Source organism: Muntiacus reevesi, chromosome 22 (genome assembly GCF_963930625.1).
Source record: "Muntiacus reevesi chromosome 22, mMunRee1.1, whole genome shotgun sequence".
NCBI lineage: Eukaryota > Metazoa > Chordata > Mammalia > Artiodactyla > Cervidae > Muntiacus > Muntiacus reevesi.
This window is the reverse complement of record NC_089270.1, coordinates 722225-792250: the sequence shown is the minus strand read 5'-3', so window position 1 is coordinate 792250 and position 70026 is coordinate 722225. Positions and strand designations below refer to the sequence as shown.

At 59.9% G+C, this 70026-nt stretch overlaps 1 protein-coding gene across 1 annotated transcript; it reads left to right on the top strand.

Annotated features, from left to right (window-relative positions):
* The first annotated feature begins 44489 nt into the window (after positions 1–44489).
* Positions 44490–45985, top strand: LOC136153063 (uncharacterized). Its single transcript, XM_065914705.1, has 2 exons — positions 44490–45387; positions 45429–45985. The coding sequence occupies exons 1-2, from the start codon at positions 44490–44492 to the stop codon at positions 45983–45985; spliced, it is 1455 nt and encodes a 484-aa protein (XP_065770777.1).
* Positions 45986–70026: the final 24041 nt, after the last annotated feature.

Here is a 70026-nt window from a genome sequence, read left to right as displayed (position 1 = left end):
GAGCGTGCAGGGTGTGGGGGACCCCTGCAGAAGCCAGGCCCACGGGAGGGACAGCCGCTCCCTCCACACCACCCCCGACGTTCTGGGCTGAGGGGCTGCAGGCAGGTGTCCGCACGGGGCCTGGTGGTTGGTCTCCGAGGAGGAGCCCAGTGCTAGGGGGTGCTGGTGGGGCCCCCTGACCTCTTGGACATCAGGGGCCGGCAGTCTGCGACTGGGGCTGGACCTGGGCAGGGGAGGAGAGGCCTATGGCTAGGCTGGGGGAGGGCAGGGGGACGGGAGGGGCCTCGGGGGGGGGGCCCTGGATGCAGCCCCTCGGGAGCCCACAGGGCGTGGGCCTCGCCAGGCCTCGGGGTTGACCGGGGGCTGCTGGACCTCATGGCACCGGGGGGTGGGCGGGTTGCACACCCAGCACCAGGCGCTTGGGCGCTTGCAAGGAAGGAGCCCCTCTGAGCCTTGGGACGGCGGTGGACACAGGCCTGGGACCCCGGGGCTCCTGGATCAGCCTTCCCAGCTTACTGACCAGGCTTCTCTGTCTCTCCTTTTAAAAGCAGGGCTGTTTGAGAAGCAGCGATTGAAAAGCTGGGCACCCCCACGTCCTCCAGGGGCTAAAGGGCCCCACACCGTGGGGAGGGGCTACGCTGGGAGGCCCTGGGAGCAGGCAGAGCTGCCGGTCCACGTTCTCCAGTCCCGGGGGGCCGGGCGGGTGGGCGTGCTGAGTCGTGGCCGAGGGGGAGTCCTGGCTGGGATCCGCTGCTGCTTTGCGGCAGAGGGAACTTGGGGTCTCTGAACAGCTTCTGACCTCATGTGACTGTAACTTTCTCAAAATAAAAGTTCGAGTAAAAACAAGTAGTTTCACAACAGTTCTGAGAAGAAATTCCAGCAAGGGAGAACCCAGAGGGAGCATCAGCCCCTCCTCCACCCCTGGGGGGCCCTCCCCGCCCCCTGGGGCCCCTCCTCCGCCCCCGGAGGGGCCCTTCCCCATCCCTGGGGCCCCTCCCCGCCCCCTGGGGGCCCTCCCTGGGCGCTACCCCCCCCACCCAACTCGGGCCAGGCCTGACCTGTCTGGGCTGCGCGGAGCCTGGGCGTCCGGCTGCTGGGGGCGCTCTGCTGGGGGCGCCCTGCGGGTGGCTGAGCCCTCTGGGTCTGCGGGGACTCTGGGCTCCTCCCACCCCTCCCCCGCTCCTGTCCTGGAGGACAGGACCTGACCCGCTCCCCAGACCTGTCTCCTGGAGGCCCTGCGGGAAGCCTAGAGGGGGCAGTGGTCAGGCTGGGGCAGCGGCGGCCTGCGGGCACGTGCGGTGGGAAGGGCCCAGCGCGGAGCCCTCCCGTGAGGGGCGGACTCTTGGGTTTCCCCTTGGGCTGTCCCCGGGGCCTGCCGATGGACAGGAGGGGAGCCTTCTAGGGGAGCACGCGGGGCTCCTGGGACGGACAGGTCTGCTGGAAGAGCGGGTGGAGGCCCCGAAGGGGCGGGGCGCGGCTGCCCGGTGGGCGGGGCCTCGGCCCCCAACCAGCGCCCTAGGGAATCACTCCGGGGCGCTTCTGCAGGCTGGGCTGGGGAGGCCCTGAGCCGCCGGGTGTCCTGCCTCCTCTGGTCCCCCTGTCCCCAAGTGCCCCCGGAGCCTGGCTCAGGAGCAGGGCCCCAGGCCACGGGGACCACAGGCAGGCGAGGACAGCCGCGCTCTCCTGTTCCTGGCTGAGCTTGGCCTGGCCGACCTGACAGTCACCGGCAGGCACGACCTGTCCTGGCTGGGTGGCCCTGGAGCGGGGCTGTCCTTTGCCAGGTCACGGGAGAGGAGGAGACAGAGGGCCCAAGTGGACCAGGCGGAGGCGCCGCCGAGGCCTCTCAGCTCCTTCCTGGCCTGGCTGGGCTGGGTGGGGTCCGAGCTGGCTCCTGCGGGCTGCCCACCACCCACCGGGACGCATGTTGAACTGCAGGGCGCTGGGCAGCCTGGTGGTGTCAGGGAAGGTCGGGCTCGGCCGGGGTCTGCTCAGGTGCCGTGAACTTACACCGGGACCGTTTCCCGGGGCCCCGCCTGCCCGTCCTGCCCCACCAGCCTCTTGGAACACCTACTAGTTTCACGGTACGGCAGCACCTCTGGACGCCTGGTGGGGGGCGGCTGTGGGGGGCGTCCTGTGGACAGAGCTCTGGGGCGACTGACCACCCACATCCCCGTCCTCAGCCTCCAGCACCACCGTCCCTGTCTCTGCAACCCGAGCTCCCCCACGTGCCTGCCCTGCCCTCTAACCCAACGTGTGCGGGGTCGTGTGCCCTCACCCCTCGCCACCGTGCAGAAGGGAGGGGCATTGCCTGGCCAGTGAGGCCACGGTCACCACGTGGACACTAGGGGAGGAGGTGAGAACCTTCCGGACCTCACACCACCCACAGTGTGGAGTCATGCCCACGGTCCGGGCAGTATGGGGAGGGGAGGAGGGACCCTCGTGATAATGGTTACAGTCACAACCCTGCAGCCCCTGGGGCCCTGGGGCCTGGCTGCGGTCGGCCTTTTGCTCACGACCGAAACGAGCTGAGTCGTTGGCTCCGAGACCAGAGCCCCCAGGGACCCCAGGTCCCTTCCCTTCCTTTCCTCACCCCTACCCCACCCCATCCGTCTGCACCTCCAGGCCGGCACCTCCGCCTCCAGGAAGCCTTCCAGGCTGTGCTGTGAGATGTAAGTTCCTGCATTTGTCTGTCTACCCTGCCTCCGGAGCCTTGATAGAGAGTCCCTGGAGGCAGGGCCACCTATGGGTCCCCAGCCAACCCACCCCTTAACCAGGACCTGCGGGAACGAGGGGACACACCCTGGAGGGCAGCCTGGAGGTGGTGTTCACTGAGCTGCGGTCCTGGGGGCTCCAAGGCGCCCCTCCCTCTCAGGCCCCGAGAGGCGGCCCTGACGGGCCACTGCCAGCCAGGCTCCCTCCAGCCCGTAAATTTCCAGTGGACGGCAGTCCTCCGGAGACTGTATCTCCTGCTTGTTGGTGTCAGAGGCTTTGCCACACTGGGGTCAAGAGTTATCCTGCCCGTCTTTTGTGTTCTAAATTTAATTGTTGCACTCCTTTTCTCCCTTAAAAAGATCAGTAAAAACTGTTAATTTGATCAATACTTAATTTTTTCACCCGGAGCGCGTTTCTTCTGCTGGCCCGTGATAAGCAGGCGGCGGGGCAGAGGGACAAGTAAATTGTCAGGAATTTCTCCACTCTCCCGCGGCCGCTCCACCACTTAGAGCCGTGTAATTTATACCCCGGCAGTCGCTCTGCAATTACCCTGTCTATTGCTGTCGACAGTATCGCACTATCTTTTAAATAGATCCGGCTTGGCTGGTCCGGACGAGCCAACAGGACAAATGACGCCATCCCTCATCCCGCGAGCCCTAAAGAGATAAGTCCCTTAAAGAGGGGCCCATTTATCAGCTGATACAAGCTGGGTACTTACAAGCCCACTCCTTTGTTTGGGCTCTTTTCAGATTTCCAAAGCTATTGATCTACCGAGGGGGGCCAGGCTGGGGCGTGCGGCGGGGTGCCGCGGGGCAGCCCCGGGCCCAGCTGACCCGCAACCCTGAGAACCCCGGGAGGGGCTGGGTGGCTTCCCGGCCGCCTTGTGGCCACCCCCCGCCCCGGCCAGGCCCATTGTGGGTGCCGCCCTCAGCCGCGGGGATGAGCCTTCCTCCTTAGGGCAGGCGAGCAGGCATGTGGGCACCCTTTGATCCTCAGGCTTGCAGGCCAAGCCAACCCCCAGCCACTCTCTGACCACCACGAGGCCTGTGCTGGGGGCTGGGAGGGGCTGGCCCCAGCGGGAACCCCCAGTGCAGGCCTGCTCCCACCTGGAAGAACACCTCCATCTGCTCAGCATCTGGGGTGTGCCCGCTCGGGGCTCGGACATGGGCACACGGCCCCCTGGGGTCTGCATCCCAAGACCGCTGGGACTTGGCAGAAGGAACCGGGGTGACAGGCCGGTGCTGGGGGCTGCATCGAAGCGCGGGTGGCAAACGGCTCTGATTCTTGGGAGGGGCTCCGAGGCCCACTGGCCACCTGGGGCCCAGGCCCTGGCCGGCACCCAGCTGGCAGGGCTGGTCCTGTGAGGCCCAGCTGACTGCCACCAGCGTCACGACAGTGGCCCGTGTGCAGGGCCGGGACGGGATGGGGCATCCGTGCCCTCTGCGTCGGGCATGCCCAGGCCTCCATCGGGCCCTTGGGCTCACCTGGCTCTGCCAGGACCTCGGGGAGGGGACAGCAGGTGAACCATCCTGGGCCCCCTGGAGTCAACCCAAGAGCGGCGGCAGCTGGGGTGATGAACGGCCCTGGCAGAGCCTGTCCACTTACTCCCGGCTGGACCAGAGGGACGAAGGGACCCCTAAGGCTCCCCGGCAGCTGTTTCCATGAGACTGGGGTGGGGGGTGGTGAGGGCCCGGGGGACCGAGAGTCTGGGCCTGACCCTTAGAGCAGGCGGGGCGGGCATCACTTCCCCAGCCCTGGTCGTCCGCTCTGCCCGCCCCCTGCTCCCGCCTCTGGTGGGTATCCATCATGTGCCCTGGAGGGGCGCGGGGCAGGGGGACGCCCTGATGGGCACAGGGAGGTGACCTGTCCTGAAGGCCGGGGCCTGGGTGCCGCCTCCACGACGCCGCCGGTCCTGGGTTCCAGCCCAAGTAGGGGATGGCTCCTACCCGTAGAGCTGGCCCTGGTCAGCGGAGAGCGAGGAAGAGTGTCCAACAGGAGCCCCGGGCACCTCGGGAAGGAAGGCAGTGGCCCCGGGGCTCACGTGGGCCCCTGGGAGCAGAGACCAAGCAAGGGCCGACCTCACACAGGGTCACCAACCTGCCGGCATCCTGTCTGATCCCTCAGGGTACCCCTGGGCATGAGGGCCCTCCCCAGGTCCTGCCCCCACAGGCCGTGGGCTGACCACTGGGGGGCAGCCCTGACCTCAGACCCGGGCTCGGGTGGGGGGTGCGCTGTCCCCGGGCCCCCAGCCTCAGGCATCCCTCCAACGCCAGTTCTCTTCTCCCTCTGGGTCCCCCAACACCTAGGGCTGGCATCCACGGGCCCTCTTGACCCCCTGGCCTCCAGTCTGAGGGCCCTAGGCCTGGCCTGGTCTGGTGAGAGGGAGCTGTGATGGGCTGCCGGGACTGGGGCAGCGGGAGGGGCAAGGCTGTGCAGGGCAGGGGGCGCGGATGTCAGGTGTGGGGGGCCACAGCTTGCTTCTCAGTGACCTCCACGACCTCCAAGCACCCCCCCCCCCACCAACAGAGCGAGGGTCCTGGGGGAACCAAGGTCCTGGGAAGGAGCAAACTGTGGCCGGTCGGGACCCTGCAGGCCCCTCCCTCTGGTGGGCTTGGCGACGATCCGAGCGTCTCCTCCGCCTGGACGCGCTCCGGCCACGTGGGTGACAGGCCGCCGGGCTGCAAGGGTGCGAGTGTAGCCGTCAGTGTCCGCGGAGACGGATGGGAGCACGGTGTCGGACGTGGCTGATGGGGGCGATACACCGGGGGTCATCTGTTTGGTCTTAATTTAGAAAAGCTTCACGAGATTATTACGTGGCGTTTTTTCCCCTGCGGTGCTCGATGCTATCGGGTGGGTTCAGGGCTCAGCTTTCCCGTTTATCTTCCTCAGAGAGCGGCGTTAACACGCCGGCACAGCGGCCCAGACGAAACCCCCAGAAACAAATAGAAATGAGCTCTGCCGCGTCTCTCTTTAAAAATAGCACCCATTTATCAACCAGCTGCGGGTGCCAGGCTCACACCCGTGGCCGGGACGACCGACGGCCCTGGACTTAAGTGTCTGCTCTCCCACTTAGCTCTGCTCTAGCCCGGCTTCCTGTCCTGCCCCGAGCTGCAGAAGGAGGCTCTGGACACTGGCACTGGCTGCCAGGCGGGATGGTCGTGGGGCCAGGGGCTGCCGGCCGAGCACCCCCCTTGTGAGCAAGGGGACCTAGAGCAGCGCCAGGGTGCCCCCTGCTGGGGCCCTCATCTGGGGACTCTGGCTCCTCTCTCTGCTGAGACCCTTCTGGAGGGCCCCTGAACCCACACCTGGAAGGAGCCACAGGCAGGTGGACAAGGCTGGTCACGAGGACCTCTGGTGCATCCACTCACAGCGGTAGAAGCCTGCAGGGTGCAGGCGGGCGCTGTGCTGTGGGTGCCATGGGAAGCAAGGCTGGCCGCCACCCCGTCCTCACTCGGTCACCATGTGCTGGCTCGCTCCTGTTCAGGAAGGCCGTCCTGGGGCCCCTTTTCCCTCTCAGCTCCATCCCTGGCAGATGCAAGGATAGCTGACTTTTCAAGGTGGATCAAAGATCCTAGAGGGCAGAGGCTACCGTGTGTTCAGAGAGGGACCTGCCTCCATGGAGGTGGGGGAGAGGTAGGGTCTTTGCAACCTTGGAAAACTAGAAAAGGAGAAAAGAAAAAATTAAAACAAGTCCAGAAATTAGAAAACACCAAGATGGCCTTAGCGAACTCTAATATAAAATCAGGGCTTCCCAGGTGGCTCAGTAGTAAAGAATCCACCTGCCAATGCAGGAGAGGCAAGAGACGTGGGTTCAGTCCCTGGGTTGGAAGCTCCCCTGGAGAAGGAAATGGCAACCCGCTCCAGTATTCTTGCCTGGAAAATCCTGTGGACAGAGGAACCTGACAGGCTAGTCCATGGGGGTCACAAAAGACTCAGGCACAACTTAGTGACTAAACAACAGCAGCAAATATAAAATGAGCACAGTAAACATGAATGAGCCAGACTCAACGGTCTGCAAGCAGAGACGCACAGGTTGGATGAGAAACGAGATGCTGCTGTAGGTTAGAGAAGGGATGTTTTAAGGGAGGAGGCACAGCAAAGTTGAAACTCAAAGGAAGGAACAGGCGCAAAGACAGAAGTAGCACCCCCTGAGTGACGAGACTGAGCCAGACCTGCCTGTAGATGTTTGAGGGTCTCCTGCAGAGGCGTGGGTCGGCAGTGGCCCGCCGTGGGGACGGGGACACTGGCAGCAGCAGTCCTGGGAGGCAGCTGTTGGCTAAGTCCTCTTGGAGGTTGACTTTAGACCTACCGTAGACGCCAGGGATGAGCTGCCTCAGGCCAAATAACTGACAGGAAGGGAGCAGAGCCCCAGCCTGCTCGGGAGAAAATTGGATTAAAGATTTACGAGTATGGCCCCATTCATCGGAGCAAGACCCAGTTTTCCCCACAGCCAATCCCTTCCATCAGGAAGCATGAACAAGCGCCTTATCCTCATCCGTCAGAGGGCAGACAGAAGAAACAAGAACTGCAACCCCACAGCCTCCAGAACGAAAACCACACTCACAGAAAGCTCACCAGAACGATCCCATGCACTGCAGCCTTGTATGACTCAGCGAAGATATTAGCCGTGATGTGTGGGGCCACCCAAGATGGACAGGCCATGGTGGAGAGTTCTGACAAACACGGTCCAATGGAGAAGAGATTGGCAAACCACTTCAATATTCTTGCCTTGAGAACGCCGTAGACAGCAAGCATGAAATACTAGAAGATGATCCACCCAGGTCAGCAGGTGTCCAATATACTACTGGGGAAGAGCAGAGAGAGCGCTGCAGAAAGAATGGAAGGCTCTTGGCCAAAGCAGATACGACGCTCAGCTGTGGATATGTATGGTAAAGTTAAGTCCAATGCTGCAAAGAATAATATTGCATAGGGACTTGGAATGTTAGGTCCATGAATCAATGATAATTGGAAGTGGTCAAACAGGAGATGGCAGGAGTGAACCTCCATCAAACAATATAACCCTAAAATAAATATGAAACTACAAATGAGAAAATTACCAGGAGAAATACATGACTAAGCTATGATAGTAGGAAATTTTAACAAACTCTCCTTATAAAATGATAGATTAAATGTATTAAAAAACCCAGTACAGATTTTTTAATCTGAATGGTAAGTTGCTGTGTTACATCTGTCATTCCCCTATCAATTTACGTATCCCATGGAGAATATGGATTCTTTTGTGCATAATTTATTATTCACAAAAACAGGCTACGTGCTAGGCCACTGTTACCTTCAGAGGGAGTCAGACCCCGCTGCAAATTTGGCTCAAATGACTGAGACTGAAGAAGAGGAACGCAGACACACACCAAAGGGGCATGAGAATCTGACTGCCTCACCGCTGGTGTTTCTGAGAGCAGTGCCGCCTCCCAAACGTGCGTGCGCTAAGTCACCTCAGTCGTGGCTGATGCTTTGCGACCCCACGGACCGCAGCCCGCCAGGCTCCTCTGTCCGTGGGATTCTCCAGACAAGAACACTGGAGTGGGTTGCCGTGCCCTCCTCCCGGGGATCTTCCTGACCCAGGGATTGAACCCAGGTCTCCTGCACTGGCAGGCGGGTTCTTTACCACTAGCGCCGCCTGGGAAGACCAGGCCTCTAAGCAAGTCAGGAGTGACTTGAGAGCTTTTTTACTGTGGTTCGGGGCTGGGGCTGGGGTGAGAGCTCCCGTGTGGGCTTGGGTGGTCTACATCTCCCACCAGCATGAGAGGAGGGGAGCCAGGCCCTCCTGTCATTCTGCGCAGCTCAGAGACCCAAAGGGAAGAGCAAGGAGTGAAGCTCAGACACTGCCAGCAGCCAAACATCAAACACTGGAGGCGGACTGCTCCTGGAGCCACGGAAGGAAACGCGACAAATTTCAAAAAACCAACACAGTACTGACTACATTCTCTGACAGTGATGCAAAGAAAGAGATAGCAAAAGAAAAGTGAGGGGCTCCCCTGGTGGTCCAGGGGCTGAGACTCCTTGCTCCCTTCGCAGCGGGCCAGGGTTTGACCCCTGGTCAGGGAACCAAAACCCCCCATGCCGCAATCAAAGACTCCGTGTGCCTTGGCTTAAAAGAAAAGCACATGATAATTTGAAAATTTTTAAAGCACTGCAAGTTATGAGCTGTGGTGTGTTCCTGAAGCAACAATAAAATAAAAGCTTATGGTTTTAAATACATTTATCAGAAAAAGAAGAATGAAAATAAGTGAGCTAAGTATCCAGTTGGCTATAAAAAGCTGAAGAAGCTAAAGATAAGATCTAAAAATAAGATGGAAATAAGGATAAGAGGAGAAATCAATGAAGTAGAGAACATTTTTAACATTAAAAGGCTAAAAAAGATTTACAAAGCTAAAACTGGTTCAGTCCTTGTCAACATAACAAACAGACTTCTGGCCAGATTGAGAAGCAGTGCGAAGAAGCAGATAAACACAGGATGAAAAATGGAAAATAACTGAAAAAATAATACAGGCAAATTATGAGTGACTACACACACATACTCATGCAGATAAAACAGATAAATTTCTAAAAGTATCTGAAATGCCAAGATTGACACCAGACTAAACAGAAAGCTTAAATAGACCAAAATCCATTAATTGGGGAACAAATAATTTCTCATTAAAAACTTTCAAGAAAGATAAAGTATTTCCTATGAAGCCTTTTCTAAAGGACAGAAAATAAGAAAAAGCCTCTCACCTCATTTTATGAGTTAGTAGTACAGTTACTCCAGAATCAGAACAGAAAAGAGACTATAAGCTTTCCTTTTTCAGCCACTCCAGGCGGCATGTGGGATCTGAGTTCCCTGATCAGGGATCTAACTCATGCCTTCTGCAGGAGAAGCACGAAATCTTAACCATTTGACTACCAGGGAAATCCGAAGCATTTTCAACAAAAAATCATAAATAAAATATAACCAACTCTAAGTGTACATTAATTTTTTTTATATTTAGAAAACTATCAAATAGGTTTATTCCAGGAATGCAAAGACGGTTCAGCATCAGAAAATCTTTCAATGTGACTGACTTCATGAACAAACTAAAGAAGAAAAATCATGTTATAATCTGAATAGATGCCCACTCCCGCCCGCCACCCTCCTACTCTCCCAAAAGAGGATTTGGCCGTTGTTGTCATTCAGTCACTAGGTCGTATCCAGCTCTTCACGCCCCATGGGCTGCAGCACGCCGGGCTCCCCTGTCCTTCACCAGCTCCCAGAGTTGCTCAGACTCTTGTCCATTACATCCATGATGCCATCCAACCACTTCATCCTCTATCACTCCTTTCTCCCCCTGCCCTCAATCTTTCCTGGTGTCTAATGAATCGGCTCTTTGCATCATGTGGCCAAAGTATTGGAGCTTCAGCTTCAGCATCAGTCCTTCCAATGAATATTCAGAGTTGATTTCCTTTAGGATTGACTGGTTTGATCTCCGTGGTGTCCAAGGAACTCTCAAGAGTCTTCTCCAGCACCACAGTTTGAAAGTATTAATTCTTTGGCCCTCAGCCTTCTTTATGGTCCAGCTCTCACATCTGTACACGACTACTGGAAAAACCATAGATTTGACTATATGGACCTTTGTCAGCAAAGTGATGTCTCTGCTTTTTAGTGCACCATCTAGGTTTGCCATAGCTTTTCTTCCAAGGAGCAAGAATCTTTTAATTTCATGGCTGCAGTCACCATTTGCAGTGATTTTGGAGCCCAAGGAAATGTGACCATTATGATGGTTAATTTTATGACAACTTTGACTAGGCCATGGGGTGCAGAGACACTTGGTCAAATGTGATCCTGGGATGTGTGTGTGAGGCTGTTTCTAGATGAGATTAGAATCTGAATTGGTGGGCTGACTGAAGCAATGTGTGTGGGGTTCACCCAACCAGCCCAAGGCCTGAGCAGAACAAAAACAGTGAGTAACTGGGAATGCCTCCTGCAGGCGGTTTGAGCTGGGACGACGGTCTTTCCCGCTTTCAGACTCAAACGGAAAAATTGGCTGATCTTGGTTTTTGACGCAGCTCTTGGATGGGAAGTTTCACCATTGGCCCTCCTGGTTCTCAGGACTTCAGACTTGAGCTGGATGACACGCCGTCTCTCCTGGGTCTCCAGCTTGCCGACGGCAGATCTTGGGACTTGTCAGTCTCCATAATTGCATGACTCAATTCCCTATAATAAATCACTTATTACACACATACACATGATAAGGATATGTCACTTCTTCTTTATTTTTAAAAATTTATTTATTTTGGTTTTTTTTGCTGTGCTGGGTCTTCATCGCACTTGGACTGTCTCTAGTTGCGGAGAGCGGGGACTCCTTTTGATTGCGGTGCATGGTCTTCTTATTGTGGTGGCTTCTCTTGGGGCAGAGCTCAGGCTCTAGGGTCCGTGGGCCAGGAGCTGTGTGGCGTTTGGGCTCTAGATCTCTGGCTCAATAGTTATGGCACATGGGCTTGGTTGCTCCTTGGCATGTAGGATCTTCCTGGACAAGTGATTGAACCCGTGTCCGCTGCATTGGCAGGCAGACTTTTTTACCACTGAACCACCAGGGAAGCCCAGGATATATCATTTCTACTGTTCAGACCAGTCACCAAGAAGAATGGAATGAGATAATAAAAAGTAAATAAGAGGTTATTGGATTGGAAAGAGAAACAAACTCATTTTATAAAGTTGATGTGATTACCTACATAGAAAACCCAACAAAGTCAACGGGTAAATCATTAGAATTGAGAAGAGAATTTAGCAAAACTGACAGATACAAGATCATAGTATAAGTTGTCAATTGCTATGAAGCAAATTACCACAAAAGTCAGCAGCTTAAAGCAACAGACCCTGATTATCTACCAGCGTTTGTGGGTCAGGAGTCTGGGAGCTGGGTAGCTGGTGCTTCGGGCTCCATCTCTCATGAAGTGGGGACCACACACTGGCTGGGGCTGCATCATCGGAAGGCTTGACTGGGGCTGGAGCATCCACCTCCAGGACACTGTGCCCCATGGCTGTCGGAGGAGGACCTCAGCTTCCTGCTGGCACTGGTGGGAGGTTTTATTTCCTTCCCTGTGGCTACTTGAATGTCCAAACGCCAAGGCAGCCGGCCTCCGCCCAGGGACGTGACTCGAGAGGGAGGGCACTCTCAGAGGTCACACTGCCACTCCCAGCACGCGCTGGTCGTAAGGGCTCGCCGAGCGCCGCCTGCTCTCGAAGGGAGGGCGGTTAAGCTCCTCCTCCTTAAGGGAAGTGTGTCCAGGTGTCTGAGGACAGGTTTGTAAAACCATCGCAGTGATCTTCCAAAAATCATTTGGGTTCCCTCAAACCGGGAACGTCTAGCTGGAAAATACAGAGAGAACGAAACCTTTACAATAGCATTAAAACAATGAAGGGCCTGGGTTTTTTGTTTATTTTTTAAGACGTGTTTATTTGTTTATCTGTTGGCTGCGGTGGGTCTTCGTTGCTGGGCAGGCTTTCCTCCAGCTGCAGAGAGCAGGGGCCACGCTGGTTGCGGCTTCTCAGTGCGGTGGTTTCTCTTGTTGCGGAGCACCGGCTCTTCAGTAGTTGTGGCGTGCGGGCTTCGCTGTTCCGTGGCGTGTGGGATCATCCCAGACCAGGGACCGAAACGGCATTCCTTGCGCTGCAAGCTGGATTCTGAACCACTGGACCACCAGGGAAGCCCCAGAGAGCCTGGGTTTTAACCTAAAAGAAAATGCACACGATCCTGTGGTAGAAAATTGAAAGTCTCCAGATCAAAGGCATGCATGGAAGGGGAGCAGTGTCCTGTGTGTAGATGGGGGACTTCACCTTGTGAAGTTAATCTACAAATTTAATATGATTTGATTCAAATCAAAGGTGTTCGAGAAATGTAACAATTTCTAAATTTGTATTAAGAAGTGAAGATACAAGAACATTTCAGACATTTTTGAAAAGGAAGAACAAAGAAAAGGGGGACAGTCTTAACAGTTAATAAAATATTCTACAAAGACTCCCGAGAGTCCCTTGGACTGCAAGGAGACCAAACCAGTCCATTCTAAAGGAACTCAGTCCTGAATATTCATCGGAAGGATTGATGCTGAAGCTGAAGCTCCAAAACTTTGTCCACCTGGTGAGAAGAGCTGACTCATTGGAAAAGACCCTGGTGCTGGGAAAGGTTGAGGGCAGGGGGAGAAGGGGACAGAGGACGAGATGCTTGGATGTTATCACCTACTCAGTGGACATGAGTTTGAGCCAAGTCTGAGACGGTGAAGGACAGGGAAGCCTGGCCTGCTGCAGTGCCTGGGGTCGCAAAGAGCTGGACACGACTGAGCGACCGAACAGCAGCAAAGACAGGAAGCAAGCAGCGTGGCAGGGTCACCGGGCCAGACAAGTAAACCGATTCCCCCAGACAGATCCATGCATTTGTGGCGCCTTGATCTATGACAGAGGTGATACGGGACATCTTTGGAAATGGGAGTGTTTTTGTTGTTGTTGTTGTTTTTTAAAGAATAGTGCCTTTAACGAAAAAACTGTTCTGCAAATACCTTGACCCTCTCCCCCTGAGAGGTAGGAGGGTCTATGTCTCCTACCCTGAACCTGGACTGGCTTCGGCGACCTGCTTGTGACCAACAGAACGCAGACAGATAAGACCATCGACCGTCTATAGCTGGATCGGAGGCGGCTGTGCCTTTGGCTGTTCTCTTGGGATGCTGATTCTGGGGGTGGCCAGGCACAGGGTATGGAGTCTTCTACCCGAGACCTCTGCACTGGACGGGCCTCAGGTAGGGGTCCTGTGAAGACCCCAGGAGACGGGCAGCGCCAGTGACCGACCACATGGGGACCGACTCAGCCTGCACCCCAGCCAGCCTCTGACTGCAGCTCACCATGAGTCACTTCCAAGTTCCAGGAGCTCAGACACGATCAACATAAGACCCATGCCTTATGCCCCAAAGTGTTTGGATAATTTTTTATGCAGCAACAGAAATTGGAACAAATAATATTGGGAAAACTGGGTCACTTTACCGAAAATGGAGTGTAGGGTCCCTACCTCATGCCAAATACAGCGGGGGTTCCTACCTCCCGCCACACACAGTGGGTGTTCCTACCTCCCGCCACACACAGAGGGGAACCTTTTGTAAGAAGCTAGAGACCGAAACGTGAATGATAAAACTGCAGAGGCAAACGCTGGAGAGCGTCTTCGTGACCTTGAATGGGGGAGGCTTTCTTCATTTCTCCAGAAAAACAAAGTGTAAGGTGAAAAATTAGATGGATCTGGTTGTATCAGAAGGAAGGATTCCACAGACCATGTTGACAAGGGGTCACCAGGCCAACAATGTGGGACATACAGGAAACCACCCTGCGTCCCCTTGAGAAAGACGAAGCCTCAGCAAGGATGCCGGGCCGAGGCCGAGAGCCCTGCAGGGACCCGAGTGAGCGAGGCCTGTCCCGGGCTCCTGCATTTCTGGACAGACGGCGCTCGATGGCTCTCAAGGGCGCTGGCTGGTGCAGCAGCAGCTCCAGACTCTGGCAGAAGGCGGCTCCTGGCTTTCCCACGCAGAGCAGGGAAGTGGAGGAGCCCTCCGGGGGTGGGGGGGAGGTCAGGTCTGGTTGGTTCAAGGTCAACTGTGTGGGGCCCTCCTGTCTCCCAGTGCTCCCAGGGGGCTTGGCAGTTACCCCTGGCTGAAAATTCACAGCAGGGTCTGCTGAGACCCGGAAGTTTGTGTCCCCCCATTCAAAAGTGGCAGCCCTGGCCCCCAAGGTGACGGTACAGGGAGGTGTGGTCTTTGGGAGGTGATCAGGGTTAGATGAGGCCAGGAGGGTGGGGCCATGATGGGATTAGCACCCTGAGAGGAAGGGGTGAGCCTGCCCACCCCCCACCAGGACACAGGGAGAAAGAAGGTGCATCTGCAGGCCGGAACGTGGCCCTCACAGGAGGCCAGACTGGCGGCCACCCTGCCCTTGGCCTCCAGGACTGCGAGGGACACGGTCCTGTTGTGTGAGGCCCCCAGCGGTGTCTGGCGGCAGCACGAGCAGACAGGCTGGGTCTGTGACCGAGTTCACAGGTCCACTTGGCTAGGCTGAGGTCCTAGTTGTAGTGGTCCTGGACACCCGTCGAGGTGTCGCTCCAAGAGTCTTTTTAAAATTATTCATTTACGTTAGGTTGCTGGGTCTTTGTTGCTGCCAAGGGCGTTCTCTAGTTGCAGAGAGCAGGGCCTGCTCTCTGCTGTGGTGCACGGGCCTCCTGTGGCTTCTCTCGTCGTGGACCACGGGCCCCAGGGTGCAGGCTCAGCAGCGGGGGGTCAGGGGGTGGTTGCTCTGCGGCGAGTGGGACCTTCCCAGACCAGGGGTGGGGCCTGTGCCCCTTGCACTGGCAGGCGGGGCCTTAACCGCAGGGCCACCAGGGAAGTCCCTGCGAGTGCGCTTTTTAGGTGCGTTTTTGTTGTTCAGTCGCTCAGTCGTGTCTGACTCTTTGCGACCCCATGGACTGTAGCCCGCCAGGCTCCTCTGTCCATGGGATTCTCCAGGCAAGAATACTGGAGTGGGTTGCCATGCCCTCCTCCAGGGGATCTTCCCGACCTGACCCAGGGATTGAACCCAGGTCTCCTGCATTGCACGAAGATGATTTACCAACTGAGCTATGAGGGAAGTTCAATAATTGCCTATAATAAGATGTATAGGTATAGATAAACACAGGTAAATATAGATGCGAGTACAGTGTGAGTGTGAATATGTGTGAGCTTGATACATACACAGAGAAAAAGAGTTATTTTAAAGAATTGGCTCCTGAGACTGTGGGGCTGGTGAATCTGAATTTTGCAAGCTGGGCTGGCAGCCTGGAGACACAGGGAAGAGCTGAAGTTGTACTTGAGTCCAAAGACCACCTGGAGGCAGAATTCCTTCTTCCTCAGAGGAGGTTAGTTTGCTTCATTTCTTTTAAGGTCTTCAACTGCTTGGATGTGGCCCACCCAGAGTGGAGAGCAATCTGCTTTACTCAAGGTCTGCTAATTTAAACCATACTCTCACCTAAAATTGATGCTTTTGAATTGTGTTGTTGGAGAAGACTCTTGAGAGTCCATTGGACTGCGAGGAGATCCAGCCAGTCCATCCTAAAGGAGATCAGTCCTGGGTATTCACTGGAAGGACTGAAGCTGAAGCTCCTCTACTTTGGCCACCTAATGCAAAGAGCTGACTCATTAGAAAAGACCCTGATGCTGGGAAAGATTGAAGACAGGAGGAGAAGGGGATGACAGAGGACGAGATGGTTGGATGGCATCACCGACTGAATGGACATGAGCTTGAGCAAGCTCCGGGAGAGTGAAGGACAGGGGGTCGCAGGAGTCGGACACGACTGAGCGACTGGACAGCAGCAAGTCACGCTGTCACGCTGCGCTCCAGGAACGTGGCCGCCTGGAGGGTGCCCTGAAGTCGGGGGCGCTCCTTCTGTCACATACACCCTCAGTGCTGCAATACCCAGTGAGACTGCTGCTGCTTGCTGCTCTGAGGCTCATTCCTGTGGTCGCGGGAAAGCCCAGCGTTCCCCCACACGTTATGTTTCAGGCGGTGAGGTGGCTCCCTCACCTACTTAGAAACGCTGACACACGCTGCCTGCCCACTGGGTTTTCCAGTAAGGGTTACAAACGCACAGGACCGTAAGGAAAGGAGAATCAGATGGCACATGACGACCAAGCTGGGAATGTGTTCGCAGAAGATGAAAGTGCAGACTGGACTTTGCTTCTTTTTTTCTTTTTATCAGATTCCGTTGGTTCTGGGCCCCACCCCCGGTACAGCGCAGGCAAGGGGGACTGCCTGGAGGAGGGGGCTGCCCACCTGGCCCAGGGACACTGCCGTGGGTTCTGGTTGGAGCTGCCTTCTCAGCTCCAGGAGCCCTTTTCTGCCTCATGGTGGCTGGTGGGGTTCTGCACACGTCTGCCTGATGCCCGTGTTGGCAGGGGGAGGTTGCAGAGGGTGCGGGGCCCCAGAGGAGGGACAGGAGGGCCCTTCACAGCTGTGGCCAGAGTCCTGTCCCTTGAGCCAGGCCAGCCAGGGCGACCGGGTGAGCGGCCGCTGCCTGGCCCGGTGCCTGGCCTCCTGCGGATTCAGTTTGGCTCCGGCTGGGCGGCCGCTCTGAGGCTGGCGGCCGCGGGAGCCCAACTCACACTCCATCATCGACGGATGACAGCGGGAACGGTGGGAGTTCATTACAGGGACCATGAATTGTTGGAGGTAATTTAGATTACAATTTAAAGTTTAATTTAAAAATCTATCAACAAATGTGAAAGTACTGGAGGAACATTTTAAAATGCACTTTAATCTCAGCAGCACAAATAGCTTTTCGGGGCTCTAAACATCATCACCTGGAAAAACAGTAAAACTTTACTGCATCTTTAATTAAATTACAAACACAAAGGATAATTAACTTTTTTATTTTTATTTTATTCGTGCCATTGTTTCTCCTCCGAGTCAATATCTTGCAGCTGCAGGAGCGGCTGTTACGAGGAAGTTTACAGCCGGCCTGATGTGTGCAGCTGCCTGAGGGATGAACGTCCTCCCGGCAGCTGAGACGCTGCCTGGCCCGGCGTCCCCCAGCTCCCCGCGGCCCTGCCCCCAGCACGGCGCCCCCTCCCCACAGGCCCGGCTGGCTCCGTGCCCCCAGCCAGGTGGGTGTGGGGACATGCGTGGTTCACCCGTGCCAGGCCGTGCTCTGGGCGTTCTCCTCTGACCGTGAACTCACTCAACCCTCTCAGTGGCTCTTTCACAGATGGGGAAACTGAGGCACCGGGCGGTCAGGCAGCGGGTAAGTTGCTGTGGACGAGCGGAAGTCCTCAGGTGCAGCCTCCACCCGGGACCCTGGTCTTGGGCACCGAGGCTGGGGGCCTGGCGCCTAAGCGGGGACCTCCTGGTCCCTCCCGCCCCCCGCCCCGGGGGTTGGTTCCTGAGGGCCCCCGAGACGCTGGGGTGAGGAGGGGGCCCTGAGGGGCTCCAGTTTCCGGTGGACTGCAAGGCCCAGCTGGCCACCTGGGGGCTCCCTGGAGACGCAGTGGGTTGGTTCCTGGGGGCGAGGGTTTTCAAGCTGCCGCGAGTGGGTGGGGAGGGCAGTCGTGGGCAAGGCTCCCAGGCAGGCAGCGCCCGAGGGGGCTCGGGCCAGGAAGCTGGGCGCCGGGGAACATCATGGGGGCGGCTCCCTCCTGAGCCTGGAGGAGCGGAGGGTGCCAGGGACCCCTCCTCCCGGTCTGCCAGTGGGGGTGGGGGCGGGAGGGCTGGAGGCGCCTCAGCCCCTCCTCCCTCCCCTCCCCTCCCCTCCCGGGCTTCCTCCTCCCTGGTGGGGGGAGGGGCGTGTGGCTTAGCACCTTCCTTTCCGGTCCTGCCCGCCAGCTGGGCACCTGGGTGGGTCCCTCCCCTGGGACACGGCCCGGAGGCCCACTGGCACACGTTCGGGTTGGAGCCCCGGCCCTCCCAGAGTTCCTGAGCCAGTAAAGTGGGGTGATGGCCCCCCGCAGCGCCCCCCTCTTCCCAGCGTCTTCCCAGCGCCCAGCCCCAGGCCTGGCGGGGAGGGTGGCAGCGTCCTGTCCCGCAGTGGGCCCAAGTTACACTCACACACACCCACTCACGCACAAGCTTTCTCACACATGCACACACACATGTGAACAGCCGCCTCACCTGCTGACACAGGTGCGGCACACTCACCCCTGCACGCAGACACACCCACACCTGCTCCTGCCCCCGCATGCACACACCCGCACGCTCACCCCCCCCCCCCATCACAGCGACCGCGTGTCCTGCCGCCTGCCAGGGAAGGACGCAGCCTGCAGGGTCCAGGCTGCAGCCGGACGGCCGGGGCGGTGGGGCTGGGAGAGCCCCGCTGGGTCCGAGGACTGCGTCCCCACCTCCCCTGCGGGGCTGACAGGCCCACCCTGGTGCACGGAGGCGGGGTGGGGGCGCGCTGCGGCTGGCGGGTATTCAGTTTTAGTGCAGTGGCTGCTTAATTATTGGTTAATCTAGCAATTTAGCATGCTTCATTTAATTCTAATTAGGAGAATTAATGGTCAGGGAATGAAGATTCCAACAGAGTGGCACAAAACAGCCCTGAGCCCGGACAGTCCAGCGGGGCGGGGCTGGGCCTGGGGGCGGCCTGGGCCCGGAGATAGACCACCGGGGGCAGCCGAAGGTCGGGGTGGGGGTTCCGGGGTGGGAGCAATCACTCCGCGGCCTCTGGGCGCCTCGGCCTCCGAGGGCGGAGGGACCTGGGGCAGCCCGGCCGGACCCCGGGCGGCCCCCGGGCGGCCCCCCAGCCCCCCTGCCTCCCGGCCCCGGCGGCGCCTGCGTGTTTCTCTGCTCATCAGGCCGGCTCCCTGACAAGGCCCGACGTCGGACAAGACTGTTCCTCTAATTAAGGTGCTAATTGAATTAAATGGCTGCGGTAATGAGCAGATGAGCAGCATAAAAAGTAAAGAGTCAGATAGGCCAATTAACAAGCGCGCAGAGCATAATTATAACATTGCAAATACACGCGGCTGGCCTCCAGCATTGTTAATTGTTACCAGGGGATTTATGGTAATTGGCCCCACAACAGGCAGCAGCCAAACCTGCCCAGGGCCGGTAATTAAAAAAATGATATTCTACACAAATGCCGGATGGGCTAATTAGGCCTTGATTTACATAAAGGCCTGAGAGGAGGCTGGCCCGCCTCCCTGCTGGGGGCTGTGGTAGGCAGGGCGGGGAGCCCCTGCGGACCACGCGGTGGCACCGGGCCGGGCTGGCCGCTGGGCCGTCCAGGTCGCCCGCAGCTGGCGGGAGACTCCGAGGCCGCCCCAGAGCCCCTGGGCACCGCATAGGCTCTGAGCTGAGTCCGCGCGGCCCAGCTGCTCTGGGCCCAGACCGGCCTGCTGGCCAGCACCCCCTCCCTCCACAGGCCCCGCCAGCATCTGGGGAGCGAGGTGGCTTCAAGTCCTGTCCTCAGTCCCCCCAGCCTGGGTGTGCCTCCTCCTGGGATTCACGGCCTTTTGCGAGGGCCAGCTCTCCCCGCACCCAGCAGTGCTGTCCCTGCTGAGGTCACCGGGGAGGGCGGCTGGACTGGGAGGGGGCTTAGGATGCAGTACCCGCGGCTGGGCACACTGACCCGGGCCCCCGAGTTGGGCTGCGCCTCCTCCTCCACGCTGTCTCCTCTGAGGGGGCCCTGGTCCCACCCCTGAGCTGGGGTGCGCCCCCCACTCTGCTCGGTCTGAGAGGACCAGAACGGACAGGCAGACAGGCCACAGGGAGGTGGCCAGAGACAGACAGGCAGGCTGTGCCCTCTCGGCAGGGCAGGCTATGGCACCCCCTGCAGGGCAGAGGGGAACTCAGGACAGGCTCTGCCCTGGCCCCGCCACAAGGAGGCCGCTGGCACCCCACGTAAGAGGTGGGAAGCGGCGTTACAGACCCGCGCAGGGCCATCGCGGGCACACTGGCTCCTTGGGCTCCCCGAGCCGTGCCTCCCTGGAGCCGTCCCCCGGGGCCACACGGGCATCTCCCCAAACCAGACCCCCGCTCCCTGCACAGGCAGCGTTCCGGCCGCCCCCACGCCGCCTGTCGACGACGACTTCTCAGGCAGATTTACCGTGACGTTCACACTCTGAACAGAAAACTCTGCCTCATTTACAAATGTAATTTCAATTGAGGGTAGTTTTCCAATCTCCTTTCATTTGAGTCCCAATTGAGCCCCTTCTCGCAGAGCTGATGGCATGATTAGACAGCGGGCATGCCGCGGCAGGTTGGTCAAGCGCGGCCCCGTAAATTGGGAAGGATGTTTTATCAGGACACGTCACCGCCGCCGCTGGCAGCCGTGGGGTGCTCCGGGCTGTCCCCTCAAATCACGGTTATGGAATAATTTAGCCGCGATTCCCTGCGATTACTGCGGCCACTGATCATGCTGTCACATTGCAAGTGAGCACTCCATCCTGCGTTTATTCATGCCAGATCTGTTTTGCTTTCGTAATGAGCTCATATTACCCCAGCACAAAGAGGGTGAAGACGTCCGCGGTGATAGATAGGCGCGAGATTAAATGAGATCTTTACGACTCCTGCAGCCATCAGTTCTGACTGTGTGATAAGAGCAGTCGACTCGGGCCCTGATTTGCTCTTTATTGGAGCTGGTATTAGCATGCGCTCACCAGTGCTCGGGCTGATCAAACCCATTTAAGGTGGAATCTTGGATGCAGGAGCCGGGAACCACCCCGGCATGGACGCAGCCGCCACCAGGGCCAGGACGGAGGCCGAGCCGAGGCCCCCAGAACCGAGCTACCAGAGGGCGACCCCCTCCCCCGGGGCGGCTGCAGGTGGGCCGGGTCCCTCCTGCCTGGGGTTGCAGGTGGCCAGCTGCACTTTCACCCACTGCAGGACAGCACCCTCCCCAGCCCACCCTCGGGTCCCAGCTCCCACTAACGCATCCTGGCTGCGAGGGAGATGGTGTTGGAGCCCACGGGTGCCAAGCCGCGCCTGGGTGGGGACAGGAGGCTGCCCCGGCATCGGGACCACTGTCTGGGCTCCTGTCTGGGCTCCCAGCCTCCAGCCTCCCCACCACCTGCTCCCACAGCTGCGCGTGTGACACCTCACCCGCTGGACATCACTGTCCCACTTCTCCTGGGCTGCAGCTGTGAGGGAGGCCCTCCAGTGACAGTGGCGCTGGCCCAGACGTAGCCCAGGAGCCCATGCCACACCCAGTCCTGCCACTCTCCTGAGCGGGAAGACCAGCTCGGCTGGGTGACCACTGGGGCCCTGTCCCTTGGCAGGGCGGAGCAGGGCAGGGTGGGCAGCAGCTGCTCCCTTGCTGGGGCAGATGGGGTCCTTCACCATGAGGTCTGACTATTCTCACTTGCCTTTAGAAAAGCAGGATCGTTTTCAGAGCCTCCTGAGGTCAGGCTGTGTGAACCAGCCTGGAATCTGTCCACATTTGTCCCTATCAGATGTCTTTAACCTCTTATATCACCTCTGTTGAGGCCACGGAGGGGAGGAAGACAGAGTCTCCTTGTGGCCAAACGGCCCCATGGCCCGAGCCTGTTGGCATCCACTTCCTGGCCCAGCCCGGCGCTCTGGACCCTGAGCTGGCCTGTGCAGGCCTGTCCTGCTGCTCTGAGCCTCCATCTTCCTGACCACCATCTGTCCACCCGGCCTGCCCGGGGTCCTCCCAACTCACCACCTCTCCCTCACCTCTGCCACCAGGCTTCTCCCCACTGGAGGGGCTGTGGTGAGTCGGAGACGGCTTTGCAAAAGGCTGGCACCCTCACGCACACACTAAGGAACAGCAAGGTCCTCCCTGTTGTGGCCCTTGGTGGCCCTGACCCGTGAGTGTGTCCGGTGTGATGAGACGGCCCTTGACCGTTCACAAGGGCCGGCGCCAGTGCATGAGCAGATGGGGCTGTGGTGGGGGGCCTGAGGGCAGGGGTGGGGCCTGCAGAGGCGGCAGGATGGGGTGTGTGTGTGTGTGTGGCACTGAGGCCTCAGGGCCGCAAGGCATGGGTGGGGGGCCTGGTGGGTTCTCTCTGAAATGTACTAGACCCCTTCTCAGAGCAGGATCTTAACCCCCCTCGATGGGGGCTGCACTTAGTGACCTATCCGGGCTCAGGGCCCAGAGGGCAGAGTGTTCACCGCCCCTGGGGGACCCAGCAGAGTGGTTGCCCCTGGGAAGAGTGACGATGGGGCATGTCACCCCCCCACCAGTCTTCTCTACCAGGGTCAGACCAGATGTCCCACGGGTCACAGGGCCCGTCCTCAAGCCATCCAGGCCTGACATCGAGGAGAAAGGAGGGCCCGGGAGGCAGCGTGGGCACAGGAGGGGTCCTGAACAACCAAAGGGACGTCGCGGGGGCACGGAAAATTCGAGGAACGTGGTGCGGGTGGTTGAGGGGTCTTAGCTGTGACAAATGTGACCCCTAAGGAAGGAGAGGGACCAGTGGGCGGGTGTGTTGGAACTCTGTACTGTCTGTGACTTCAACTCCAGATTGTTCCAAAATATCCTTGTGGCTCCAGCAAGGAGTGGCTGCTGGACAGGAAGGGCCTCAGGGGGGCTCATGCAGGCGGCAGAGGCTGCGGGCCCTCCCGCTGGAGGGGTGCGCCGTGAGTCATCAGTGTCATGATCCCGTGAGGGACCCTCTCAGGTCCAATGACCACCACCCTCCCTCTGGCCACCTGCCCTGCAGGGCCTAGTGAGGTGCTTGGGGTGGGGCTTGAGGCCCCCACTAGTGAGGGAGCTGATTGCTCTGTGCTGGGACTCCCCCCAACACACACCCCGAATCTCACCCTCCTGCAGCTTCGAGCCCCTCAGGGAGGTCCCCCTCCCACACCCAGCTGAACTGCAGGCATCAACGCTGTCTGGTCTGTGGGGTGGTTGGGATGGGGGCTCAGGCTCCAGAGGGCCGCCCACCCCTCTTCCTTATCTGGGCTCCCGGAGCCCCAGCCTAGGACTCAGCCATCTCCTCCTGCGACTCCCCCACCCGACACCCTTAATAGAAACCCATAAATATCTCTACTTGCTAATTTAAAAAGGGAGCGGGGCTCTGTTTATGAGCACCCCGAGAATGACATTTACGAGGCTGAAAGTAAGTGATTATTGACAGTAGACAATGGGACGGCGCGCGGGAAAGGCGAGCGGCCGGGAGGACTCCCTGCGATAAGGAAGAGGCTTCCCTTTTCTCATGCTAATTCAGGCCAACTCGCAGTGAGGCAGGCACCGTCCTCGCCTTTCAACTTAAATGTCACTGCGGTGCTGGGCGCTCCTGGACGGGAGGTGCCAGGACACACGCCTGCCCTTCGCTAGACGGACAGAAGGCTGGGAGGTGCGGGGGGGCCCAGGTTCGTGGGGAGTCACCGGAGCTCCGGACTCAGCAGCCCCGGGCAGGGAGTGCTGCGGACGCGGGGCGGGGCCTCTGGGCGCGGGGCGGGGCCTCTGGGGGCGAGGCCTCGGGAAGGGGCTGCTGAGGGCGCGGGGCGGGGCCTCTGGGGCGGGGCGGGCCTCGGGCAGGGGCGCTGAGGGCGCGGGGCGGGGCCTCTGGGCGCGGGGCGGGGCCTCTGGGGGCGAGGCCTCGGGAAGGGGCTGCTGAGGGCGTGGGGTGGAGCCTCTGGGGCGGGGCTTCGGGCTGGGGCTGCTGAGGGGGCGGGGCGGGGCCTCTGGGCGCGGGGCGGGGCCTCTGGGGGCGAGGCCTCGGGAAGGGGCTGCTGAGGGCGTGGGGTGGAGCCTCTGGGGCGGGGCCTCGGGCTGGGGCTGCTGAGGGCGCGGGGCGGGGCCTCTGCGGCGGGGCGGGGCCTCGGGCAGGGCGCTGAGGGCGCGAGGCGGGGCCTCTAGGGAGCAGGGCCTCTGGGGGCGGGGCCTCGGGCTTGGATGCTGAGGGCGCGGGGCGAGGCCTCTGGGGCGGAGCCGCGGCGGGACGCGGCCTCTTGGGGGAGCTGACCCGGGGAGTGGGCCTGGACGGCCACCGCTGGCCGCTTTATGGGGCCTGTCCTCACCTGCCCGGCTCCGAGGACAGCTCAGAGGGACATGGGAGCAGGTCCACGTGGCATCTGACTACGGGGCGGCCCCCCTCCTCCTCTCCCGGTTGGAAACAGGCCTCCGAAGGTGTGGAGCAGGGGGCTCTCAGGGGCAGCCTGGAGGGACCGGCAGCGGGTTCCCGCACACAGGCCACGGGGGCCCCAGCGAGGCTCCCCCCAGCCCCCACGCCTGCAGGGCGGTGAAGCATCTAGGCCGGGGTCTGCGGTACCCTCCGTGAGGACACTCCCCGATACCTGTCCGCGACGTCGCGCAGCCCCCTCCTCCCCTCCGCTGCGCACGCGGACCCACGCGCGATTCGAAGCCTCCCAGCTCCGGTCCCCGCGGCCTCTCTGGCGGGCCCGCCCTTCGCTCGGCCACGGCCAGCCCGCTCCCGCCGCGGCGCGGGCTGCTCCTCTCCCACCTGGGGTGCCCTCCCGGCTCCGAGCGTCCACCCCGGCTGGTGGCCGAGCTGCGCCATCTCCCGACCTCAGGCCGCACGCACGTCTCAAGCTGGTCCTTCTTGCGCAGTTTGCTCTGTCCGCTCTGCAAGACCTCAGGTCCGGGTGAGGGAGGGGGTCGGCGTGGCTTGGACCAGTGTGCAGCGTGCGAGCCCTGCCGCCCCTGTCGACGCTCAGTCCTTCAGTCCTCGTGGCGGACCTGACTGGCTCCCCTCTCCCCGCCCGGCCAGGCCTTCCCTGCCCGGGGCTCAGCCCACCTGGGCCCGCTGCGTTCCTCCCCGCCCCCTAAGCTGCTGCCAGGGCTCGCAGTGTTTGCTGAGTGACTGCGGGCTCCGCCCTGTGGGTTGTGAGAGGCAGGCTCCCCCGTCCCCATCTCGAGCAGTGTCCCTGGGGTCAGCTCTCTCCCACTGAGCGCTGGCCAGCCACCAGCCAGGCTTGTGTACCTGGGGCAGGTCCCACAAACAGCCAGAGGGATCAGGGTGCACCCGGGAGTTCCCTTTGTGGTGAGCCCCCGCCTGGCCGCTGTAGGGGGAGGCACCCCCATAGGTGCAGGCAAAGGCCCTGGGAGGGCGGGCAGCCCAGGGCTTGTCTCTGGGCCCTGAGCCCTGGTCCCTCCATTCCTGTGGGGAGCTTCCCATGTGTGAGGTTCTGCCCCATCTCAGGACCCAAAAGCCTCCTGGGGAAGTGTGTCCTGACACCATCACACTGTTAGGCCTTGCCTCCAAAGCTGAGGGGAGTCTGGGGGTCCTGAGAGTGAGGCTTCCTTCTCTCCTTGGTCTACCCACTGCCCTGCCCTTCCAGCCAGGGCATGGAGGGGGCCATGAATGTGAGTGTGACCGCTACTCCGGCCACTCAGCGCCTCCCAAGAGAGCTGCTCCCCTGGAGAGGGGGAGGCACTGTCCACTCCCCCAGCTGGGATTGCACAGCGGCTGGGGTAGGGGCTGCTGCCCGGACCCTGGGCCCGGTCTCTCTTCATCCTGGGTTTCAGAGGGGCCATGGGAGTTGCAAGGCCTTCCAGGCTGGCCTTTCTCAGCAGGAATGCTGGTGGTTGCAGCTCCTTGGTGAGGCTGCCCAGTGAAGGAGCACGTTAATGACCAACCCCTCCTAAGCTCCTCTGAGCACCTGCTGGGGGCCGGGGCTCTGCAGACTGAGTGAGACGGGAGTTCAGTCCACACCCTCCACCTCCAGCCAAGGCCCGAGGGGCAGATTGGCCTTGAGCGCAACTCTGGCCTGAGAGCCACAGGCCTGCAGGGCCTGAGCTGTGTGGCTGCTCCTGCCCGAGGCCTGGCCAGCAGAGCTTCCCAGACTGACCGGCTGGCCCTACCCAGCCGCACAGCAGCCAGGCCCTGAGCCTGGGAGCTCTGCGCCCTCCTGAGCCCCCCGAGAAGGTCTCAGGGCCTCGTGGGAGCGAGCGGCTGCGGCCACAGAACTGGAGTCCCCATCCGAGCTCGGGGCTCAGGGCTGAGCGCTGGCAGGCAGCCAGAAAATTGAAGGACACGCCTGGGGCTCCCCTGTGAAGTGCGGTGGCCCCTCACTCTCTTTCTGCCCGTTTCCTCTCAGACAACTTCCCGGGAAATGGCTGGGGGTGCGCTGACAGCCGGATGACTGATGGCTGTGGCACACGTGGGCTGCTTGTGCTGGAGGGGCCAGGGGAGCCCCTGGGCTCCAGAGGAGCAGGGTGGGGTGTGGCAAGGAGGGCGGGGGCCTGTGGGCCCCTTGGGCAGAAGTGGGGCTGGAGGAGTGGTCTGCAGGATGGGCGGTGTAGCCCTGGGTGGGGGCCATGAGTGCCAGGGCCGCTGTGAGGGTTCAGGCCACCCCAGGTGCATGGGGAGAGCCAGCGGGGCGGGCCTGGTCCGGGCGCTGGTGGCCGTCTGGGCGCAGTGGGAAGGGGTATGAAGACCTGGCCCCCTGACAGCCTGCCTGGCTGGACTCCTGCTCCCTCTCCCGCCGGAGGCCCTGGGGCTACCTCCATGCCTCGGCCTGTGCCTCGGTTTCCCCATCTGTCCGTGGGCTCTGCTGGCCCTGCCCCTGCGTGAGCAGTGCCTGGTGCCCGAGGCTCCCTCGCCCGGGTGCCGGGGGCTGAGGGGTGGGCTAGCCCTTGCCTCCACCTTAAGGTGTGGATCGCGGGCCCCCCTCCACCCCCGCCGCCCTGGTGACAAATACTAATGTCTGAATCAGCCGCCCGCCCGGCTGGCCCGCACCGCTCATGTTCTTTGCTGAAATGTCACCTGTTCCTATCTAACGATTTGCATAATGCAAAGCTTCTCACTCGTAAAATACAGATTAAGAGGGGAAGGGAGTCATTCTGGAACCAGGGAGCCATTTCAAGGGAAAGGGGAGGGAGGCCGGGAGGCCCGCTCTTAACCCCGTCCCTGCCGGCTGCGGTCTGCCCCGCCTGGACGGGCACCCTGTGGCCACCAGCCTCTGCCCCTGACTGCCAGGAGAGTCGAGGCCGCCTGGGCACCCCCTGCCTTCCCATGGCCTCGGCTCTCCCAGGAGCCTATGCCTTTGGGGGGACGCCTGCACCTGTCCAGGGAGGGAGGGGTGGAGGGGGGTGAGGGCTGGGGTCTGCTCAGGCGAGTCTCTGTGGTCGTGGTGGCCCCCACCCCTTGTCCTCAGACATCTCAAAGGAGTGCCTGGGGCCTGGGGAGGGGCCAAGCCCACCTTGTTATCGGGGGCTTTGGTCTGTGGTCTCAGCAGAGCCACCGGGGAGGTGGGCTCACTTGGCACTTCCTCAGCCTGAGCCAGGGGGTGGGGGCACAGAGCCAGGGCCTGGGCTGGCCGCCAGGAGAAATGCCCGCTCATCCCTCTGAGAAGAAGGGTGCTGGCTCAGAGGGATTGTGAAGAGGGGCCTGCAGGGAGCACGACGCGTGCCTCATGGCCAGGAGGGGGCGGTGATCTCCCACCCTCACCGGCTGCCCCGAACTGCCCAGCCCGCACCCCTGAGCATGTCAGGTTGACCTTCTGCCCGCCGCGGTCCCAGCCTCGGGGTCTCCTTCCTCCTCCAGAACTTCTGCAGGGAGAGGGCCTCGCGTGCCAGCTGGCCTGCCCTGGAGGGGGCCGCTGGGGCACAGAGAACAGGGCTCCCCAGGACCAGGGAGGGAGCCGGCTCCTGAGCCGGGTGAGTGCGGACCCGCACGGAGGCGCTGGGCGGGGCCCAGGGCCCTTGCTGAGCTCCCTGCTCAGACGTTACCCCAACTTCATGTCACAAGGAAGGGGCTGAATTATGGGCCTCCTCCCTGCCTGGCAGGGAGAAGAGAGCCCTGGGTCATCCCTCCCAGCTTGGAGCCCCATAGGGAGCCTCGTCCCCTGCCCTGAGGCCTCCCAGGCTGCAGGTTCTCTGCAATCGCAGCTGTGGGCAGCTGGAATTACCTGCTCATACGCCTCCTACTCCAGACTCACCCATCCTTCCTCTCACTTCTGTCCAGGGGAGTAACTGAGCTGGGCAGCCCCACCCTGATGCCCCCCCTTGCCACCAATATTACCACCTTCACCGAGACAACCATCACCACCACCACCACCATTACCATCACCACCACCATCACCACCACCATCACCACCACCACCATCACCACCACCACCACCATCACCACCACCACCACCACCATCACCATCATCACACCACCACCATCACCACCACCATCACCACCACCACCATCACCACCACCACCACCACCACCATCACCATCATCACACCACCACCATCACCACCACCATCACCACCACCACCATCACCACCACCACCACCATCATCACACCACCACCACTATCATCACCACCACCACCACCACCATCACCATCATCACACCACCACCATCACCACCACCATCACCACCACCACCATCACCACCACCATCACCACCACCACCACCACCACCACCACCACCACCACCACCATCATCACCACCACCATCACCACCACCACCACCACCACCACCACCACCACCACCACCACCACCATCATCACCACCACCATCACCACCACCACCACCACCATCACCACCACCACCATCACCACCACCATCACCACCATCATCACCACCACCATCACCACCACCACCACCACCACCACCACCACCACCACCACCACCACCACCATCACCATCATCACACCACCACCACCATCATCACACCACCACCATCACCACCACCATCACCACCACCACCATCACCACCACCACCACCATCATCACACCACCACCACTATCATCACCACCATCACCACCACCATCACCATCATCACACCACCACCACCACCACCACCATCACCACCATCACCACCACCACCATCACCACCACCACCATCACCACCACCACCATCACCGCCACCATCACCACCACCACCACCATCACCACTACCATCACCACCACCATCACCACCACCATCACCACTACCATCACCACCACCACCACCATCACCACCACCACCACCACCATCACCATCATCACACCACCACCATCACCACCACCATCACCACCACCACCATCATCACCACCACCACCACCATCATCACACCACCACCACTATCATCACCACCACCATCATCACCACCATCATACCATTACCATCACCACCATCATCACCACCATTACCGCCATCATCACCACCGCCGCCGTTATCATTATTGTCAGCATCACCACTGCCATCACTGCGTCAGCACCATGACGTCACCATTCCCGTCACTACGAGCAGCACCAGCAGCGTCAGCAGCACTAACATTTACTTAGCTTTACCCTGTGCCATGCGCGGCACTTATGCTAATTTTATGTCATCGTATGTAATCCTCATAGCCTGAGTTGTGCTTTCCCCACCCTCTTTCTACACTCAGAGAAGTCAAGGCAAAAAAGGTTCCCTGGGCTTTGCCTTAAAGTCTCCCAGGGTAGGTAGGAAGGCACTCATGAGATATTCGGGAACTGTGCCCCTGAAGTGAGCTCATAATGACCCTCAAGCCAAACTGTCCCCATTCCTGTCCCTTGTCTGGGGATGGTCAGAGAGAGTCACTGAACCAGCACCGGTGGGGTCACTCAACTTCTCTCAATCTCTAGGAGAAATTCAGTACCCTCCTCTGCAGATGCCCCTCCTCTGGAGATACTCCTCCTCTGGAGATGCCCCTCCTCTGCAGATGCCCCTCCTCTGGAGATGCCCCTCCTCTGGAGATGCCCCTCCTCTGCAGATACTCCTCCTCTGCAAATACTCCTCTTCTGCAGATACTCCCCCTCTGCAGATGCCCCTCCTCTGCAGATACTCCCCCTCTGGAGATGCCCCTCCTCTGCAGATACTCCCCCTCTGCAGATACTCCTCCTCTGCAGATGCCCCTCCTCTGCAGATACTCCCCCTCTGGAGATGCCCCTCCTCTGCAGATACTCCCCCTCTGCAGATACTCCTCCTCTGCAGATGCCCCTCCTCTGCAGATACTCCCCCTCTGGAGATGCCCCTCCTCTGCAGATACTCCCCCTCTGCAGATACTCCTCCTCTGCAGATGCCCCTCCTCTGGAGATACTCCTCCTCTGGAGATGCCCCTCCCCTACAGATACTCCTCCTCTGCAGATGCCCCTCCTCTGCAGATACTCCTCCTCTGCAGATGCCCCTCCTCTGCAGATACTCCTCCTCTGCAGATGCCCCTCCTCTGGAGATGCCCCTCCTTTGCAGACACTCCCCCACTGTGAACTCTTCTCCTCTGTGTTTCCCCTCCTGTCTCCTTCATCTCCCACCTGGGGACTGCAGAGTTATTTTCCTGGATCTGAAGTCCTTCGCAGCATGGTGGGACTGAGGCTCTCGGGGGCCTCTGGTGTGCTCCCCAGCGATGAGCTGATGGGCGTGGGGCAGGTGATTTGGCTCACACTCTGGATGCAGAAAGCCCAGCTCTGCCTTCCCTACCTGATTCTCCCATACATAAAATGTGGGGCTTCTGACCCCTGGGGAGAACACCTGGGATGAAATATAGCCCTGCCCAAGTCTGTGGACAATCTGAAGTCTTCACAGTGGACACGAAGAACAATATTCCCACACCGGGTTTTTGTTCTACGTGTGGCCAAGGGGCCATTGAGTCACCGCTAATCCAGTTCCTAGGTGTTGACTGGCGGCTGAGAGATTATGTGGCCCCTGTAGGACCTGCAGCTCAGAACGACAGGAGCCCAGGTCCAGGGCTGGAACCTCACCCACCCAGAGACTTCTGCCCCATCCTCTGCTGAAACCATGACAGCCTGCCGCAACCTTGCGTGGCCTTAATAGTTGTTTGTGAGCAAACGAGAAGTGAGCTGCTGGCTCTCAGAGAACCGAAGGGACAAGGACTTACAACTGCCCACCCTTGCCCAAGGTCACACAGGTGGGGGGAGGGGAGGGGGGCGGGGCAGCCTGGAGGTCAGCCTGGAGGAGGCAGCTGGGCCAGGCAGTGCGGGAGGCGGTGATTCCTCTCAGCTGCAGATAAAGTCCGCTAATGGCTTTTCGCTAATGAGAAAAGCCCGGCTGATTATGACAAATCGCTGGGAGCAGCAGGCTAAGCGGTGACACGCGCGCCACTAGCTGCCAGGAGGGGCCAGCCCTACCCACCTGCCTCGGGCCCGGGTGCCCCAAACTCCATCCTGCCCGAGTGGGCCTAGGCACGGGAGGGGCGACGGCAGGAGGTGGGGCCTGGAGGTGGGAGGGCGTGGGGGGAGGGAGGAGCCCCCAGAACCCACGCCCCAGCCCCCCACCACACCCCACCTCATCCCCACCCCCTGCCCCCCTCTTAGGCTTGTCTGCTTCCTTCTCCTGTGTTTGTGTGTGTGGTCTGTCCTAAGGTGGGGTGGGGGCACCCTGGAACGCCTGCAGCTGCTGCCTGCCCAGGCCTGGGTGCTTCCCAGGATTCCAGCAGGAGGGCTGGGTTGGCCTGAGGTGGGGCTGTGGGTGCAGAGCTGGGTGCGGAGAGTGAGGACGCCCCAGCCTGCAAGGGGGACAGGCCCACCGTGCGGGCCCCCGGAGCCCTGGTGGAGATGACCGTGGGGCTGTGACTGGAGACAGGGCGAGGGGCAAGAGAGCTGCCCCTGCCCCTCGGTTTCCTCCCCGCTCTGCCACAGAGGGTCTGGCTGGGGAGACACTCAGGCTGTCCTGAGTCTGGGGCCCTGGCCTCCCCCGTCTCTGTCTGGGAGTGGCGTGGGGTCAGGCTGGGACACACAGCAAGCAGCATGGCTATCCCTCTGCAGCTTTTTTATGCAACCTTCCCGCTGTGGCAGACTGCCTTCCACACCCATCCACGTCTGTCTGCCCCTCTGTATCGCAGCTCTACTGGGCAACAAAGGATGAGATGGCTGGATGGCATCACCGACTTGACGGACGTGTTTGAGTAAACTCTGGGAGTTGGTGTTGGACAGGGAGGCCTGGCGTGCTACGGTCCATCGGGTCACAAAGAGTCGGACACGACTGAGCGACTGAACTGAACCGGACACCCAGCTCTGTCCAAGACCTGGGCGACCTCGACTTCCAGCCGGTTCACCCACCTGCCCACTCACGGGTGGCCTCCCTGGCCAGCTGCCCCCTCTCCGCCCTGTCTCCCCCTCCACCCACCGTGTCAGCTCCAGGCCCTGGCCCCGGGCAGCTGGACCCAGGGGCTCACCTCGCCTCAGCCAGTTACAGCTGTGTCCCCAGGGCTCTCTTCTAGGAGGTCCTAGGAGGTCCAGCTTCTGGAACCTTCTCTCTGGGTTCCCTGCCTTCTTCCAGGCTTCTCTGGGCCCCTGGGTGCTCTCACAGAGCTGGACCCTGCCCCAGCTGAGCAGACTGGGTTTTCTGAGGGGCCAGGCCTGCAGGCAGCTGGGATCTGGGGAGACGTGAGGTGTTACTTAAAGGGGGAATCCGGGTAGCTCTGTGGGGGGCGCAAGAAGAGGCAAGAAGGCGTAATGGGATTTTCCATGTGGAACGACCGTCTTATCTGGGCCGAGCGTGTCATCCATTACCGCTAATTACCCGGCCGGCCGCGCCTCGAGCCCCAGCCGCTCCGGCCAGGCGGGCACTCCGTCCTCATTGTCCTCTCCGGCACCGCCCCTCGTGGCCGGGTGGGAAGGGCCGGGGGTCTCCCTATCGTCCCGGAGCAGCAGCCAAATGTCGTGGGCGCCCTCGTGATAGATGAAGCATGGAAATTAGTTCCAGAGTTTAACTGATAACCGCGGAGCACGGCTACATTCGGTTATGGCAGCCCTAATTGATGAGCTCATTAAGTCCATTATTAGAGAAATTGATTTCAAATAGGCACTTAGAGCGGGTTGCAGGAGGCAGGTGGGGCGGGAGCTCGGAAGGCAGAGGAAGTCACAAAAATACATAATGAGGCAAGTAATTTTATAGGTTTGTTTAATGAAAAGCCTCAACAGCGTACTCGTGGCCGTGTGGGTTTTAAACACTCGTTTTATGTACTGATAAAGCTCCCGGTGCTGGGATCCATCCTGGCCCAGCCCACCGTCCTCCGCGGCCGCCCCTAATTAATTAATTAACCCCGGCGAGGCGATCAATGAGTCAGTCACGCAGAATCGACACTGCCTCACGTTGGCAGAGGCGGCTGGGCCGGGCTCACTTCCGTCCTCGTCCGCCGGCAGCTCGGCCCCCAGCCCTGCTCAGCCCAGAGCCCGGCCCTGGGGCGCCTGCAGCCCAGTGGCCGTGGTGGTGGGAGGGCCCGGGTCACCCCTGACTTCAGTCCAGTCCCTCCAGTCTGCGCTCTGAGGGCGGCTCCAGTGGCCCTACCCTGGCCTGACAAGGTGCCCCCTGGGGGTGGGGGACGCTCAGGGCTCCACCCGGCTCAGGCTGGCTCCTCCTGGGATCCTGACCCCAGCCTCCACACCCTGCTGGCCCCCAGACCCACATGCACACAAACGGATGCAGATACACATGGGCACACACAGTGGGCGATAGCGGATAGGTCACCCAGATACCTGGAACCCCACAGGAGACCACAGGGACACACATGTGAATGCAGACGTGTACGTGTGTGGACACACGGGGATACTGACATGAACACGCATGGAGTCCCACACTCAGATGCCCATGCAAACACACATGCATGGACACGCGAGGACACACGTGGACACCCACCTACACGTGGACAGGAACACACACACGGCCTTCCTTCTAAGGCCATTTCTCTTGTCCCTTCCTGGGTTCCAGGCAGCTACGTCCAGCGGCTCCTCTGTATCTCCACTGGGTGAAAACCCACCCTGAGACCCACTCTGCCCCCCAGGGCTGCCCCGGGCCAGCCTCCCGTGCACGGCTGGGGCTGCAGGAGCCACTGCCCAGCCCTTGGCTCCCCACGCTGCCCCGCCTGCCCGGGCCGACCTCCTACCCTCCGAGAGGAGGAGAGTCCTGTGCGGGCTGAGCCGGGGCCGCTCTGCCCCTGAGGTCTGGGCTCAGCCCTCTCTGGTCGCGCCCGCCCCCACCACGTACGTCCCAGCACCCACTTGGGGCCTCCCCCTGGCCGTCCCCGTGCCCAGGGCTGCCTGCCCTCGCTCTCCTCCCCACACTGGGCTCTCTCCGGGGCTCACCTTTGCCCAGGAGGCATGGGTGAATCACGGTGTCTGCATCCATCCCCGAGCGTGCGGCCCTGCAGGGTGGGGGCGGCTTGGTCAGCTCTCGCCTGATTCCCGCATTCCCAGAACAGTACCTGGCGTGTGCAAGGTGCTGGTGAGCCGGGACGGGCATTCAGTGTACACGCCGGGGGTCTACACGCTGGGGACCTTTCCGCCAGGGCCCTATCCACTGGGGCCCTACCCACTGGGGGCCTACGTGCCGGGGGTCTACGTGCTGGTCAGAAAATACTGCCGGTAAGACATGGCAACAAACTAATGCTTGTTCCGTCAATAAGATCGTTAGAGCAGCCTTGGCAGGTTTGGGAGGAGAGGCAGGGAGACAGGGGTGGGAGTTCTCAGCCTGGGACCTGGGTGCTGACCTGCGAGGTTGAACACGGAGGATTCAGGAAAGAATGGATGAGGCGCGGGTTTCCACGAAGGGTCTGGGGCTGGAAAAGTGGCTCCTCGGTGCTGGAGGCCAGGAAGGCCGAGGCAGCCAGAAGCCACCTCCGCAGTCCGGAGGGCAAATGTCCAGCAAGCAGGGGTGTGGCCGGTCCTGCAGGAGCCCCGGGCTCTGCTCCCCACACCCCTCCACCCCAAGCCTGAGGCTGCCTCTCAGCAGCTGAACCCCAATGGGAGCCTGTGGGCGGGGTGCTGGGAGCAGGGCCTGAGGGTGCCTGCCTAGAGCGAGCAGCCAGCATCCCTGCCGTTAACTTCCAGGCAACAGAAACCTGGTGTTGCTGCCCATGGAGGCCCCACCCACCGTGCGTGCACAAGGGGACCCTGCCCCGCCCCAAGCGGGAGACCCCGGCCCTCTGAGGGGCTCCCACGGGTGCTGACACCCCTGGGTATTCCGTCACCCGAAGCTGAGACATCAAGCAGCACGAGGTGAAGGCTCAGGAGGGCGGGAGGAAAGGAGGCGGCAGTGCCCAGGACGCCGAGGGCCGCCCGCTGCCTCGTGCCAGGCTCCCCGCCCTCAGGGGGCACCCTGGGTGCCCGCCCCTCCCTGCACAGGTGCCAGCAGGCGGGGTTGGGAGGGCTGAGAAGTCGGAGCCACTTCCAGCTGCATCGTGTGGGGGAGACGAGTCTCGACTCCCCGAGTGGGCGGGACGCACACCGCGTCCACACCTCTGGCCGCTGCTCCCTGGGCTGTGGTGGGGAGGACAGGACAGTTCAGCCCCGGTTCTAGTGACGGGCTGGGGCAGAGAGGCGCCCGGGGCAGCCTGGCATGCAGGGACTGCTTCCCCAGCCAGGGCGCCCCGGAGTCTCGGGTCAGACGTCCCCAGTGTCCCGCTGAGCCCTCCCTCTGCTGTCCCTGCCCCAGCCCGGGGCCCTCACCCCAGCCAGGGCGCGAGTGTAGTCACAGGGCCGTAGGGCCGGACAGACAGCCCGACACCCACACCGGCTCCAGGGCCCGGTCTGCAGCTGCGAGCCAGCGGTCACGTCCAGACACAGCCGCGGCTCCGGCTCCGACCAAGCCCTGGCTTTTGCGTGAAGTCTGTCCACACTCCCTGTGTTTTAACCCACGCAGACACTGTTGCAGTAAAACAGACAAACACAGCTAATGGAGAGAGCGTTCGTGGCCAGCTTAGCGGGCCGGACGGGGGTCACTCCCAGGTGTGCCAGTGAGGCCGAGAGGGGCAGTGGTGGCCTCCGCGGGGACGTGGGGCCTGGTGTAGGAGGTAGGGGGTCGGGGATGGGCATCTCCGGGCCCTCGGGGCCCCCGGGGAAGATCCTTCTTGGCCCTTCTGGCCACCCCCACCCCCCAGACCAGAGGATCCAGAGCTGCCGGAGTAGTTCTGCCCACCCAGCCGGCCAGGGCTGCTGGAGGGAGACCAAGAGCTGGGTCCCGGGGTGAGTAAACGTCCTCGTCTCAGGCCTCCGGGGTCAGCAGCCCAATCGGAGAAAAAACGTGAAGCCTAGTCCTTCGTAAAACACCCTCCCAGCCTCCCTTGGTTCTGTGGGTCCTCAGAGCCCATTCACACCAGTTTGTGGGTGCAAACAGGGCCGTTCTCCCAGTGCCAGCCTGCAGGGTGACCCAGGGGGTGAAGGCTGCCCGGGACTGCAGGGCCAGCCACCCAGCCGGCAGCGGGATGCCCGCTCGTTCCTCCACTCCCAGGACCCGCGTGGAGACGAGACAGATGACAGAAAAGCGATTTACAATTTGGCCCGTTCTGTTTCCAATTAAAGCATGGACATTAGTTAATATGCAGGGCTGGGACTCTCAGGCGGAGATAATGTGTAGATAGGTCCATAAAACTCCGCCAGGAACAAATAATTTTTGCACAAATTTGCAAACAGTACGTTTTTTGTAAATAACCATAATCTTTCTACCAGCCCGGCTGCCGATTATGCATTTTTTTCCTTCATGATAATTTAATGACGACCTAATTTACCTATTGTTGCTGGGCCTTGGGTGCAGCCAATGTGATTGTCCAATTTAGTCCAGAATCCATCGTGATGGTGTTAATTCATATTGACCAAGTGTTTACAAATGGAGCGTTTTCCCCCTTGTGCCTGATGGTGAACTCGCTAACAAGCCTGCCCAGCTGGTTCGGCACCCAGCCTGCCAGCCCCCAGCCCCCTCGTCGGATCTTGGGGGCAGGTGCCAGGGCTGGACAGGCTGCCAGGCCAGGGGCCACGGGGCGGTCTTGGGAGGCCGTAGAGGGGAGCTTGCTCTGGCCAGGCTGCATGAAGAGAGGCTGATGGGGAGAGAAAGAAGGAAGGAAGGAGGGGGAACACGGCCACCTCTTGTGCTGTGAGCCCAGGCCCTGCCCGGGGACTGGTGAGGGTGAAAAGGCGGCGTCCCCGGGGGGCCAGCCTCCCCCGGGGCTGCCGGTGGGTGAGTAAGCCTGTCCATCTGCTTGCTCCTTGTATCCCGGCTAGCTCCTGGAGCTTCTGATGCAGGTGTGCGGGTGGGGGGGGTTCTGCTTTGCCCCCAGGCCCGCCCTGGGCTGGGCCAAGGCGGGCGGCTGGTCGGCCCTTGCTGGGGGCCCGGACGTCTTTGGTCCCGTTGCTCTGCCGCCCCGGACCCCCCGCGCCCCGGGAGGTGCTTAGAAGTGCCTGGCCAGTGCTCGCGAGGGTCGCTTTGATCATCGCTAATTTCCTCTTCCCATCTGATCCTCATAACTTCACCAAGGGTTGGCCGCATGGATGGAGGGGAGGGAATGCTCGAGGGTGGGCCGTCCCCACAGTGGCTGCAGGGCCTGCACCGAGGACGCAGACTTGCCACTGTTCAGCCGTCCAGCACCGGGCACTGTGGAATCTGCGGACGGATGATCGAAGGGAGGGGCATGTGAGGTGATGGCAGCCAGCTGGCCGGGTGGGTTGCTGGGCAGGTAGGTGGCTGGAGGGTGGCCCTCGGAATGGACAGTTGGGTGTGTGTCCGGGTGGGAGGTGGCCCGATGGGCCAGTGGTTGGTCCCTGGATGACTGAAGGGTGAGTGGATGGATGGCTGGCCAGCAGGTGGGATTTTTGGGCGGGTGATGTGAGGGTGGGTGGGTGGATAGGTGGGTGGGCGGGCGGACGGGCATGCAAGGGTGCGTGGATATTGGGGGGGCAGTGGGCAGGTAGGTGGGTGGGTGGGTGAGGTGGTGGACTGTGGGTGGTGGGTGGGTGGTTTGGTGAGTGAGTCAGTGCGTGGCTGGTGAACGAGCGGGTGGGTGGGGACAGGGGAGGGGTGGGTGGGGGCTGGTCAGAGGCCGGTCAGGGTAGGGAAGCGGCCGTGGAGGGGCTGGCAGATGGCTCGGGGCTGGGTGGGCACCGGGGGGGTGGTGGGTGCGTTAGTGGATGGTGGTCTGCAGGGGCGGCGGGGAGCCCGGGATGCTGTGGGCCTGGGGGGTGGGGGCTTTCCTGGGCGTATGCCCCGCCCCAGCTTGGGGCAGCCCCCTGAGGTCAGACTCTCCCGACCATGGTGGTGACAGCTGTGCTGACTCTGCTCCCGCGTCTCTGGGGCCGCGGGTGCCCCCTCTCCCGCAGAGCCTCCTGGGGGCCCCCTCCCGAGCCCCCTGCCCCTCAACCATTGCCTCCTGCTAAAAAGCCAGATTTTTCTGCTATTTGCGCTGCTTTTAATCCATAGGAAGTCAATTTTCCACTCATATATTAGTTTATTTTATATTTTCAAATTGATTCGACTACACATTGATTTCCTGTTGTAGCATTGTGTCCTGAGCAAGGATTACGCGCTGGGGAAGTGGAGACCAGTGGCTCACGGAGGGTGCTCTGCGCCCGAGAGCTCTTATCTTGAAAAGGGAGAGTCCAATTTTATTGAAACAGCTAAAATCCCGCTTAATTGAATTTTTTTTCCTTTAAGATGTACAAGCTTAGAGACTTTTGCTTTCCAATTCAACTCAGGCTCCGCGGCGTTTAAATTTCCAGACCCCATAAAGACCTTTATGAAAAAGACCCAGCAAACATTGTATTTCCGAGCCGAGCCGCCCCGGGTGGAGCGCGGCATCAATATTCCGAGGGGACCCTTGGTCCCGCGCCGTGCGTGCCTCATGACTCCTGCGGGAGGCTCCCCCAGGCGCCCCACGGTCCTGGCCCCGGGCCGGAGCGGCCACCGGGGTCTGAGTGCTGGGCCAGGCCCCCCCCACATCCTGCCCTGCTCTTGAGGCTGGGTCTCCCCCATCCCCAGACGAGACAGCAAGGGCTCCCGAGGACGGCGGCTCGATGCATACGTTCTCACCTCTGTGAGCCTCAGGCCCCGAACTGGGGGCTGCCTGCCCTCGGCCCAGACCCTCCTGGGAATACAATGCCCACCTTGGCCCGGACCCTCCTGGGGACAGAGCCCCACCCCAGCCTGGACCCTCCTGGGGACACAGCCCCCACCTCCTTCTGGACCCTCCTAGGGTCATGACCCCCCACCTTGGCCTGGACCCTCCTGGGGTCATGAGCCCCCACCTTGGCCTGGACCCTCCTGGGGTCATGAGCCCCCCACTTCAGCCTGGACCTTCCTGGGGACACAGCCCCCCCACCTCGGCCTGGACCCTCCTGAGGGCTGGGGGACGCTGGGGGTGTGGGCAGGGTGGGCGGCCGCAGGAGTCTGAATCGGGATCCTCGAGTGGCCTGTTCCACGTGGGCTCCATCCACCCCTTCCTCCTTCAGCAGACGTTTCCTGGGCAGGCTCTGAGGTTCTAAGATGTCCCCAGCCCTGGGGGAGCAGACACAAAGGTCACCCAGGGCTGGCGGAGCCCAGAGCAGGGGTGGTCAGCTCCAGGGTCCCTGCCGAGCGCCGGCCACTGGGGGGGGGGTGGTGCACGGGACCTGGATGGGGGTTGCTTCCACCCTGAGGCCCTCAGCAGCCTCTGCCTCCTCCCCAGCAAATGCTGGGCCGTCCCCTCCTTTGTCCCCGGGTCATTTCCCCTCCAGACTCACATGCCTGTCATGCTTGCTCCCACTACCGGGCACCCCCTCCACCGCCTGGTGCGGGTGGGCCTCTTTCTGTACAAGTGAGTTTTGTCGGGGTCCACTGCTGGGTCCTCAGGGCGGCTCCCAGGAGGACCTCCCCCAGCCCTAGCTGGGAGGCTTGTGGTTGTGGTGGCGGGGCCTCTGAGGACCTCAGCCTCCTCCCGCCCCGGGCACTGCGGCCCAGCCCTGCCCGCTCCCGCCTCCTCCCGCCCCGGGCACCGCGGCCCAGCCCTGCCCACTCCCGCATCCTCCCGTCCCCCAGGCCTCCCTGTACGCATCTGAACACGAGGAGGGCCCGCTCGGCCAGCGGTCAGAGTGCATTTTAATAGTGGAATGTGATTCCGGGGCAGCAGAAAAATGAAAGTGAGAAGTCTATGAATTATTACAAACGCACTCCATCTCCGCGGCCGTGCGGCGGGCCCTGGGCTGGAAAGCCTTTTTCTCTCGTGTTTAAGTTAGCGTGGAAGATGGAATAGTCACAGAGACACACTGGCCACTCCAACCTGTTATTGCTGCTCTGAGTCCCTATAAATACTTTTCTGATTTATAGCCTCGCTCTGCTTTATAAATGGAAAACCAGAAATGCCTCCAAGAGCAACTTTTCGAAGCCCGCGGGGTCCCTGCTCGTCCACACCCACTTGGGGGGAGGCGCCCGCTGGGAGCCTGGGGCTGGACTCCGCACGGGTGTGAACAGGTTACCAGTTGGGCCTGTGTTCCCTGGGGCACATCCAAGGAGAGCCACGCACCCCAACAGTTCACGAGGCGCTTTCTGGTTTGCTTTGGGGAAGGACATGGGCGTGCACACACGTCAGGCGCATCGCAGCCTCTGCAGGCTCGTGTTCCAGAGGGAGGCTCGCATCCTTGGTGTCCAGGCCCCCCGGGCCATCCCTCAACTCCCCAGCACTGCCGAGGGCCAGGGGCCCACCTGGTGCCGTGGAGCCGCCCCGGAAAGACGGGCACAGCGCCCCCGTGCCCGGCCTTGAGCCGAGGAGGAGGAGACTCAACTCCCCTGCGGTGTCCAGTCTGGCGCCTGGCACAGAGCCGGCTCAGGGGATGCCAGCCCCGACTCTGGGTATTACGGTCATGCAGAGCGGCCGGGAGCCTGCGTCTCCTGGAGGCCCAGTCCCTCGTCCCTGGTCACGCAGGCACCACCGTAGAGCCGGGAGCCGCGGGGCTGCGTCCCCTCCGCCAGCCAGGCTCCCGGTGGGCCTGGGGGTCAGCACCCAGAGCCACCCCAGTCCCGGGGCTATTCTTTTTAATTTACTTTCTTTAATTGGAGGATAACTGCTTTACAATGTCATTACGGTTTCTACCACACAGCAGGAACCGGCCATGGGTAACACATGTCCCCTCGCTCTCGAACCTCCCTCCCGCCTTGCATCCCGCCCCACCCCGGAGCTATTCTTTTTTTTTATATATAGTTTTTATTTATTTTTTTCCCCAATTATTTTTATTAGTTGGAGGCTAATTACTTTACAATTTTGTAGTGGTTTTTGCCATACATTGACAGGATTTACATGTGTTCCCCACCCTGAACCCCCCTCCCACCTCCCTCCCCATCCCTTCCCTCTGGGTCATCCCAGTGCACCAGCCCTGAGCACTCGTCTCATGCATCCAACCTGGACTGGTGATCTGTTTCACCCGCCCCACCCCGGGGCTATTCTTTACGACATCACGGGTTGCGGGAAAACTCGGTGTGGGGTTAAAGAACTGGAGGACTCGGGCTCGCTCTGTGAAGTCTGGAGTCATCTGGAGAATGAGCCTCTTGATGAGAAGCGCGGCTCTGTGTCACAAACCAGAAAGTCACGGGCCATCAGGCCGGGGAGGGGGCTGAGGCACCTCTGTGTCCTGAGTGCAGACGCGGCGTTTCCAGAAGAGAGCCAGCAGGGGCTGCGCACCCTCTGGCGGCTGCCCGGCTGCTCCCCGCAAACCCCGGGCCTGCACCCCCTAAGACCGCGAGTGAAAGTGTTAGTCGCTCAGTCGTGTCTGACTCTTTCCGACCCCGTGGAGTGGACTGCAGCCTGCCAGGCTCCTCTGCCCACGGAATTCTCCAGGCAAGAACACTGGAGTGGGTAGTTACTCTCTTCTGCAGGGAGTCTTCCCCACCCAGGGATGGAACCCAGGTCTCCCGCGTTGCAGGCGGATTCTTTACCGTCAGAGCCACCAGGAAGGACCCCAAGGCTGCCAGGGAGCACGGGGAACGAATCGCCTGGGGCAGGTGTGGTTGTTTGGGGAAACAACTTGATCCAAAATGTGGGGTTGACCTTGGCGGAAGGCCTGGGGTGTGGCAATCCCTCTGTCTGCCTGGAGGGGCCGCTCTGGGCTTGAGGCCCCGCTGTTCCCTCCATACACCCTTGGCAGGGCCAGCCCAGGGGATGGAGGTAAGATTGCTGCCTCCAGGTCAGACAGAATTCTCACAACCACGAGCAGAGGTGCAGGGCCTCGGTGCCCAGCGGGGAAGCAGCCCCAGGGCTGGGGGCAGACCTAGAGCTAAGACCCAGACCTTACTGGGCATAACCCCGCATAGTGAGGCCGCAGCCCCCAGCCACCCCGTTGGTGCAAGGCCCAGGCGGCTGGGGCGGGCGGCTGCTGGCCCCGTGCTCCTGGCGGGGCAGGCTGTGTAGCCCCAGGGAAGGCGTGGTGAACCTGGGGTCCCTTGTGCACCCCACCCCATCGCCCAGGCCCGCGCCCTCTCCTCCCACTTCTCAGAGTCCGAACAAGAAGGAATCGTGTTCCAGGACAGCTGGGGCTGGAGCGGGCGGCCAGCTGGGGGCTGTGCTGGGGGAGCCAGGTCACCTCCAGGCTTTCCTTCCTGCCGTCTTCCTCTCAGGAGAGCGGAGGCAGGGGGAAAAATGGCCCCATTCTGCGTGGGCCTGGGGCTGGGGTGGTACTGACTGAGCCCAGCCCGGCAGGTGGGTAGGGTCTGCACAGTGTCTGAGGGGCAGTGGTTTGGAGACAGACCCCTCTGCCATGAGGGGCAGCCTCCGGCCAGGTGTCACCAGGGGAGGGAGGGTGGCCACTTCAGCACGCTCTGGCTCGGATGGGAGAGGGGCGCTCACAGCCAGCTGCTGTCGGGACACTTTGCTCAGGCCCCAGAGCTGTGGTTTGGCCTCCAAGGACAGGGGTGTCCTGGGGCAGCTGGAGGAGGGTGGGCAGAGCGAGACTGGGCTCCAAGCTGCCAAGCGAGAAGAGAGGGGCGGGACTGCTCACTCTGGAGAAGAGCTCACTCAAGAAGTGAGAGCTCCCCAGGGCTGTCCATCCCCCCACCCACCCATCCATCCCATCCACCCATCCATCCACCCACCCACCCACCCACCCATCCATCCACCCACCCATCCACCCAATCACCCGCCCACCCATCCGTCCATCCACCCACCCACCCATTCAGCCATCCACCCACCCACCCACCCACCCATCCATCCCCCCATCCATCCATCCACCCACCTATCCATCCACCCATCCTTCCATCCATCCACCCAATCACCCGCCCACCCATCCGTCCATCCACCCACCCACCCATTCAGCCATCCACCCACCCACCCATCCATCCCCCCATCCATCCATCCACCCACCTATCCATCCACCCATCCTTCCATCCACCCACCCTTCCATCCATCCACCCAACCACCCACCCACCCACCCATCCATCCATCCATCCACCCACCCACCCCCCCACCCATCCATCCATCCATCCATCCATCCATCCATCCACCCACCCACCCACCCACCCATCCACCCAATCACCCGCCCACCCATCCGTCCATCCACCCATCCACCCACCCACCCATTCAGCCATCCACCCACCCACCCACCCACCCATCCATCCATCCATCCACCCATCCATCCACCCACCCACTCATCCACCCATCCATCCACCCACCCACCCATCCAGCCAGCCAGCCATCCACCCACCTATGCATTCACCCACCCATCCATCCACCCACCTATCCATCCACCCACCCATCCATCCACCACCTATCCACCCATCCACCCATCCACTCATCCATCCACCCATTCATCTATCCACCCATCCACCCACCGACCCATCCACCCGTCTACCCACCCATCCATCCATCCATCCATCCATCCATCCATCCATCCATCCATCCATCCACCCATCCATCCAACCACCCACTCACCCACCCATCCATCCATCCACCCACCCATCCACCCATCCGTCCATCCATCCATCCATCCATCCAACCATCCATCCATCCATCCATCCGTCCACCCGTCCACCCGTCCACCCACCCATCCACCCATCCATCCATCCATCCATCCATCCATCCATCCATCCATCCAATCATCCGTCCATCCGTCCACCCGTCCACCCGTCCACCCGTCCACCCACCCATCCACCCATCCATCCATCCATCCATCCATCCATCCATCCATCCATCCAACCATCCATCCGTCCATCCACCCATCCAGCCAGCCAGCCATCCACCCACCTATGCATTCACCCACCCATCCATCCACCACCTATCCACCCATCCACCCATCCACCCACCCATTCACCTATCCATCCATCCATCCATTCACCCATCCATCCATCCATCCATCCACCCACCCATCTATTTACCCATCCACCCATCCATTCATCTACTCATCTATCCATTTATTATAAAGGAAATTACACAAAATCTGGGTATTAAGAGCTGAATTTTGCGAGTTGAAAGAAAGCAGCCGAGAGAGAGAAGATAAGCAGAGGTGAGCCAGCCTGAGAAATCACAGACCAGGTGGTGTTGGGATGGGGTGGGGTGAGTAGTCAGTGCGCAAGAACTTCGCAGGGCCTGAGCCTCATCCAGGGAGAGTGGGGACAGGATGGGCCTGAGCGCCCATCTGGAAAACTCATGCAGGCTGTTGCAATCTGGATGTGGGCGGGGGCGCCTTATAGAGGAAACAGATGAGGAAGTGGACAGGTGAGGAGGACAGTGAGGAGAACGGTGAAAACAGTGAGGACAGTGAGGAGGACAGTGAGGGCAGTGAGGAGGACAGTGACAAGGACGGTGAGGAGGACGGTGAGGAGGATGGTGAGGAGGACGGTGAGGAGGACGGTGAGGAGGACAGTGAGGGCAGTGAGGAGGACAGTAAGGAGGACGGTGAGGAGGACGGTGAGGACAGTGAGGAGGATGGTGAGGAGGACAGTGAGGAGGACGGTGAGGGCAGTGAGGAGGACGGTGAGGGCAGTGAGGAGGACAGTGAGGGCAGTGAGGGCAGTGAGGAGGACAGTGAGGAGGATGGTGAGGAGGACGGTGAGGAGGACAGTGAGGGCAGTGAGGACAGTGAGGAGGACAGTGAGGAGGACGGTGAGGGCAGTGAGGAGGACAGTGACAAGGACGATGAGGAGGACGGTGAGGAGGATGGTAAGGACAGTGAGGACAGTGAGGAGGACAGTGAGGAGGACAGTGAGGAGGACAGTGAGGAGGATGGTGAGGAGGACGGTGAGGAGGACAGTGAGGACAGTGAGGAGGACAGTGAGGAGGACAGTGAGGAGGACGGTGAGGAGGATGGTGAGGACAGTGAGGAGGATGGTGAGGAGGACGGTGAGGAGAACAGTGAGGAGGGTGGTGAGGACAGTGAGGAGGATGGTGAGGAGGACAGTGAGGAGGACAGTGAAGGCAGTGAGGAGGACAGTGAGGAGGACGGTGAGGAGGACGGTGAGGGCAGTGAGGAGGATGGTGAGGAGGACGGTGAGGAGGACGGTGAGGGCAGTGAGGAGGATGGTGAGGAGGACGGTGAGGAGGGTGGTGAGGACAGTGAGGAGGACGGTGAGGAGGACAATGAGGAGGACAGTGAAGGCAGTGAGCAGGACAGTGAGGAGGACGGTGAGGGCTGTGAGGAGGATGGGAGGAGGACGGTGAGGAGGGTGGTGAGGACAGTGAGGAGGACGGTGAAGGCAGTGAGGAGGACAGTGAGGAGGGTGGTGAGGACAGTGAGGAGGATGGTGAGGAGGACGGTGAGGAGGGTGGTGAGGACAGTGAGGAGGACGGTGAGGAGGACAGTGAGGAGGACAGTGAAGGCAGTGAGGAGGACAGTGAGGAGGACGGTGAGGGCTGTGAGGAGGACGGTGAGGAGGACAGTGAGGAGGACAGTGAAGACAGCAAGGACAGTGAGGAGGATGGTAAGGACAGTGAGGAGGATGGTGAAGAGGATGGTGAGGACAGTGAGGAGAACGGTGAGGAGGACAGTGAGGAGGGCAGTGAGGAGGGCAGTGAGGAGAGCAGTGAGGATAGTGAGGAGGATGGTGAGGAGGATGGTGAGGAGGACAGTGAGGACAGTGAGGAGGACAGTGAGGAGGACGGTGAGGAGGACAGTGAGGACAGTGAGGAGGGCAGTGAGGAGAGCAGTGAGGAGGACACCATCACGATGATTCAGTCGGGGGGTGGTGGTGCTGGCTGAGGGCAGTCAGGGGAGAGAGGATGAGGTTAGCCCTGGTTCCCCCCTGTCCCTGCTCTTTACCAGGCCTGACAGCTCCCTTCCTCTCTACAGCCCAAAGCTGGGCAAGTTCTGCCTGTCATCAAAGCCCAGGTGAGGCCCAGGGACCACCTCTGAGACCCCTAGAGACCTGAATCTCCATCCTGCCAGCGTCTGACCGGTGCGCCCTCCACGTTGGCTTCTCCCACCACTCACCCTCTTCCTGGGCAGCGGTTCTTTCCTGCTCAGCTCCCACCAGCGGCATCGCTCCAGACCCAGTGGGGTTTGCTGACCATGGTGGAACTGAGGGGCCAACTCACACCCATCTTGTGGGGTGGGGGGCGGGCTTTTGTCAAATAAGCTGCCATGAGTTTCATGGAAAATTCTGCCCCCGGACAACCAGGTAGCCCTGGGAAGCAGGGCTGACTGGTCACCTTCCTGCCCCCTCATTGAGTGCCCGGCCTCCCCTCCAGCCCTCCCGGCCTGCCCCCGTGCTGATGACCACTGGCATCGGGGATTCTGTAAGTCATGCCTGCTCAAGAGCCCAGGATAAATTTACAGCTCAGGCTGGACTGCATGTAACAAACAGAAGTCGATTTTTACGGCCATTGTCACTGTGTCCTCTTGCTGGCTAGAGAGACCGAGCCCAGCTGCACTGGGCAGTCAGAGGGCACGTGCTGGACCCGGGAAAGCTAGCTGTCCACGGCCTCCTCCCCGCGGCGGGGCCTCCACCGTCCCCCCCAGGGCTGAGCTCAGATTGTCAAGTTCCAGCTCAGACACCACGAGAAAACTCTCTTAACTCGGCCATTTCGTAAATCATTGGTTCCCACATTTAAGAGTCAAAGAAGTCCACACCATGGAAAGGGTCCTGGTGGAGAGAGCTCCTTGTGCTTGGGGCAGGCCGGAGGGTCACCCTGGGGCGCTAGGAACCAGGGCGTCTGGGGTCGGCCAGGAAAGAGGGCGCAGGTTGTGCCAGACCCCACTGACCCAGGGGCAGTGGTCAGCTGGCGCCACAGGGGTGCCCTCTGCTACTGGCTGGCCCTGGGGTTGTGGGGGTGGGGTAGGACTGTCGGTAATTTTGCTGGGTGCCCACCGAGGAGGGCTTCTCAGGTGGCGCTAGTGGTAAAGAACCCGCCTGCCAGTGTAGGTATACCTGAGCCGCAGTCTCAGTCCCTGGGTAGAGAAGACCCCCTGGAGGAGGAAACGGCGGTTCACTCTGGTGTTCTTGCCTGGAGAACCCCATGGACAGAGGAGCCTGGCGGGCTGCAGTCACGGGGCCGCAGAGTTGGACACGGCTGAGCGGCAGCGCGCACGCCCCCTGAGGAGGGCCAGGGAGCTGCCCAGTCCCCATACCCGCCGGGTCCCCTTCTTCATCCCACACAGGAGACGGCCGGGGGGCCGGGCAGCCTGTCTTTGTGGGAATGGTTCTGGGGTGCAGCCGCCACGCAGGCTGGGGGCTCGGAGCAGCGCCTGACTGCGTCGCGCTTCCCGGGGGCCGAGGAGTGGGAGCAGCTCAGGTGTTCACCAGCCGGTAAGCGGACGGCGGCGCAGCCTGCAACCTTGGGCTGGACCTGCAGGACCGCACGCCAAGCGGAGGAGCCAGACAGAGGGGCCACCCAGGTATGACTGTCAACCCGTGGGGACAGAAGCAGGTTGGTTGGGGGTGACTGGGGTGGGTGCTGACGGGGTGGGGTTTTTTGGGGTGCCGGATGCGGAAGTAGATGGTGGTGATGGTGCACAACATCGGGGACACGGTGCGACTGAATGTACAGCTTAAGATGCCTAGCTTCAGGTTATGCGAATTTCACTTGAATTAAGAACGCAGATGAGGACAGTGAGTCCCCTGGGCTGGGGTTGACGAGAGGAAGGAGGGGAGAGGAGGTGGGGGCCGTCCGGCGTCCCTTGGGGGTTGCTGAGGAGAGTCTGGGCCCCTCGGACTCACAGGGTGGGAGGGGCGGGTCTCAGAGCACTTGGCGGGGAGACCCAGGCTGTGGCCTTGGGTGGGGCTGCCCTGCACCGAAGGGGCGCCCCTCCTGTGGCCTGCTCCCCCTTGGGTCAGGCCGGCCGGACTGTAATCGGACCTTCTCCCAGAGGAGAGGGGCAGGGGTGGAATGCAGGCTGCACCGCTCTGCCTTCAGATCCTCCGGGAGATGGAGCGGGGCTGTGTGCCCAGGCCCGGGCCCACAGGCTGGAGCGTGGCTGCACCGGGCTGCCCGGGGTCCAGGGCTTCGGCCCCCACAGCGTGGGAACTTGGGGAACAGAGGGGCCCAGGGCGGCTATAGGGGGAGACCCTCGGAAAGGCCCCGGATCAGCTGGGGCTGTGGGCATGGGCCTTATGGCCTCCTCCTGGGCCTAGGGGTGGGGCGTTTGGCATGGGTGTCCTCGGCGGCGGGCACACAGGCCTGTCGGGGACCCGGGGTGGCTCCTGGTCCCCATCACTGTCAGGTGTGGCGCTAAGGACAGGCTCCCAGCCTGCGTCCTGTGAAGGCGCCTCGTGCTGGGAGGAGGAGGTGGACACTCGGGGTTGTGGGCTGGCTCCAGGGACTCATCTCCTGATCTGACAAGGCCCATGTCCCTCCCATTGGGGGGTGGTTAGACGGCTAAACGGGGAGCGTGTCGGCCTGTGTGGGGCCAGCGTGTGAGCGTTCCTCCCCGGGTCAGGGCTGGACCCCAGGGCCGCCCGAGGACGGCAGAGAAGACCCCCCACCCCTACCAGGCGGGCACTAGCGATGCCTCCTCTGGGCCTGTGATGGGGCGGGCGCGGGGGCATAATGGCCAGGAAGCCTCCAGCCTCGCGGGCCGCCCGCCGTGTAATGGAGCTCTGACGGGGATAACTCCGGGCCGAGCTAATCGAAGCTGAAAAGGTGGAATCAGCGTGCGTCCTCTCCTTTCGCCGCCTTCATCAATCCCGCTAACTGGGTTTGAGCTTCGCTCGGAGAGGGGAAATTAATATGTAAGACGTGGAGGCCTGACGAGGCCGCGGGGCCACCAGCGGGCTTGCGGGCAGGGTGGGCGCCGGGCCTGCCGACCTGCGGCCTGGGGAGGGCACCGCCCGCCACCCCCCTCCCCGCCCCGTCATCAATTCAATTACCGCCAGGCTGATGCATATTCAGGGCCCGGCCCAGGGAAGGGGGCGGCCAGACAAAGGCGTCTGCACTTACCCAGTAATAAGTTTCATTTGGAGCAGGTTTGAAAACAATTCCCCGTCACATTTGTCCCTGTCAGATCACATTATTCGCAAATGAAGTTCACAAAGTATCAATTCAATTTCAATGAGGCGCCTCGGCAGGGCTCTGGCTGGGGCCGAGTCCCCACCGGGCTGGGACAGCGCTGCAGTCAGAGGTAATCAAAGGCTGGCCCGCAGTAACACTTTCCATTTCACCCCTTTTGTGCACATCTGTTCCTGGATAATCCCATTTTCTACACTTCCAAATCACTGAAGACGGGCGGGCAGGGAGAGAGGGAGGGGCCGGCCCCCCAGCCCACCCCCGGCTCTGGGCCCCCCTGCCCGCAGCAGAGGGCCCTGGGTCTAGCGGCTCCCCCCCAGGGCCTGGGCGCCTGGCCACGCAGGTCGGCCCCTCTGCTCTGTTCTGGACTCCCCGCCGCACCCCAGGCTCCTGGCCCTTGGGGTATCTCAGTACCTCCATGCTGGCCCATCGCTGCCCCTCCACTGCCTCTGCGGGGATAGGTGACGCCCCCACCCCCCGCCTCAGCGGTCCCAGCATACAGGGGCCTCCCCGGGGGCAGAGCGGTGTACGGAACCGCTCAGGCTCCGCGGTCCATTCAGATTCTGCCTCCCATGGCCCCGGGCTGCCCCTGTGTGTCAGGGAAGCAAGGCTGGGGCGGTCGCCCACCAGCCTGGAGTGACAGGCCACTCACCACACCTCTGGGCCCAAAAACAACAGTCCTTCCCGGGCCGGGCCTGCTCTGGGCCTCGCCAAGACTTTGGACCCCAGATAAACCCCAGGGAGTCAGGGAGCAGTCATCAGAGACTGGGGTCGGAGGCTGGCCCCAAATCTGAGAGTCTGGGGCAGGCCCTCGTGGCCCTGACCACAGCCACCCGGGGCGGCTCTGGGGCTGGCCGCTGAGATATGCTGCGCCCCTGGGGCTGGCCGCTGAGACATGCTGCGCCCCTGGGGCTGACCCGGAGGCCGGCCCCCAGCCTGGGGACTGGCAGGGCAGGAGGGAGGGATGCGGTGCCCCCTGGCGCGGCCGCAGCTCCTGGGCACACAGGAACCCACGGCCCACCTGCGCTCTCCTGAGCTGGGCTGGTTTTGCATGCCAGGCAGGTGTGGGCCTGCGTGGGGCCGTGTCTACGGGGCCTGGGCACATACAGGCAGGCAAACGCGAGCCCCGGGTGTGTGCGTGTGTGTGCAGGCCTGTGCCTTTCATAGTGGTCCTCACATGCCGCCCGTACACGGCAGTGGCTGCAGCAGGGGTCTGAGGTCCTGGGTATTTGGGGTGAGAGTGCCCCCTCCTTCTGCTTTTGGGGCCTTGGCTGTTCACCCCCTCCCCACAGGGCCAGGCCGGGTTCCCTGCTCCAGGAGATCACAGCGCTGCTGGGCCTGCTCTGCTGGACTGACGCCGCTTGGAGACACCGTCTGCGGGGTGCGGTGGGCCCCCCACAGGCTGGGCTGTCGGGGTGTCAGCTGTGCCTGAGGGACCCCGGCTCCTGTCTCCATCCACGGATGAGGGCAGGCCTCCGAAACGGGAGAAAATCGCCCACTCATAGCATTTGTTCACCTGTGTTTTTAAATCAATGCTTTTTAGAACAGTTTTGGGTTCACAGAACATCAAGCAGATGTGCAGAAATTCCCATCCCCGCCGACAGCCCCCCAAGCTTCCCTGCCATCAACACGCCCCAGAGGGAACTTTGGTCTTGATCTTCACCTGCCATAGCCACGGCCTCCCCCCGCCATCGGCACCCCTGATGTAAACATGTCACACCTGATGAACCTCCATCGACACATCCTCACCTGCCATAGCCACGGCCTCCCCCAGGCTCAGGACCGATGCCGTGCCTTCTGGGGGCCTGGACAGACACACAGCGATGAGTGTCCTCCAGGACAGCGTCACTCAGAGCAGGCCCACGGCCCTGGGACTCCGCGGGGGGCCTGTCCCTCTCGCCCTCCGCCCCTGGCAACCGCTGCTCTTGTGCCATCTCCACGGGTTTTTCCAGATGTCACAGGCTCGGATCGCAGCGTGCAGGCTTTCTGGACTGGCTTCTTTCACTGTCATACACACTGAAGGTTCCTCCACGTCTCTCATGCCCTGTCAGCTCCTTTCTCTTGGCTGAGTGACGTTCCACTGTCTGGATGGACCACAGTTTACTTATCCACTCACCTTCTGAAGGATGGCTTGGCTGGTTCCAGTCTCAGGCAACTGAGAACAGAGCTGCTATACACACCTGTGGGCAGGTTTCTGCAGGGACATGTTTCCACTTCCCCTGGGGAAGCATGGAGGGACGTCATTGCTGGATCGTGTGGCAAGAGGCTGTTGAGCTTTGTAAGAAAGGGGCCTGTGTCCTCACGTCTCTGTCCACCCACGAGGCCGGTGGGAGAGGACTGTCAATTTCGTAGTGTTTCTAGCGAAGGCTGAGTTGTCTCCTATCGTTCACTTGCTAAGTCGTGTCCGGACTCTTTGCAACCCAAAGGACTGCAGCCCGCCAGGCCTCCCCGTCCTTCACTATCTCCCTGATATTACTCAAACTCGTGTCCACTCAGTCGGTGATGCCATCCAACCATCCCATCCTCTGTCATCCCCTTCTCCTCCCGCCTTCAATCTTTCCCAGCATCAGGGTCTTTCCCAAAGAGTCTGCTCTTCACCTCAGGGGGCCAAAGCTTCAACATCAGTCCTGCCAGTGAATACTCAGGGTTGATTTCCTTCAGGATTGACTGGGTTGAATCGTCTCTTGGTTGCCTCAATTTGGCTGCCTTGCCAGGCTCTCAGCCCCCGGGGACTCTGAGAGCCCGGCCTGTGGGGGCCTTCACCGTGGAGCACCCGGGGGCCCTTGAGGGAGGGTCTGGCCACGTGGAGGTGCTTCGCCCTGGGGCGGAGGCCAGCGCTGGCCTCCCCTTCCCAAGGGACCCACGAGCTTGGGAAGCAGGAGGATCAGGCAGGGCAGGGCCGCGTTCTGTGCCGACCCCTGTGCATGGCCTCAGCAGACCCCGTGTGTCTCCTGTGGAGCCCCACCCCCACTCCTGGTTCTGCCCCGGCGCAGGCGGGCTGGTCGGGGCCCTGATGGCCTCCGTCTGGGGCTGCCCAGGCGGGCTCCAGCCGTCTTGGCCGGATCGTAACCGGCAATCGGCTCTCTTGATATATTGATCCCGGGGCCAGAGCATGTTGTAAAGTGAGGTGATCATAATGGGATTTAAAGTTATTACGGGCGAAGCCGCAGTAACACAGGGTGAGGACTTGCCGGTGTCATTTATGGCTGAAAAATCGTGGCCGCGGCTGCTCCACCAGGCCCTCGTGTGTGTGTGTGTAGGGGGGCTCTGGCATCAGGACCCCTCGGGCTGAGATCTGAGGGCTGAGTCTGCAGCTCAGCTTTGGTTGTCATCTTTTTCTATCAATAAAATGGCTTTCCTTCAAACTCAAGTTGCCCACAACCCATGGCAAAGCTAGCCAGGCTTGTGGGCAGTCTAGGGTGAGGTCAGGCTCCGTGCACACGTGTGCACGCTGCACACTCATATGTGCACACGTGTGCACAGGCATCACACGCCCTGGCTCCGGCCTGGCTCTCCCCTCTGTGCTGTGGGGGTGAGTAGCGTTTCTGTCTTGCTGGGACCACCCCTCGCCCCGCCGACACACCGGAGCACCCCACAAGCTCGCACCACGTGTTCCTGGGCTCGGCCGAGGCCCCTGACCGCGGGCAGTGCTCCCTGGTGGAGGCTCCGAGAGGCCCCGGGCCGTCAGCACGTCAGGCGTGGTCGCCAGCACTGAGAACAAGCTTGTCTTTGCCAAACACCTTCCTCTGTGCCTCTCTGTGCGCCTCGCCCTGGGCTCCGTGTGGGGCCCTCAGCGCTCTCCGTGGGGGAGCAGAGACCCCACGGGGGGGTGATGGACCTGCTGGGCGGGGGACAGGCAGTGGTGACCCCCAGGAGGGGCTGCGGAAGGCCGGGTCTGGGAGGCTTCTCGGAAGAGGTGGCCCAGAACTGGCTCCAGTGCTGGACTGACAGCCAGCCCCCTGCACTGTGTCCAGATGGGCGCACGCGGGGCCTGAGGCCACCTCCCCCTCAGGCAGCAGCAGCCCAGCTGCTCGCCCCACCCCGGCACGAGCTCAGGTGCTGGAGGGTCTGCCTTCCATGGTCCCCTGTGGCTTCCTCATCGCGCCCCCGGGCCCAGGGACACCCAGAACCCGGCGGCCACCTGCGTGCCAGTCGGGTCAGTGGCCCCCCTAGCCGGTTCACCAGCTGGACACCGGGAACATGGAGATGTAGTGGGTTCAGCGCGCCAGCCCGGGCGTGAATGCCCGGCCTTTAAAGAGAAACTTATCTGTAATTAAAATCATGCACAAGTTTTAGAAAGAGCCTGTTTACAACGGGGAAGAAAGCTGATTGTGAAAATGAATAGGCTTCCGTTGGGGCTGGGAGTGTTTAACTCAGGAATAAATCCCCCCGCGGCGGCGCTGTGCTCTTCTCCCGGGTGCTTTTGGGGGGCTGCCGGCCACGCCGTCATCTGCGCCGACCTTATCGGGCGCGATCATACACGCGGGGCCGGGCTGCAGGCTCCCCCGTGGCTGGAGAACTCGCCGCGGCGCCCGCTCCTCCGCTTGTGAGCTATAAATTAGCCCAGTTAAAATCAGCGGGACACGCTTATTCCAAGTTTATGTCTCCCTGTAAGCAGATGGTGGAGCCGGCGTGTGGGAAGCAGGGGCATCAGTCACCAGCATCGGGATTTAGGGCACGCGGATGCTGGTCCTCTGGGACGGACCCCGCCCAGACCTGGTGGCGGAAAGGACGTGATTTATGCTGTTCAGGGGCTGCCCCTGTCCGCTCACTCAGGAGGGTTGCGGTCACGGGCCTGTTCATTGGCAGAGCAGTCGATGGATAACCTGGGGCCACCTGCAGGCAGAGCCTGACAGCCCCTGGGTCTGCCTGGTCCCCTCTGTGGCTTTCATTATGGTGGACGGTACTGTGGCCAGCACCCAGCTGTTTTTCTGGGTATTGATTACAATTAAGACCTTGAATTTGAGGGAATTCCCTGCTGGCCCAGTGGTTAAGACTCCGAGTTTTCACTGCCAAGGGCTGGTGTTCCACCCCTGGTCAGGGAACTAAGATCCCACAGGCTGTGCCTGCAATCAAAACAAAAAAATAGCATGAATTTGAACTGGAAGATACAGCCTTCTTCCCTCCCACAAGGTGGGTCCTTCCAGGATTTGCTGGTGGGCAGGGCCCAGGTGTTTTAGAACTGTGGTTGGAGAAGACTCTTGAGAGTCCCTTGGACTGCAAGGAGATCCAACCAGTCCATCCTAAAGGAAATCAGTCCTGAATATTCACTGGAAGGACTGAGGCTGAAGCTGAAGCTCCAATACTTTGGCCACCTGATGCGAAGAACTGACTCATTTGAAAAGACCCTGATGCTGGAAAGATTGAAGGCAGGAGGAGAAGGGGATGACAGAGGATGAGATGGTTGGATGGCATCACCGACTCGATGGACATGAGTTTGCTGAAGCTCCGGGAGCTGGTGATGGACCGGGAGGCCTGGCGTGCTGCAGTCCATGGGGTCGCAAAGAGTCGGACACGACTGAGCGACTGAACTGAACTGCACGGAATGGGTGTGAGGTTGTATCTTCCCATTGTTTTTGTTTCCCTGACAATTAGCAATGCTCAGCAATTTTTCCTGTGCTTCTTGGCTATTCATACATCCTTCCTAGAGAAATGTCTCTTCGAGTCCTTTGCCCATTTTATTTTTTAAATGTATTTGCTTTTGGCTGTGCTGGGTGGTTGTTGCTTTTGCACAGACTGTCTCTAGTTGAGGCTTCTCACTGCAGTGGTTCCTCTTGTGGCACACGGGCCCTAGGCCTGTGGGGCTCAGTAGTTGGGGTACCCGTGCTTAGCTGCCCCGTGGCATACGGAATCTTCCCGGGCCAGGGATTGAACCTGTGTCCCCTGCACTGGCAGGCGGATTCTTACCCCCTGTGCCACCAGGGAAGCCCCATTTCAAGTTAACTTTTGTATCTGATGTGAGGTAAGGGTCCAGTTTTCCAGCACCATTGGTTGAAAAGACTGTCCTTTCGTTTCCTTTCCCCCATCAAATGGTCTTGGCACCCTTGTTGAAAATTATCTGACCGCATGTGTGAGGGCTTAAATCTGGGCTCTGGATTCTATTCCATTGGTCTGGGTATCTGTCTTTATGTTAATGCCACACTGCTTTGATCATTGTAGTTTTGTAATAAGTTTTGAAATCACAACCTGAGTCCTACAATTTTGTTTTTCTTTTTCAAGATTTTGAGTACTGGGGTCCTTTGCGGTTCCATAAGAGTTTCAGGATGAAATTGTCTATTCCTGCAAAAAGTCTTGTTGAAATTTTGATGGGGATTGTACTAAATCTACAGATTGTTTTGGATAGTATAGTCATCTTAACAATAATGGATATTCTAATCCATGAACGTGGGATATCTTTGCATTTATTACGTCTTCCTTAATGTTTTGCAGCAATATTTTGTTGTTTTAAAAGTATAAGTCTTTTACCTCCTTGATTAAGTTTATTCTTACATGTTTTATTCCTTTTGGTGCTACTATAAATGGAATTGTCTTAATTTCTTTTTGGGATTAATCATTGTTAAGAGAATAGAAATCTCCATGATTTTTTAAACACTTTGAGATTAAACCATAGTTTTAAAAACACTTAAAAAAAATAACCATACTTCTCAATTATCACAAAGTTAAATCTATGTGTCCGTCTCCAGGTGAAGAAATAGAATGTCACTGGTCACCTAGTGTCGTCTCCCAGGCTTGTTCTCTCCGCAGGTGACCAGTATCTTGCTTCCCAGCTCCACAATTCATTAGCCTGTCTGGAACTTCGTACAGAAGAATCACGCAGTGAGTAACTGTGTCTTCCCACTTTGTGCAGGAAGCTCATTCGTGGTACTGCGTGTGGCAGGGGATCACTCATCTCATGTGGAAAAGATCTCACTGTGTGACAGTTCTGTGACCAACTTTTCATCCTACTGTTGCTGGCCATCTGGGTATTTCTAGTTTGGGGCTATTCCAGGCAGCGCTGCTGAGAACTTTCCTGCACACGTCTTTTTCGTGAACACGGGTGTGTTTCTGCTCAGGGCTGCACGGGGGGCGGGGAGTGCAGGGGGAAAGCGTCTGTTTCGCTTTTGTCAGTGTCGCCCGATCGTTTTCAGCACGCTTGAACCAAGCAACACGGCCGCAGCGAGTAGGGGTCCCGGGGCTCCGAAGTGGTGGCTGGACCAGCACACGGGGCTCCGTACACGTCCCTTCCCAGCCCCACGTTAGTGCCATCACTTCAGCCAAGTGGGGGTATTTGCACCACAGACGCTGCGGACGCGGGAAGTCAGGGCTCCCTTCCTTGGAGGATGGGTCACTAAGCGTTTACCAGCGCCTCCCTGCCACGTCCCCGCCTCCCCTGGTGTTTGCTGTCTTCTCCTTCTCCACTGACAGGGTGCGTACTCCCGTCTCATCGCAGTTTTGACGGGCCGTCTGCGTGCATGCTCAGTCGTGTCCAACTCTGCGCGACCCCATGGACTGTAGCCCGCCAGGCTCCTCTGTCCATGGGGTCCTCCAGGTAAGAACACAGGAGTGGGTTGCCATTTCCTCCTCCAGGGGACCTTCCTGACCCAGGGATGGAACCCGCGTCTCTTGTGTCTCCTGCATTGCAGATGGATTCTTTACCCGCTGCGCCCCCTGGGAGCCCCTGAAGTGCTGTGCCAGCCTACAGGTGATGCCCAGCACTTTTTCCATGTTCATGAGTTGGCTGGGAGCCCTCGTTGTGATGCGCTATCAAGACGCCCTGTAGGTTTGAGGCCACTCTCTTGTGCTGTGATGACGCAAGCCCTGGATGACGAGGCGTGCAGACGCCCTCCTCACAGCCTGGTGGTGCTATTGAGGACTAAAAGCTCTGAACTTCTGAGTGTTTTGTAATTAGTACATTGCGTTGCAGGATTTACGACGTATTTTCTTACTCTGAGACCACAAAGATTCTTTCTGTGTGGGGTCAGTGTTTGCTTTATTTCATGTGGATGTCTGTTACCCCCCACTCACCACCTACTGAAAAATGTTATTTTAAAATATGAGCAGCGAGTCCCCTGGTGGCCTAGCGTTTAGGACTTGGTGCTTTCACTGCCATGGCCTGGGTTCAGGCCCTGGTCGGGGAGCTGAGATCCCGCAAGCCACCCAGCATGGCCAAAAATCATCCAAAAACAAAGGAAAATGACCAACTTTAAGTATTTTTATTATTACTGATTTCAGTCTGGATGCAACTTTGCGCCCTTTATATATACACACACACATACATATATATTTTGGACATGCTGACCCTCTAAATATTGACACTTCAGTGTGAACTTCCTAAAAACAAGGGCATTCTCTCACGTAACCACAATGTAAGCATCAGTATCGAGAAATCAACACAGCAGTAAAATACTATCATGTAGCCTGCTAATCGAGTTTGTCGCCCGTCCCGGTGGGGCAGGGGGCTTGCTGCTTGCTCTGTCTGCGCGCCCCCGCCCCCACCTGCCAGCGGCCCTGAAGTTGAGGAGGGGACCCGCCCGCAGCAGCGGGGTCGGCGCTGGTGAAACGTCTGCTCACGTCCTTGCCCCGTTCCCGCTGGGCTGGCTCTCGGCCGTGGGGCTGTCGGCGTTCTCCACACACGTGGGTGTCGGCCCCTCACCGGGGGTGTGGTTCTCACTTCTCTCATCCGCTGGGATGTCCTTTAGTGCACGGAAGAGCTTCATCTCAGTTAAGTCCAGTCTACCTGCTCCTTCCTTAGATGCGCTCCTGGTGCCACACCCAAGGGACCAAGGCCGGCTCACCCAGCCTCTGCTGAGTCCTCCAGGGGGCCGGGGGCCGCGGCGGCCGAGCAGGGTCACTCAGGCTCTGGGTCAGCAGCAGCCCCAGGGAGAAAGGGCTTTTCTGGGAAAGCCACGGGCTGGAGGAGCAGGGGCCGGGGGTGGGCCGCCCGAGCGAGTGGGCGCAGGCTCTAAGGGCAGCCCCCTTCCAGCCACAGATCCCGCCATCCAGGCCCTGTCATTGTCCAGTTGCTCCGTTGCTAAGTCCTGTTCACTCAGACTCATGTCCATCGAGTCAATGATGTCATCCAACCGTCCCATCCTGTCATCCCCTTCTCCTGCCTTCAATTTTTCCCAGCAACAGGGTCTTCTCCAGTGAGTCAGTTCTTCGCATTGGGTGGTCCAAGTATTGGAGTTTCAGCTTCAGCATCAGTCCTTTCAATGAATATTCAGAACTGATCCCCTTTAGGATGGTTGGATCTCCTTGCAGTCCAAGGGACTCTCAAGAGTCTTGTCCAACAGCATTGTTTGAAATCATCTATTCTTTGGTGCTCAGCTTTCCTTATGGTCCAACTCTCACATCCATACATAACTCCTGGAAAAACCACAGCTTTGACTAAATGGACCTTTGTCAGCAAAATAAGGTCTCTGCTTTTTAACATGCTGTCTAGGTTGGTCATAGCTTTTCTTTCAAGGAGCAAGTGTCTTTTAATTTCATGGCAGCAGTCACCATCTGCAGTGATTTTAGAGCCCAAGAAAAGAAAGTCTGTCACTGTTTCTACTGTTTCCCCATCTATTTGCCATGAAGTGATGGGAATAATGCCATGATCTTCATTTTTTGAATGTTGAGTTTTAAGCCAGCTTTTTCACTCTCCTTTTTCACTGTCATCAAGAGGCTCTTTAGTTCTTCTTCACTTTCTGCCATAAGGGTGGTGTCATCTGCATATCTGAGGTTATTGATATTTCTCCCGGCAATCTTGATTCCAGCTTGTGCTTCTTCCAGCCCAGCATTTCACATGATGTACTCTGCATCTAAGTTAAATAAGCAGGGTGACAATATACAGCCTTGATGTACTCCTTTTCCTATTTGGAACCAGTTTGTTCCATGTCCAGTTCTAACTGTTGCTTCCTGACCTGCATACAGGTCTCTCAGGAGGCAGGTCAGGTGGTCTAGTATTCCTACCTCTTGAAGAATTTTCCACAGTTTAATGTGATCCACACAGTCAAAAACTTTGGCATAGTCAATAAAGCAGAAGTAGATGTTTTTCTGGAACTCTCTTGCTTTTTCTATAATCCAACGGATGTTGGCAATTTGATCTCTGGTTCTCCTGCCTCTTCTAAATTCAGCTTGAACATCTGGAAGTTCTCAGTTCACATACTGTTGAAGCCTTGCTTGTAGAATTTTAAGCATTACTTTGCTAGCATGTGAGATAAGTGCATTGTGCAGTAGTTTGAGCGTTCTTTGGCATTGCCTTTCTTTGGGATTGGAATGAAAACTGACATTTTCCAGTCCTGTGGACACTGCTGAATTTTCCAAATTTGCTGCCATATTGAGTGCAGCACTTTCACAGCATCATCTTTTAGGACTTGAAATAGCTCAGCTGGAATGCTATCACCTTCACTAGCTTTGTTCGTAGTGATGCTTCCTAAGGCCCACTTGACTTTGCACTCCAGGATGTCTGGCTTGAGGAAAATGATCACACCGTCGTGGTTATCCGGGTCGTGAAGGTCTTTTTTGTATAGTTCCGTGTATTCTTGCCACCTCTTCTTAGAATCTTCTGCTTCTGTTAGGTCCATTCTGTCCTTTATTGTGCCCATCTTTGCATGAAATGTCCTGTTGGTATCTCTCATTTTCTTGAAGAGATCTCTAGTCTTTCCCATTCTATTGTTTTCCTCTATTTCTTTGCATTGATCACTGAAGAAGCCTATCTTATCTCTCCTTGCTATTCTTTGGAACTCTGCATTCAGATGGGGATATCTTTCCTTTTCTCCTTTGCCTTTGGCTTCTCTTTTCTTTGTTTTTTTCTTTTTTTTCCATTTATTTTTATTAGTTGGAGGCTAATTACTTTACAATATTGTAGTGGTTTTTGCCATACATTGACATGAATCAGCCATGGAGTTACATGTGTTCCCCATCCCGACCCCCCCCTCCCACCTCCCTCTCCATCCCATCCCTCTGGGTCTTCCCAATGCACCAGGCCCGAGCACTTGTCTCATGCATCCAGCCTGGGCTGGTGATCTGTTTCACCCTAGATAATATACATGTTCCGATGCTGTTCTCTCGAAACATCCCACCCTCTCCTTCTCCCACAGAGTCCAAAAGTCTGTTCTGTACATCTGTGTCTCTTTTTCTGTTTAGCATATAGGATTATCATTACCCTCTTTCTAAATTCCATATATATGTGTTAGTATGCTGTAATGGTCTTTATCATTCTGGCTTACTTCTCTTTTCTTCTCAGCTATTTGAAAGGCCTCCTCAGACAACCATTTTGCCTTTCTGAATTTCTTTTTCTTGGGGATGGTTTTGATCACTGCCTCCTGTACAATGCCTCCAACCTCCATCCATATTTCTTCAGGCACTCTGGCTATCAGATCTAGTCCCTTGAATCTATTTGTCACTTCCACTGTATAATCCTAAGGGATTTGATTTAGGTCATACCTGAGTGGTCTAGTGGTTTTCCCCACTTTCTTCAATATAAGTCTGATTTTTGCAATAAGGGGTTCATGATCTGAGCCACAGTCATTAGGCTATTATTAAAATGAAACAAACATGGAGAAGGAAATGGCAACCCACTCCAGTATTCTTGCCTGGAAAAATCCATGGACAGAGGAGTCTGGGGGGCTGAAGTCCATGGGATTACATGACTGAGCATGTGTGCACGAGGGTGGAGGGAGACGGGTTGGTAACAATAAACTGGTAGAACTAAAAAAAAAAAAAGAAACAAACAGAAAGAACAAAACGGAAAAGAACAAGCTGAGGTGGGGTGTGGGGAAACTGGAGCCCCCAGCCCTGTGGGCAGGAATGTAAATGGTGCGGCTGCTGGAAGAGTGTGGAGGCTCCTCAAAATGCAAACAGAGAATTGTCACAGGTTCCATCAGCTCCCTGGTGCTCAGACAGTAAAGAATCTGCCCACAGTGCAGGAGACCGGGGTTCAATCCCTGGGTTGGGAAGATCCCCTGGAGAAGGGAATGGCAACCCACTCTGGTACGCTTGCCTGGAGAATCTCATGAACAGAGGAGCCTGGCAGGCTGCAGTCCATGGGGTCTCAAAGAGTCGGACACGACTGAGTGATTAATACTTTCAGTTTCACACTTCCAGCAATTCCATTTCTGGGTATAAATCCCAAAGAACGGAAAGCAGGTACACTCGTGTTTGCAGCAGCAATACTCACAAGAGCCAGGACGTGTCCATGGACGGGTGTGTGTGGTCCATCCACACAGTGCGGCTCAGAGGCATCATTCAGCCACAAAGGACGGACACCGCGCCTCCACGTTTAGGAGATCCCAGAGCAGTCGCATCCCACGGAGACAGACGGAGAGCGGCAGGGGCCAGGGACTGTGGGGAGGGGACGTCTGTTTGAAGGGGACGGAGCTCCAGCCTCACGGTGCAGGGGCTCTGGGGGTGGATGGCAGCCAGGGCTGCGCGGCAACATCTTCAGGGCAACAAGGTGTCACTTGAAAGTGGCTCAGAGGATACACTTACGTCGTGTGTTTCACTGCAGTGAGGATGCATGAAAACAAGTCATACGGTGCGAGCTGTACTTGTCTGAGTCCCGTCGGGAGCAGGACCCACCCAGGGTCAAGCAGGGCAGTTCGCTGTGAAGGGTCATTCATGACAACGAAGAGTGGATTGCAAGAGCGGGGGCTCCGGTCCCCCGGGGCTGAGGGAAGGCCCACCTCCTGGGCAAAGGGCGCCTCCTCGGAGCTGGCCTCAGGTGGGCACGGAGGACCCTGGGCGCCCAGGCTCAAGGCCAAGAGATGCGGGAGGGAACACCGCTCAGGCGTCCCTCACACACGTGTGGCAGGGAGGGGACCGGCTCGGGGTTGGCTCCTGGACGAGTCGGTGAGATGACGGGCTGCAGCACTGGGTGGCCGTGGGCGCCGCCACCCAGCAGGGCCCGGAGGCTGGGAGGCTGGCCCCGCGTCCCAGCCAGGGTGGCCCGCTGCTCTGGGGGCGCAGAGGGCTGGGCCCCTCCCGGGAGACGGCTGTGCCCCCACCAGGCATGAGCAGGGTAAAGTTCTTCTTTCTCTCACGTCTTCAGAAGCTCAGGGAACGTTGTGAATTTGGAGAAAATGAAGGTGAAGAGGAGCATGTCCACCTCCTGGGATGGCTGGTGGACCAGGACGAGAGCTGTGGCCACAGTGCCGGAGGGGCCGCGCGGAACACGGCAGGGGGAGGCGGGGCTGGGGCAGAGACCCACTCCAGCTTCCTGGCCGCAGGGAGTGAGGGTGTGCAGACTTGAGGCCACCATGGAGGCCGCCCCCCGGCACTGGAGACCGCAGGCGGACGGCACTGTCCCAGATGCTGAGCTGGCCGGGGGCCCCCAGGAGGCTGCCTGGGGACACAAGGAGCGACGCCCAGCTCAGCCCCGGGCTGACGACCTGCTGGGCAGACCAGCAGGGAGAACCGCACAGCATCCAGCGGGGAGGGCTGCTGGCGACCACCACGGGGCAGCCGGCCACGCCTGGCCAGCGCTGCCCTCACCGGGACTCAAGGTGACCTTGTAGCCGCTGGGCTGGGTGGGAGCCTCCCACCAAGGCTGGCCTGTCTGCTCCAGGTCCCTGGGCCTCCTCTCATACTGCCCATCTCCTCCCAGTCTCATCCTCCTGGCTGCCCCACCGCTGGACCCTCACCCGTCACGCTATCCCTTTGTCCATCTTTCAGTCCCCTCACCACCCCCCCACCATGTCCCCCTCTGTGATTCTGTCTACTGCCGAATCCCACCAACCTCCAGGTCCCTGTTGTCGTCCCCTCCTCCAGGAAGCCCTCCTAGTGGTCTCCTCCTGCTGCCCTGAGCAGCCCCTCTCTCAGCCTCACTGCACTCAGAGCAGAGAGGACCATCTCATGTGTCTGAGTGACGCTGAGAAATGGTTGAATCAGATAACGGAGACACTGGCTCCTTCCCGGAGACATTAGTGGCCTCTGACTTTGGGTCCGGGCCCAGAGCGGCGGGCGGGGGTTGGAGTAGGGCCTCCCCCAGAGCTGCCGAGGCTCCCCCCCAGGGTGCGAGCGGGTGGGAGCTGGGCTGCAGGTGGCTCTGTGACTGACTGCGGGCAGCTGCTGCCAATTCAGCCTGGGAAGGACGAAATGCCCAGCTTCCCATGTCCTTCCTCACTGCGAGGGCCAGGAACACCGCGGGGGTGGGGGCTTAGGGTCTCCACCCGGAACAGGGACCAGGGGCTGCTGCCTCTCCCCATTCCCACTGTCCCCGGGGGCCCTGCGGACATCAGGGGAAGGAGGTCTGTCGGGGTCCAGACGCCGATTCGCCGTGGCTGACCCTGGGCCCTCTCTAGGGCGCGGGCTCACCTCGAGGGGGCGTCTCAGGGTCCAGAGCCCCCAGCTTGCCTCTCCCGGTGCCCGTGTCCACTCCCACCATGCCCTGCAGGCCTGTGGTGCCAAGATCTGGCCTGGGTCTTCTCTGGCTCGGGTGCTTGGGCTCCCTGTCTGCACACAGTAGGGGTTCTGTCGGGCCCAGGTCCTTGGGCACATGTTCCGGGGCTGCTGCTGGACCAGCGTTAACTTTCAATTTCGAGTCTCCAGGCAAGGCACAATGGACTTTTGACATACAAATATTAAAAATTAAATTTCCCGAGTTCATTATCTGATAATTAGAACTAAATAACATCTTAACTGAGAGGCCGGCCCCACACAGATCAAGTCAGTTCCATTTAAGATTCCATTAGACCAGTGTCGGAGCCGTAAGTAATGGACCATAAAATTTAATTTGGAAATGATCTCGCGCCGTGATGGAGCGATAGCGCTCACAAAGGAGCGGGCGCGCGGGCGGCCGGGCTCGCGAGCCGGCGGAATTCAAAGGGACCCGCCGCCGCGGCCCAGAAGAACATGTGTTCAGCGCCTTCTCCTTTCTCGGGCCCTGCAGGTATTTAAAAGTCAGAATTGACCAGTGTAGCTCCGTGTAATTACAAAGATCCCCTTATCGGAGTCTATTTGCAGGCGCAGAAAAGAAAAGGCCGTGCTGGCGTCTCGCGGCTCATTTACATGCGCCCGGATCCGCACCTTAATCACAGCGGATTCAATCGCACTCGGGAGGTTCTGTCCCCCCATCTCAGCCCCGGCCACCTCGCCGCTCGCCCCAGGCGGGCCCGGTCATGGCCTTCGGGGGCCGCGTGCACCTGTCCATCCGGAGGAAGCCTCCCCGGGCCCCTGGGGCCCCTCGGCTCCCACAAAAGGGGGATGAAAGTGGCCAGATTAGCTCAGCATCCCACGGACCCAGGACAGCCACACCTCGGGGACCCAGGCACGGGGGGCCTCCTGGCCCGTGAATCCCAGATGCGGGTCAGCAGGCCCGAGGCATCATCCGCAGCCTCCTCCAGCCGCCCTCACCCCCTGCAATCCCCAGATCCAGTCTCGGCTCTGCGATGAAGCTGTGTGAGTGTCGGGCAGAACCTTCTGGAAGGCCTCTCCAGGAGTGCAGAGGGATGCCCTGGAGTTGGGGGGATCTCTGAGGCCTCGAGGGACCCAGGTCACTCGGGCCTGGCCTTGCCTCACCAAGGACCGACCGCAGACACGTGGCTCAGACTCTGCGTCCCGTTGGTAGTGACTGCTGGTCACACGCAGGACCCGATTCCGACCCCGGTCTAAGGCTGGTGGCGTCCACCATCCGCTGACCGCGGGTCCCAGCCAGGCACGCGGCGGCCCGGGTGTCGGGTGTGTGTCAGCTTCCGGGAGCCGCAGGGCGGGCCATAGGCGTGGCCTCAGAATGGGGCCGTGGGCGGGGCCTCAGCGTGGGCCATGGGCGGGGCCTCAGCGTGGGCCATGGGCGGGGCCGTGGGCAGGACCTGGGCGGGGCCTCAGAGTGGCGTGATGGGCGGGGCCCAGAATAGTGTGATGGGCGGGGCCGTGGGCGGGACCTCAGAGTGGGCCGTGGGCGGGGCCTCAGAGTGGGCCATGGGCGGGGCCTTAGCGTGGGCCATGGGCGGGGCCGTGGGCAGGACCTGGGCGGGGCCTCAGAGTGGCGTGATGGGCGGGGCCCAGAATAGTGTGATGGGCGGGGCCGTGGGCGGGACCTCAGAGTGGGCTGTGGGCGGGGCCGTGGGCGGGAAGTGGGTGGGCCGTGGGCGTGGCCTCAGAGTGCCGTCATGGGCGGGGCTGGTGGAGGAGAGGAGGCCACTGTGGCCTCCTGGAAGGAGCCCTGGGCGTGCAGGGCTGCCCAGCAGCTCGGGGCATACACCACCGGGAACGGCCAGGGCTGTGTCTCCCCAGCCCTGAGCACAGGCTGGACACTGCTCCGTGGTTCTATCGCTCAGCCCTCTGTTCTGCTGGAACTGGTCCCGACCCCGGATGGCTGCTTGACTCCGAGGACCCCAGACTTACCAGCAGAGCCCTCCTTTCATGGGGCCGGGTTTCCCCTGACCCGCCACCCCCGCCAGACACCCTGGCAGCAGGGAGCAGGCAGGCCGCGGGCCGGGCGCCAGCTCAGTGGCCCCTGGTGGCTGTGACCTTGCGGCTTCACATCCTCTCTGGGCAGGCAGCTGGGCTCTGCCCCTGCAGGTAAAATGGGGTGTTTGCAAAAGCCCCCTCCTCGGTGTCCGGGAGCCAGAGGTGCTGGGCCGGGGTCTCCCTGGAGCTGCCCCTCCCGCTGTCCCTCTCAGCCCTTCTGCCCTCTGTTCCTGACTTGGACGCTAGTGCAGCCCCCAAACGCAGCCCACCCCAAACGTTCCCTGTGGCCCGGAGCAAGAGCGAGTGGCGGGGCCCGGGCCCTGAGACCACGAGGAGCCCTCCAGCCTGGCTCTGGGCCCACGTTCTCCCTCCAGCATCCAGGGATCCTGGCCAGGTAGACGGCACACAAGAGGAGAGGATGGGATTATGGCCGGGGGACACACAGCCTTGGGGACCCACCAGTCCGAGGGTGGGACCGCCGAGAGGAAGGAGGCCGAGGACACTCCCTCTGCTCCCCGAGCCCCCGCCAGGCGCGGCCGCAGCTCCTGTAAAAGCCCCCGCCACCAGGCCCGGAAAGCGTCTGAAATTAATTCTTGTTCCGGAGGCGGCGCGGGTGACCCACCGTGTCCGCGGCCTCCAGGCTCTCGCCGAGCGGCCGACTCTGCGTCTTATCTCCCGAGCAGCCTCATTTGTTACTTCTCGCTGAATACACCCACTCCCATTATTTCTGTAATTCTTGGCAATAACAGCCCTTCCCCTGATGAAACCTGCATTATTGGAAGGTTGCCATCCTGACCCAGCGAAGATTAGCTGGGTACTCTGTTATTACTACATATGTAATTGTATAATTGATTTTAAAATTTACTTTTGTGTCCCCACATCATAAAGTAAGCAGCCCATTAGGGGGAGAAATATAATGAAAATATCTCTAACCGTTTCTGCCCCAGGGAGAAGGGCATCAGGGGAGGTGTCCTCCAGGCTGGGGGGTAGGGATGCCCACTTCTTCCCTGCCCAGGGTTTGGGAAGGGCTCTGCCCTCTTCATCTTCAGGGGTCCCTCACAGGGCCATCCTCCAGGCAGGCCTGCGGCTTGAGTGTGTGGGTGTCTTGGGGTGTCCGTGGCGGGTGGGTGGGGGAGAGCCCGGCACTCTGACCACCTTCCAGCCCCAAGAGTGGGAGGGGAGCCACATCTCCTCCTGCCGGCAGGCAGGTGGCCTCACCTGAAACCAGGCCCACAGCTGGCGGCCCCCCAGTCCTAGTCCCAGCACAGGGCGGCTGCCCCCAGAGCCCAGCAGCCCGGCTCCTGCTGAGCCCCGTCCTGGGCGCCCCTCAGCCTGCGCTCCGTCCTGGGTGCCTCTCGGCCTGCGCTTTAGCAGACCCAGCTGCCTGTGGGCGGAATGGGGGGGCTGCTTCCTGGGGAGGCCTAGGGGCCGAACACCCCACCACCCCAGTCCCTCCAGACCGGGCTCTCTGCCTCCACAGCCTCCTCAGCAGGTCACGGAGCTCTGAGCCCCCCTGCTTGCCATCTGCCCTGCTGGACCCCGTGCTCTGTGGGGAAGGGGCCCAGGCCCCAGCCCCAGCCTGCTGGGGTGACCCAGGTGGTGAACCCAGATGAGGAGGTACCTGAAGGCTGGACCTCACCCCACGGTATTTTCAGACATGCAATGGTCACTGCAGTCAATTCTAGAATATTCTCATCCCGAGCCGGTCCCAGCCCCCGCCCCCACCAGGCCACCAATCATCCACCATCTGCACACAGACTGCTTGTCTACCTGTCTGAATGCCGTCTCGGCAGCTCCCCGACGCCTACAGGCACCGGGCTAGCACGCACACAGGTGCACGCACATGCCTGCCCCGTCTGGATGCGTGTGGATGCCTATATGGATGTGCACACACCCGGCGAGCTGCAGGCCGGGCCCGAGCTGGAGTCGGGCTCCGAGAGGACACAGAGCTAACTCCCACCCTCTTGTGCCAGTGAAACGGAGTAGGACCCTATGGCCCTTGCTTACCCCCGCTCACCATGTCCTCTGCCTGCCTTTGCCTGTGGAAGACTTTACTTAAAGAGTAAATTGAATCAGAGAAGTGAGAAATGTGGAAACAAAGGCAAACAGTCAAAGGAGACTAAATAATAATACTGTAGTCATTAAACACAGTCAAGGACCTTTAGTTCTTTCTCTGGGTCTGTAGATAATATCCTGAGCCACATCCTGTGAGCTGTCTTATAGATACCAAAACCCCAGGTGGAGAAGTTAACTACGTGATGATCAGACTGTACCCAAGACATGAGCTGCCACAATTCCAAGAACTGATGGCAAAGAAATGGGACCAAGTGCACCCCAGAACTGAAGATTAACTGTACCTAAAACAACCAAGATGCTGCTAGTCAGACCAGTGATGACCAATTGAAGACGACCGTTAGAGATGACTGTGCTGTTTCTGTATGTAACCCCCCCTCACCCCTGACTCTGCCTATAAAAGCTCTCACCTGGCCTTTGGACACATGTCTGCCACCCTCCCCGCCCCCAGTTGCTGGCATCTGAAATAAAGCAAACTTTCCTTTCCACCAACCTGGCCTGTTTACTGGCTTTTGAGGGGCTAGCAGCCGGACCTCCATGCATATTTTTTGATAACACTGGGGCTGCAACCTGGGCCTCGGGCTCTCGGAGACAGCTTCTCGGCCACAGGGGAATGCTGGCCTCGCTGCACGCTGGCCCGGGGCAGTCATGCAGGGCTGCACCAGTGGGGTGGGCTGCACGAGGCAGGAGCCTGGCTGCTCTGCAGCCCAGGTGAAGCCTTTGAGCAGACAGTGAGCCCGGGAAGGTCACTGTTTGACATCCATAAGGCTCTGCCTGGTGGGTGCCCCGTAATGGGCTGGTCAGAGCAGGCATACGGTCTACACCCGGAGACCTGGGTGACCTCCGACAAGCGTCCAGGTCCCCCTGGTGTGAACGAGGCCATGAGATGATGAGCTCTGGGGTCAGCTCTAATGCCCAGCTTGGGCACCGGGTCTTGGGCAGGTTTTTGAGGAGCAGCTCGTCTCTGAAGGAGGGAGGCAGGGAGGGTCTGTGAGCGGACTGCATGGATGGGATGGGAGACAAGTTTCATTACAGTCACTTGTACTAAAGGGAAAAATCAATGACCCAGTGATCGGCAGTGGTGGGCCTAGTGATCGGCTGGAGCTTGGAGTGGGGGTGGGGTTGGGACCCCAGTCATCCACTGGGCCTCTCTCCCCAGGGCCACCAAGATGTGCGCTTTTCTGGGGGCACCTCTGTCCAGACGCCCAGATGGCTCTGTGTGGCCGAAGAACCCCGACACCTGCGCGGCGCCGGCCACTGCCTGGGCGCAGCGCCTCAGTGGACGGGGAAGGGCCTGCTCCGGGCTGGTGGCCACCATCTGGGACCAGGGGGTACCGGACACCAAGTGACCCTCTGCCCCTGGTTGGGAGACGCTGGCTCCCTCCCCATCCCCCAGCTGCAGCCTCCGTCCCTCTGTCCCCAAATCCTGTAGGCCCAGCCGTCAGGGGCTCCAGGGAGTGAAATCATCAGATAGCCTTAGATCACCCATCAAGCACGCAGGGAGAGGGTGTTTCCTCGGCCTGGTTAAGATGCATGTAACAGAATATATGTAAGAAAGTCGGCTACTTAATCACGGAGATGAAGAGCCACCTCGAGAGATTGTTCTGCTTAAAAAATGTGGTGGCGACTTGCAAATATGTTTTTAGAAGCAATTTTATTACAAACTGTCCCATCGGGCAGCGCCTGGGAAATTATGGGATGCTGCCTTCATTCCTCAGAGCTGGGCTGCAGTGGGAGGGCGCTGGGGGGATTTGTCTTGTGGAGCCCTGGAGGGGCTGGGGGGGGAGATCTGGGGCTGAGTGGGGGTGGGGTGGAAGGAGGGGCTGGGGGAGGGGCTGGGGGGAGGGCTGGGGCTGGGTGGGGGTGGAGTGGAAGGAGGGGCTGTGTGGGGGGAGGGGTTAGGGGGAGGGGTGGGGTGGGGGAGGAGTGAGGCTGGGTGGGGCTGGGGTGGGAGGAGGGGCTGGGTGGGGGAGGGGCTGGGGGAGGGGCGGGATGGAGGGTGGAGGCCCCCCTCCCCGGCTGGGTCCAGGGTCTTTCCCAGAGAGGGGCCAGGTGCAGGCTGACCTGGAGTCCCCACCAGCCCCTCCCAGGGCTGTCCAGAGGAGCTGCCACCCCCACACTGGCTGCCAGAGGCCTGGTCATGACGGCCACCCACAAGCTCCCTGGGGCCTGAGCCCTCCTCCCTCCAGCAGTCAGGGGGACTTCCAACGAGGACACTCCGAATCGGATTTTCTGCAGAATAAAGAAAAGAGAAGACTGCTTACAGTCCCTGGGACATTCCAGCCCGGGAAACCCAGGTGCTGTTCCTCTCCATGAGGAGGACAAGAGACCCAGGCTCAACAGACACTCCTGGCC

What these genes read in the sequence shown, in the direction of transcription:
- LOC136153063 (XM_065914705.1), top strand. Translation starts at nt 44,490, where the DNA reads ATGAGGAAGTGGACAGGTGAGGAGGACAGTGAGGAGAACGGTGAAAAC. An exon ending in TGAGGAGGACAGTGAAGGCA is followed by an intron (nt 45,388 to 45,428) that starts GTGAGCAGGACA and finishes GGCTGTGAGGAG; the next exon opens with GATGGGAGGAGGACGGTGAG.